General features: G+C 44.2%; 3 protein-coding genes, 1 long non-coding RNA gene and 1 pseudogene across 4 annotated transcripts; 3 read left to right on the forward strand and 2 right to left on the reverse strand.

The window, feature by feature from the left end:
* Positions 1 to 17,954: 17,954 nt before the first annotated feature.
* On the reverse strand, positions 17,955 to 18,293 carry LOC147992168 (uncharacterized). Its single transcript, XM_087539897.1, has one exon. It carries the CDS (start codon positions 18,291 to 18,293, stop codon positions 17,955 to 17,957), a length of 339 nt encoding a protein of 112 aa, XP_087396023.1.
* A 3,694-nt stretch (positions 18,294 to 21,987) lies between these two features.
* On the forward strand, positions 21,988 to 24,440 carry LOC147992169 (uncharacterized). Its single transcript, XM_087538952.1, has 4 exons — positions 21,988 to 22,362; positions 22,993 to 23,134; positions 23,428 to 23,865; positions 24,400 to 24,440. Exons 1-4 carry the CDS (start codon positions 21,988 to 21,990, stop codon positions 24,438 to 24,440), a joined length of 996 nt encoding a protein of 331 aa, XP_087395078.1.
* Positions 24,441 to 24,551: 111 nt separating this feature from the next.
* Positions 24,552 to 31,984, forward strand: LOC147992170 (uncharacterized; annotated as a pseudogene).
* Positions 31,985 to 37,871: 5,887 nt separating this feature from the next.
* LOC125537287 (uncharacterized) lies at positions 37,872 to 39,353 on the forward strand. The gene is made up of 3 exons (XR_007295762.2): positions 37,872 to 38,013; positions 38,086 to 38,214; positions 38,838 to 39,353. It is a non-coding gene; the product is annotated as an uncharacterized LOC125537287 (long non-coding RNA).
* A 4,097-nt stretch (positions 39,354 to 43,450) lies between these two features.
* Positions 43,451 to 44,421, reverse strand: LOC125533031 (uncharacterized). Its single transcript, XM_087539903.1, has 2 exons — positions 44,370 to 44,421; positions 43,451 to 44,292 (listed from the first exon to the last, which is right to left on the reverse strand). Exons 1-2 carry the CDS (start codon positions 44,419 to 44,421, stop codon positions 43,451 to 43,453), a joined length of 894 nt encoding a protein of 297 aa, XP_087396029.1.
* Positions 44,422 to 72,089: the final 27,668 nt, after the last annotated feature.

Genomic DNA, 72,089 nt, shown 5'->3' on the forward strand with positions numbered 1-72,089 from the left:
AGGGAAAATAAACTAGCATGGATATTACAATGAAAAAGTATGAGCACCAACAACTAGCATGAGTGTGTGAATACAAATGTAATGTCGGTGAGAAATACGTACTCCCCCAAGCTTAGGCTTTTGGCCTAAGTTGGTCTATTGCCACGGCTGGCCTGGCGGATATCCAAAGTTATAGTTGGGGTCGTACTGAGATGCAGCGGCTATTGCATCGTGGGCTGCAGCTTGGAGGCGGGCTGTCTCCGTCCTCCTCTTATACTCGTCCGCCTCCTCTCTGGTTATAAAATGTCTCCCCTTTGCCTGAAAGTCAAAGAAAGTACGAGCAGGGAGAACGACGTGATAGGTGCGTCGTCTGTCAAAGATTAGTCGATATTGGAGGAACTGATCGTTCCTCTCAACAAACTGATGACGAACCATAGCCTCATAATCTAAATAAACAGGAGGCAACTCAACATCATACTCACATATGGGTATATTAAGAAAACTAGCTAAACGGGTTGCATAAATTCCACCAAAGAAATCTCCATTAAATCTATTATTATGCAACCTACGTGCAACAATGGCTCCCAAATTATAATGTTTATCTCCTAATATAGCACTCATGAGAACACTGAGATCGGGGACACACATGTGACATGCTTCATCCTTACCATTTATGCACCTACCTATGAAGAGAGCAAAATAATGTGTAGCAGGAAAATGAATGCTCCCTATGGTAGCTTGTGCTATGTCTCTAGATTCCCCCACAGTTATACTAGCAAGAAAATCTCTAAATTCAGATTTGCGAGGTTCACTAGGACTACCCCATTGTGGAAGTTTGCAAGCAGTATTAAAATCCTCTAAATCCATAGTATAAGAATTTTCATAAAGATCAAACAGGACAGTTTGAGAATTGCGTGACGATGAAAATTCAAACCTCCTCACAAAGGAATTGGTGAGATAGTGGTACTGACGACATTTCTCTGCCTCGAAGCTCACAAGATCAGCGTTACGCACATATGCGTTAAATTCTTCCTTGATTCCTGCTCGATCCATAAAGTCCTCCAAAGGCCATTAACAAGCCCGCACTGGGGCTTCCCTTGGTGGTTCATCGTCGGCATCTCGCATTGCGAGCCTGGGTCCTTGCTTCCTTGAAAGGCCACCTTGGTACATTTTCCTAAACATATTTCTTCCTCTGAAAAATTTCTGAAAATTTTAGTAACTTCAACTAAAAGTGAACCAAGCTCAACAAAATTGATAGCAACTACTCCCACAAGTGCCTAGAGACTATATCCTGCATTAGAACTACTTGGAACCATATATATTTGACATGCAAGATCAAGAACATGGTCACCTAGGCAGCACAAATTTGCAATGAATAAAGCACTAGAACAAAAACTTATTGGACCATTGGAGGAGTCACATACCAAGGAACAATCCCCCAAAGCAGTTTTGTGAGAGGTGCTTTGAGTAAGGAGATCGAAAATCGCAGCAAAATGAGCTAGAACTCGTGCTTGAGCTGGTTGGTGATATTTTTGGGAGGAAGAAGGAGTGTGTGGGTGCAGGAATAAATGGAGGGGAGCCACCATGGGCCCACGATGCAGGGGGCGCGCCCAGGGGGGTGGGCACGCCCTAGACCCTCGTGGCCAGGTGCTTGCTCCCCCTGATGCATTCTCAGTGCTAGATATTCTCAAATATTCTAGAAAAAAATCATATTTCATTTTTGGGGCATTTGGAGAACTTTTATTTTCGGGATATTTTTTTATTGCATGGATAATTCAGAAAACAGGCAGAAATTATTATTTTTACTTTATTTATTCTAAATAACAGAAAGCAAAAGGAGGGTACAGAAGGTTGTGCTTTCTAACTTCATCCATCCATCCCATGCTCATCAAAAGGAATCCACTAACAAGGTTGATCAGGTCTTGTTAACAAACTCATTCCGAATTGCATGAAACCGGAGAATTTTCGAATAGCACTAGGTTACCTCAACGGGGATATGCACATCCCCAATAATAAGAATATCATATTTCTTCTTGATAGTAGGTAGAGGAAATTCAAAACCTCCAAAAATAATCGATGGAATTTTTCCAATAGAATTTATACTATGAACTTGAGGTTGTTTCCTCGGAAAGTGTACCGTATGCTCATTACCATTAACATGAAAAGTGACTTTGCCTTTGTTGCCATCAATAACAGCCCCTGTAGTATTCAAAAAAGGTCTTCCAAGAATAATAGACATACTATCATCCTCGGAAATATCAAGAATAACAAAGTCCGTTAAAATAGTAACGTTTGCAACCACAACAGGCACATCCTCACAAATACCGACAGGTATAGCAGTTGATTTATCGACCATTTGTAAAGATTTTTCAGTAGGTGTCAACTTATTCAAATCAAGTCTACGATATAAAGAGAGAGTCATAACACTAACACCGGCTCCAAGATCACATAAAGCAATTTTAACATAGTTTCTTTTAATGGAGCATGATATAGTTGGTACTCCTGGATCTCCTAGTTTCTTAGGTATTCCACCCTTGAAAGTGTAATTAGCAAGCATGGTGGAAATTTTAGCTTCCGGTATCTTCCCTTTATTAGTAACGATTTCTTTCATATACTTAGCATAAGGATTCATTTTGAGCATATCAGGCAAATGCATACGCAAGAAGATAGGTCTAATCATTTCAGAAAAGCGCTCAAAATCCTCATCATCCTTTTTCTTGGATGGTTTGGGAGGAAAAGGCATGGGTTTCTGAACCCATGGTTCTCTTTCTTTACCATGTTTCCTAGCAACAAAGTCTCTCTTATCATAACGTTGATTCTTTGATTGTGGGTTATCAAGATCAACAACAGGATCAATTTCTACATCATTATCATTGCTAGGTTGAGCAGCAACATGAACATTGTCATTAACATTATTACTAGGTTCATGTTCATCAACAGATTGTGTTTCAGCATCAGAAATAGAAATATCATTAGGATTCTTAGGTGTGTCTACAATAGGTTCACTAGAAGCATGCAAAGTCCTATCATTCTTCTTTTTCTTCTTCTTAGATGGACTAGGTGCATCAATATTATTTCTCTAAGAATCCTGCTCAATTCTCTTAGGATGGCCTTTAGGATACAAAGGTTCCTGAGTCATTTTACCAGTTCTAGTAGCCACTCTAACAGCAAAATCATTATTCTTACTATTCAATTCATTGAGCAAATCATTCTAAGCTTTAAGTACTTGTTCTACTTGAGTGGTAACCATAGAAGCATGTTTACTAATGAGTTTAAGTTCACCTTTAACTCTAGACATATAATCACCCAAGTGTTCAATCATATAAGCATTTTGTTTTAATTGTCTACCAAAATAAGCATTAAAATCTTCTTGCTTAACCATAAAGTTACCGAACTCGTCCAAGCATTGGCTAGCAAACTTAGTAGGAGGGATTTCAGCTTTATCATATCTATAGAGAGAATTTACCTTTACTACCCGTGTCGGGTTATCAAGACCATGTGTTTCTTCAATAGGTGATGAATTAAGATCATATATTTCTTCAACAGGCAGTAAATTAAGACCATGTATTTCTTCAATAGGAGGTAAATTCTTAACATCTTCAGCTTTAATACCTTTTCTTTCATAGATTTCTTTGCCTCTTGCATATCTTCAGGACTGAGAAATAGAACACCCCTTTTCTTCAGAGTTGGCTTAGGAGTTGGTTCAGGAAGTTTCCAATTATTTTCATTGGTCAACATATTATTCAATAAAATTTCAGCTTCATCTGGTGTTCTTTCCCTGGAAACACAACCAGCACAACTATCCAAGTGGTCCTTGGAAGCATCGGTTAGTCCATTGTAAAAGATATCAAGTATTTCATTTTTCTTGAGAGGATGATCAGGCAAAGCATTAAGTAATTGGAGAAGCCTCCCCAAAGCTTGTGGGAGACTCTCTTCTTCAATTTGTACAAAATTATATATTTCCCTTAAAGCAGCTTGTTTCTTATGAGCAGGGAAATATTTAGCAGAGAAGTAGTAAATCATATCCTGGGGACTATGCACACAACCAGGATCAAGAGAATTGAACCATATCTTAGCATCACCCTTTAATGAGAACGGAAATATTTTAAGGATATAGTAATAGCAAGTTTTCTCATCATTAGTGAACAGGGTGGCTATATCATTTAATTTAGTAAGATGTGCCACAACAGTTTTAGATTCATAGCCATAGAAAGGATCATATTCAACCAAAGTAATTATATCAGGGTCGACAGAGAATTCATAATCCTTATCAGCAACAAAGATAGGTGAAGTAGCATAAGCAGGATCATATTTCATTCTAGCATTCAGAGTTTTTTGTTTCAGTTTAGCTAATACTTTCTTAAGATCACTTCTATCATTGCAAGCAAGAAAGTCTTTAGCAGTTTCTTCATCCATAACATAGCCCTCCGGCATAACAGGCAATTCATATTTAGGGGGAGAATCTTCATCATCACTTTCATCAATATTATCAGTTTCAATAATTTCATTCTCTCTAGCCCTAGCAAGTTGTTCATTAAGATTTTAACTAAGTGGCACAATAGTATCAAGCATAGAAGTAGTTTCATCATAAGTATCATGCATAGCAGAAGTGGCATCATCAATAACATGCGACATATCAGAATTAATAGCAGAAGCAGGTTTAGGTGTCGCAAGCTTACTCAAAACAGAAGGTGAATCAAGTGCAGAGCTAGATGGCAGTTCCTTACCTCCCCTCGCAGTTGAGGGATAAATTTTTGTTTTCGCGTCTTTCAAGTTCTTCATAGTGACCAGCAGATATAAATCCCAAGTGACTCAAAGAATAGAGCTATGCTCCCCGGCAACAGCGCCAGAAAATAGTCTTAATAACCCACAAGTATAGGGGACCGCAACAGTTTTCGAGGGTAGAGTATTCAACCCAAATTTATTGATTCGACACAAGGGGAGCCAAAGAATATTCTCAAGTATTAGCAGTTGAGTTGTCAATTCAACCACACCTGGATAACTTAATATCTGCAGCAAAGTATTTAGTACCAAAGTAGTATGATAGTAATGGTAACGGTAGCAAAAGTAATATTTTTGGGTTTTGTAGTGATTGTAACAATAGCAACAGAAAAGTAAATAAGCGAAGAACAATGTGTGAAAAGCACGTAGGCATTGGATCGGTGATGGAGAATTATGCCGGATGCGGTTCATCATGTAACAATCATAACATATGGTGACACAGAATTAGCTCCAATTCATCAATGTAATGTAAGCATGTATTCCGAATATAGTCATACGTGCTTATGGAAAATAACTTGCATGATATCTTTTGTCCTACCCTCCCGTGGCAGCGGGGTCCTAGCGAAAACTAAGGGATATTAAGGCCTCCTTTTAATAGAGTACCGGACCAAAGCATTAACACATAGTGAATACATGAACTCCTCAAACTATGGTCATCACCGGGAGTGGTCCCGATTATTGTCACTTCAGGGTTGCCGGATCATAACACATAGTAGGTGACTATAGACTTGCAAGATAGGATCAAGAACTCACATATATTCATGAAAACATAATAGGTTTAGATCTGAAATCATGGCACTCGGGCCCTAGTGATAAGCATTAAGCATAACAAAGTCATAGCAACATCAATCTCAGAACATAGTGGATACTAGGGATCAAACCCTAACAAAACTAACTCGATTACATGATAAATCCCATCCAACCCATCACCGTCCAGCAAGCCTACGATGGAATTACTCACGCACGGCGGTGAGCATCATGAAATTGGTGATGGAGGATGGTTGATGATGACGATGGCGGCGGATTCCCCTGTCCGGAGCCCTGAACGGACTCTAGATCAGCCCTCCCGCGAGAGTTTAGGGCTTGGAGGCGGCTCCGTATCGTAAAACGTGATGAATCTTTCTCTTTGAGTTTTTTCTCCCCGAACATGAATATATCGAGTTGGAGTTGAGGTCGGTGGAGCTCCAGGGGGCCCACGAGGCAGGGGGGCGCCCAGGGGGCAGGCGCGCCCCCTACCCTCGTGGAAAGGGTGTGGGCCCCCGGGCCTTGTTCTTTCGCCAGTATTTTTTATTATTTCCAAAAATAATCTCCGTGAAGTTTCAGGCCATTCCGAGAACTTTTGTTTCTGCATAAAGATAACACCATGGCAATTCTGCTGAAAACAGCGTCAGACCGGGTTAGTTCCATTCAAATCATGCAAGTTAGAGTCCAAAACAAGGGCAAAAGTGTTTGAAAAAGTAGATACGACGGAGACGTATCACACCACGCCACACAAACTCGCACCATGTTCCGTCCCATGCGTCTTCCTTGGTTACCCCCTAACACCAAAGGTTACTGGTGCCATGATGCTGTCACTCATCGTGTGTACACCTCGAGGCACGTGTACTTTGTCGAGACAGTGTTCCCTTTTTTTCAGGTTTCTCCGGCTTCGGCTCCTTCTGCGCCGACCCCCGCGCCCACTGTTTGGAGCGATGCGCGGCGGCGCCCCCAGGAGACCCCCCAGCACGGCACCTTCTGCCGCCGTCGCCTGGTATTTCAACTCCCTTCTCCGAGGTCGAGTCTGACCGGGACCCCGGGTCCCCGTCTCCCTCCTACGAGGTTGAGCCGACGAGCACCCCGCCCGCCACCCCGGTGACGGGCTCGACTTCCCCCTCGCCCATCTCCACCTCAGCCGCCGGCTCGGATGTTGCCGCTGCTGCCGTGGGCCCCGCTGTCGTAGCTGCCCTGCCTCTTGGCGTGATGACCCGCGCCCGGACCGGTGTGCTTCGGCCGAGCACGCGCTACTCCTCCGATGAGTATGTGTGCGCCGCCTCGACATCGACGCCATCACCCATTCTCGCATCCGCTCGCGCTGCCCTTCGGGATCCCCACTGGCTCGCGGCGATGTAAGAGGAGTTCGATGCCCTACAGCGCAACCGCATGTGGCAGCTTGTTCCGCGACCCCCTCGTGCCAACATCATCACTGGCAAGTGGGTGTTTCGCCACAAGACCCGCCCGAACGGTTCTCTCGAGCGCTACAAGGCTCGGTGGGTGGTTCGTGGATTTCAGCAGCACGCAGGCATGGACTTCACCGACACCTTCGCCCCGGTTGTTAAACCGAGCACGATCCGCGCCATGCTCCAATTGGAGGTCTCGCGCGCCTGGCCTGTGCACCAGTTGGATGTCTATAATGCCTTCTTGCACGGCCATCTCGCCGAGCAAGTGTTTTGTGAGAAGCCCACTGGTTTCGTCGACGCCGCGCATCCGGACTTCGTGTGCTTGCTCTTCCGTTCTCTTTACGGGTTGAAGCAGGCGCATCGGGCTTGGTACCAGCGTATCGCAGCCTTCCTGCAGTCTCTGGGCTTTCGGTCCACTCGCTCCGATGCCTCACTTTTTGTGTATCATCAGGGAGCTGCCACTGCATATCTACTGCTCTACGTCGACGACATCATCCTTACGGCGTCCGCCCCTGATCTCCTTTAGCAGCAGACAGTTCGTCTTCGTGATGAGTTCGCCCTCCAGGACTTGGGGCCTCTGCACTACTTCCTCGGCATCGAGGTGGTTCGTCGGGTTGATGGCTTCTTTCTGCATTAGCAGAAGTACGCCCACAAGCTTCTGGAGCGTGCCGGTATGCTTAACTGCAAGCCGGCGCCCACCCCCGTCGACAAGAAGGCGAAGGTCTCTGCTCTGGAGGGGTCTCTCAGTCCGATGCATCGTTCTATCGCTCCATTTTGTGCTTTACAGTACCTGACGCTGACTCGACCCGACCTACAGTATGTTGTCCAGCAGGTGTGCCTCCACATGCACGCTCTGCATGACTCTCATTGGACCTTGGTGAAGCGTCTTCTCCGTTACATACGCGTCACCATGGCCTTGGGACTCATCTTGACGGCCTCCGCCTCCACCGACCTCGTTGCCTACTCGGATGCCGACTGGGCCGGCTGCCCCGACACTCGACGCTCCATGTCTGGCTATTGCGTCTACCTTGGGTCCTCGTTGATCTCTTGGTCACCGAAGCGGCATCCCATGGTTTCCTGCTCCAGCGCCGAGGCAGAGTATTGGACCGTGGCTAACGCCGTGGCCGAATGCTCTTGGATACGTTAGCTCCTCCAGGAGTTGCTTTGTGATGTTCACAAGGCCACTCTTGTCTACTGCAATAACGTCAGCGCGGTCTACCTCTCTGCCAACCGGTGTAGCATCGACGCACGAAGCATATTGAGCTCGATATTCACTTCGTGCGCGAGCAGGTTGACCTCGGCCGTGTTCGGGTTCTCCAGGTTCCGACGTTGCAACAGTTTACTGATGTGATGACTAAGGGATTGCCTACTCCCGTCTTCGAGGAGTTTTGCTCCAGTATCTATGTCTCCAGCGACGCTTCGACTGCGGGGGGTGTTTAGTATATATTTGTGTTGCATGTATTACGTGTTGTGGCCCACCCCTAGTTGTGTATAGTTGAGGTTGAGGCCTACCCAGTACTTATATATACGTGCAATGAATCAACAGTGATGTGGCCCACCTCCTGGTTGTGGGGGAATCATAGTCTCCATCATCCTTTCCTCACTGGGACAATGCTCTAATAATGATGATCATCACACTTTTATTTACTTACAACTCAATACTTAGAACAAAATATGACTCTATGTGAATGCCTCCGGTGGTGTACCGGAATGTGCAATGAATCAAGAGTGACATGTATGAAAGAATTATAAACGGTGGCTTTACCACAAATACGATGTCAACTATATGATCATGCAAAGCAATATGACAATGACGAAGCGTGTCATAATAAACAGAATGGTGGAAAGTTGCATGGCAATATATCTCGGAATGGCTATGGAAATGCCATAATAGGTAGTTATGGTGGCTATTTTGAGGAAGGTATATGGTGGGTGTATGATACCGGCGAAAGGTGTGCGGTATTAGAGAGGCTAGCAATGGTGGAAGGGTGAGAGTGCGTATAATCCATTGACTCAACATTAGTCATAAAGAAATCATATACTTATTGCAAAAATCTGTTAGTTATCGAAACGAAGTACTATGCGCATGCTCCTAGGGGGATAGTTTGGTAGGAAAAGACCATCGCTCGTCCCCGACCGCCACTCATAAGGAGGACAATCAACAAATAAATCATGCTCCGACTTCATCACATAACGGTTCACCATACGTGCATGCTACGGGAATCACAAACTTTTACACAAGTATTTCTCAAATTCACAACTACTCAACTAGCATGACTCTAATATCACCATCTTCATATCTCAAAACAATCATAAGGAATCAAACTTCTCATAGTATTCAATGCACTTTATATGAAAGTTTTTATTATATCCCTCTTGGATGCCTATCATATTAGGACTAATTTCATAACCAAAGCAAATTACCATGCTGTTCTAAAGACTTTAAAAATAATATAAGTGAAGCATGAGAGTTCATATATTTCTTCAAAATAAATCCACCGCTGTGCTCTAAAAGATATAAGTGAAGCACTAGAGCAAACAACAAACTACTCCGAAATATATAAGTGAAGATCAATGAGTAGTCGAATAATTATGCAGCTATGTGAAGACTCTCTAATATTTAAGAATTTCATATATTGATAATTTATTCAAACATCAATCAAAACAAAAGAAAATAAAATGACGCTCCAAGCAAAACACATATCATGTGGTGAATAAAAATATAGCTCCAAGTAAATTTACCGATGGATGAGGACGAAAGAGGGGATGCCATCCAGGGAATCCCCAAGATTAGGCTCTTGGTTGTCCTTGAATATTACCTTGGGGTGCCTTGGGCATCCCCAAGCTTAGGCTCTTTCCACTCCTTATTCCATAGTCCATCGAATCTTTACCCAAAACTTGAAAACTTCACAACACAAAACTCAACAGAAAACTTATAAGCTCCGTTAGTATAAAAAAATAAATCACCACTTTTGGTACTGTAATGAACTCATTCTAAATTCATATTGGTGTAATGTATACCGTATTCCAACTTATCTATGGTTCATACCCTCCGATACTACTCATAGATTCATCAAAATAAGCAAACAACACATAGAAAACAGAATCTGTCAAAAATAAAACAGTCTGTAGTAATCTGTATCAAACATATACTTCTGGAACTCCAAAAATCTAAAATAAATTGTTGGACCTGAGGAATTTGTCTAGTAATCATCTTCAAAAAGAATCAACTAAATATCACTCTCCAGTAAAAAGTTTTAGCTAATCTCGTGAGCGCTAAAGTTTCTGTTTTTTTACAGCATAATCATAAAGACTTCACCCAAGTCTTCCCATAGGTTCTACTTGGCACAAACACTAATTAAAACATAAAACCACATCTAACCAGAGGCTATATGGATTATTTATTACTAAACAGAACCAAAAAGCAAGAAACTAAAATAAAATTGGGTTGCCTCCCAACAAGCGCTATCGTTTAACACCCCTAGCTAGGCATGATGATTTCAATGATGCTCACATAAAACATAAGAATTGAAACATAAAGAGAGCATCATGAAGAATATGACTAGCACATTTAAGTCTAACCCACTTCCTATGCATAGGGATTTTGTGAGCAAACAACTTATGAAAACAATAATCAACTAGCATAGGAAGGCAAAACAAGCATAACTTCAAAACTTTACATAGAGAGGAAACTTGAAATTATTGCAATTCCTACAAGCAAATATTCCTCCCTCATAATAATTTTAAGTAGCATCATGAATGAATTCAACAATATAACCAGAACCTAAAGCATTCTTTTCATGATCTACAAGCATAGAATTTTTATTACTCTCCACATAAGCAAATTTCTTCTCATTCGGAATAGTGGGAGTATCATAAAAGACTCGAATACTATAAATTGTTTCCACATTAAATGAGTAATGTTCAGAAAAAGGGTAAACATAATCATGACAAGTTTTATAAATATAATCATCACTACTTTTTATAGCATAAGTTTCATCACAATAATCATCATAAGTAGCAACTTTGTTCTCATCATAATCGATTGAAACCTCTTCCAAGATAGTGGACTCATCACTAAATAAAGTCATGACCTCTCCAAATCCACTTTCATAAATATTATAAGATTCAACATCCTCCAAAATAGTGGGATCATTAATTTCTAAAGTTGACACTCTTCCAAACCCACTTTCATTAATATAATCATCATAGGTAGAAGGCATGCTATCATAATAGCAACTTTGCATATCAAAACTTGGGAGGCTAAAAATATCATCTTCATTAAACGTAGCACCCCCAAGCTTGGGACAAACATTAATTGCAGCAAATATATTCTCAAAAACATCATCTTCATCAAACATAGCATCCCCAACCTTGGGCCTTTTCATATCATAAGCATAATCACTCTCATCATTAATAGTATGGATAGCACCAATAGTATAGCAATTATCATCATCACAATGAGTAATAGGAGCAACATCATTTGAGAGAGATACCTTTCTACCTTTTCTTCTCCATCTTTTCTTTTTCTTCTTCACATCATGTGTGGGTTCAATTCTCTTTTTGGAGCTCCTTATTAATGAGATTGGTTGAATAGAAGGCTCCTCCTCGTTACCTGATTCATCATAAGAAATAATAGGAGAATATTGGGAAGTCTCTTCCCTTTCATTAGTATTATCTTCATCCTCTATTTCTTTTCTTTTCTTTATGTAATTGAAAATATAAGGATTTTCAATGCAATTCACCGTACAATACATATAAATTTCTTCTAGATCAATATCGAGGAATTTCTCAAGGTTATATTCTGGAATAATCTTAGTTTGACGTTTCATTTCTTCATTACCCAAAAGCAAACTAAGTTCATTATGATGTGCAAGGGAAATCAAGTCATCACAATTTTTGGACACGATTCGATCATGAAACAATTTGCATTTGATATTTAAATGACCGTGTTCATTGCAAAGTTCACAAGTATGGCTAAGAAATTTTAAATTTTCAGCACTAACATTTAGCCTTTCTTGCAACCATTTAGTTTCTAAATGCTTATGCCTCTTGCAATATCTATCTTCCCTATTTGGTGTGTATTTGCAAACCCAATGCACTCCACAAAAATTGGCATGTTTATAGGAGACATTTTCATCATGACTAGTGCAATCATCATTAGTACCATGGATATTCAAAGAGTTCATACTAACAACATTGCAATCATGCTCATCATTCAAATATTTAGTGCCAAACATTTTAATGCATTCTTCTTCTAACACTTTGGCACAATTTTCCTTTCCATCATACTCACGAAAGATATTAAAAAGATGAAGCGTATGAGGCAAACTCAATTCCATTTTTTGTAGTTTTCTTTTATAGACTAAACTAGTGATAAAACAAGAAACTAAAAGATTCGTTTGCAAGATCTAAAGATATACCTTCAAGCACTCACCTCCCCGGCAACGACGCCAGAAAAGAGCTTGACGTCTACTACACAACCTTCTTCTTGTAGACGTTGTTGGGCCTCCAAGTGCAGAGGTTTGTAGGACAGTAGCAAATTTCCCCCAAGTGGATGACCTAAGGTTTATCAATCCGTGGGAGGCGTAGGATGAAGATGGTCTCTCTCAAACAACCCTCCAACCAAATAACAAAGAGTCTCCTGTGTCCCCAACACACCCAATACAATGGTAAATTGTATAGGTGCACTAGTTCGGCGAAGAGATGGTGATACAAGTGCAATATGGATAGTAGATATAGGTTTTTGTAATCTGAAAATATAAAAACAGCAAGGTAACAAATAATAAAAGTGAGCACAAACGGTATTGCAATGCTAGGAAAAAAGGCCTAGGGTTCATACTTTCACTAGTGCAAGTTCTCTCAACAATAATAACATAATTGGATCATATAACTATCCCTCAACATGCAACAAAGAGTCACTCCAAAGCCACTAATAGCGGAGAACAAATGAAGAGATTATGGTAGGGTACGAAACCACCTCAAAGTTATTCTTTCGGATCGATCTATTCAAGAGTCCGTAGTAAAATAACATGAAGCTATTCTTTCTGTTCGATCTATCATAGAGTTCGTACTAGAATAACACCTTAAGACACAAATCAACCAAAACCCTAATGTCACCTAGATACTCCAATGTCACCTCACGTATCTGTTAGTATGACTGTACGATATGCATCACACAACTCAGATTCATCTATTCAAACCAACACAAAGAACTTCAAAGAGTGCCCCAAAGTTTCTACCGGAGAGTCAAGACGAAAACGTGTGCCAACCCCTATGCATAGGTCATGGGCGGAACCCGCAAGTTGATCACCAAAACATACATCAAGTGGATCAATAGAATACCCCATTGTCACCACGGGTATCTCACGCAAGACATAAATCAAGTGTTCTCAAATCCTTAAAGACTCAATCCGATAAGATAACTTCAAAGGGAAAACTCAATCCATTACAAGAGAGTAGAGGGGGAGAAACATCATAAGATCCAACTATAATAGTAAAGCTCGCGATACATCAAGATCGTGCCGAATCAAGAACACGAGAGAGAAAGATCAAACACATAGTTACTGGTACATACCCTCAGCCCCGAGGGTGAACTACTCCCTCCTCATCATGGAGATCGCCGGGATGATGAAGATGGCCACCGGTGAGGGATATCCCCTCCGGCAGGGTGCCGGAACAGGGTCCCGATTGGTTTTTGGTGGCAACAGAGGCTTGCGGCGGCGGAACTCCCGATCTATTCTGTTCCCCGATGGTTTTAGGGTATATTGATATATATAGGCGAAAGAAGTCGGTCAGGAGAGCCACGAGGGGCCCACGAGGGTGGAGGGCGCGCCCCCTGCCTCGTGCCCTCCTCGTTGATTCCCTGACGTGTACTACAAGTCCCCTGGATTGCTTCCGTTCCAAAAATAACTCTCCCGAAGGTTTCATTCCGTTTGGACTCCGTTTGATATTCCTTTTCTGCGAAACACTGAAACAAGGGAAAAACAGGAACTGACACTGGGCTCTGGGTTGATAGGTTAGTCCCAAAAATAATATAAAAGTGTAAAATAAAGCCTATTAACATCCAAAACAGATAATATAATAGCATGGAACAATCAAAAATTATAGATACGTTGGAGACGTATCACTCATCTTCTAATCTTGCTATCAAACAGATAAAATTAATCACTCAAGAAATTAGACCCAATTCATCTCATTCATCCATCCATGTTACGAACCAACCATGTGCTAGCCAACCACGTCATGTACCCATATTTGCGAGCAGGGCACCGGCATAGCAAAAGTATCAGGTCATACCATCCCTTAAATGCTCCCTTGATATCAACCTTTAAAAAACAAATTTTAATATTTCAACAAAAAATTGGATTCTTTTGTGAAGGCATGTGTCTACAAGTCCTAAATATTCATAACAGAATTTGAAATACACATTGAGATACCAGAAAAGACAAATCTCACATAAATAGTGTTTAAAAAAAATAGTAGAGCAAAAAATGACACTATTATCTCCTTTTTGTGAGGAAAAAACGACACTGTTCATATTTGGATTTGCCTTTTTAGTTTCTCAATGTGCACTTTGTATTTGGATTTACAATTAGGGATTGTATACGCATTCCTTGTAACATTCACAATTTTTTTTCTAGGAAGTCTTAAAACATGTTAAATCGATTTTTTTAATGAAAGCATGGAGCTTGTGAGAGTTAGTATCATTGAGTATTCTGCCCACCCGTGGAGCGCAACGCCACCAGATGAAAGGGCAGGGACAGTGCGGGCATACGGCTGCAACAAGAGTACAGCCTTCAGCCAAGCTGGAGTCGTCATTCCATATTCCAACCTGGTCGACGCCGTCACCGCGTAACCGAAACTTTTGTGGTTTGTCAGATTGCTTGGGCATGCTGGATAGTTATTACAATATAAAATAGAGAAAAAACTGGCTACCTACTCTAAAATAAAACTTAACAAATGAACATTAACTTCATCCAGAAACTAGGGCATCTTGTGACATATAAACAATCTACGTACATTATTATGCTTAGAACCTTCACTGGGTGGGGAAACCGCATCTAACAGGAGATGAGACGGTAAAAAAAAAATTTTGAGAGTCATAAGGGCATGGCCAACGCCTAGCCTCGGACGCCGGTTCGGAGTGGCAGTAGTAGCCTGCAGAAGAGACCGCTGCCCTGTGGAGAAAAGGAAGAGAAAGAGAGGAGAGAGAGGAAAGGAGAAGAAAAAGCAGAGGCAAGACAACGCAAGAGAGAAAACGGAAACAAAGAAGATGGAAAAAGAAGGAACTTGGTCCACAAGGTGATAGCCTACACTGTAGGATAGCTTCCCTGCAATATTTTTTATCTACGTGGAGGGCATGGGGCAGTAGGTTGCTGCTGCCTCCATTGCACATGCTCTAAGATGGTAAATCATCTGAGGAGAGCGTGCGTGAGAAACATGGACAAGAAACGCGAAAACGCGCAGTGCATGAATCATTCCGAACCTCGAGTCGTCATGGCTTGGCCCCCACCAAGGCCCCGTAGAGTGTACGTAATAGTACTCAGTTGCTAGCTGCCAGGACGACCGGTCAATCGTGTAGCTGTGGCATGTGGGTTGTGACGGGCACGCGGGTGACGTAAGCCGAGGCCTCGCATGCATCCCGTCGTCATGCATGTACGTGTCCGACGGTTTATGTGTTTGCCTAACTTTTGTCATGATCTCTTTAATTATCACGATTAGAGCACCTCAAACGGAGTTCTCTATATCGCTCCGATTTATGCGGATCATAATCAGACGGATCGTACCGTCACACATAAAATGCTATCAAGTGAACTCTTTGGAGGGAGGGCCAGTATATGATCCCACATTAGATAAGATCAGTGAGATCAACCACAAAAATTCATGTTAAAAATTGCTACTTTTTTTAAAAAATTATTGGACAATATATTTGCGGGGTGTGTCTACAACTCCGAAAAAATCAGCTCAAAACTTGATGTACATTTAAGGATTTAAAAAAGACAAATTCGAGTGCAAATGGTGGCAGCTTTTGGAGAATATTATCTTGACACTATTAACATTCGATTCTGTCTTTTTTGTTTCTATTAGTGTAGGTCAAATTAGGAGCTGAAACTTTTTGAGGTTGTACATCAAATATTTATCTTGTCTATATTATTTTTAGAATGTTCGAACATGTTTTGTATTATCAAAAGAGTGATCTCATTGGTCTCACCTAATGTGAGATCTAGTCTTCCCCGTTATTTCAATTCGACCAGATCAGTCGGACATAGCCTCAAATCGAGGGAAGGAGCAGGGAAGTTTGGATTGCCCGCCATGACGGCCGACAACCCACCCCCTCTTTTTAACTAACCCCTTCCTTTCTCGCACTCACACGTGCACCGTGCTGCCCATCCAAACCCTGAAAGCCACCCATCACCCAGTTCCTCGCCGCGTGAGGCAACAAGATTAATGCGGAGGAGCGCCAACGCTGCTGGGCTATGTGGCTGCTCGGCTCGGTCACCGCCCTGACAAGACCACATATTCGGTGGCAGATCGAGCTCCAGTTCGCGGCGGCGGTAGGACACGTCATTGTCTTGGCCTCACCCGATCGCACCGCCATCTATGGCCTACCCCCTCATCGTCGTTCGTGTTGTTATCGTCCTCCACCATGACAACACCCTCATTGTTCAAGCAGGAGGCACGCGTGTGGCAGCTCATCCGACTTCAATGACGGTGTCGACTGATCACACATCGAACGAGACTTGTTCGAGGACAAGTTTGATTGGCAGCTCCCGGAGGCACTGTAGAACTCGCTTCTCGAAATGGGGCCTCTACAGACACTGGACCCATCGTTGTGGGGACCCTCATCATTTCGACGCCCTCCACCCTGCCATCCCTCTACGACACTGTGAGTTGGTCCTCGCCTCCTCGGCGGGTCGAGTGGCTCGTCGCAGGATGCAACGTCCTCATCACTCCTGTAGAGCTTCATGTTGCTGGAGCGACGCTCGGAGTCCTTCGCCAAGTCACAAGTGTCGCCGTCACGCATCCTCGACGACTTGGAGCTTGCCACCGCCTGGGCGGTCGACCAGACAAAGATGAACAAAGAGTCGGACGGCCGCCACCTACACAGGCTCAACGCCAAGATGGTGTGGGAGGTGCTCCTGCAACCGGAGCGTGACCCACGCCGGACCACCCCGAGTGTGACATGGCAGCCCAGGACGGATGTCGCGGCAGCTAGGGCGGCACCCATGATTGGAGCGACGACGACGACAGTGATGTAGGTGGCATTGGAGGACCAGTGTTCGAGATCCGCATCTGGCTAGTTAGGTAGATTAGGCTAGGTTTTAATAAACTTTAACTAATTAGATGTAATATATTGGAATCGATTTTGACCGCTTCTTTGCAACGTTTGAATTTGAAGATGCCACTAGGTGACACAACTTTTGGAGATGCCCCTTAACCGTGTTTGAAATGAATCGAGCAACTCTTAATCCACTGTAGACTACGTTAGGTCCCTCACATTAAATTCCACTGTAGTACAAAAGCTTGATCCACTGCAGAGGGTTTAAAAAAGTACTGTATTTTGATACACTAGCTATTTTATTTTACTTTGGAACCCCTCTTTTTACTCTCTCTCTCTTTCTCTCTGTTGAAGGTTCTCTGGTTACTCTCTACTAGGCTGGCTGTTTTTTGGTGATCACAAAAGCTGCCCAGGGGCCAGGGAACGGTTGGATGCTATTGTTTTAGAGGAACTGTTGCATGCTTTTGCTGGTTGTACCAATCTAATCCTGCCCGCCTGATTAGTACTATAGTCTTCCGACGTCAAAAGGTAAGTTGATCCGTTTCGAAAAAAAAGTGAGTTGATGAAAACAAAGAGAGTACTACTCCGATCAGGCGTCGTGACAGTTTGACTAGCAATATATACAAACGCCCGGGCGCGTTCGCCCGTTATGACCGGACACGCCTTGAATTTCACTGATTGCATCTGATATCTCGTACTAAATTCTTAAATTCATACAAGTACATGTAAACAAAATAACATACGTGATCACCTAGCTAATCATCGTCAGATATGTCGACGATCTCTATGCCCGGCTCCGGCAGGATTGGCGGCAGCTCCGGGTCTGCCTCCTCTGGCGTCTCCGTCTGCTCTGCTCCGGCCTCTTCCGTCTCTATCTCCACATCGAGTTCAGCGAAGAGCGCGTCGGACTCCGCCTGCTCCCACCGAAGGAACGTCCTGTTGGCCTTCACATAGGGCTCATCCCGGATGGACTTTAGGATGGCTTGCCGCTCCGCCATCTCGTCGGACTGGGCGACGGCGAACTTCGCCTCCGCCTGCTCCATGTTGAAGCTCGGCAGCTGCTGCTCCGGCTCCTCCGCCTCCCCCACCTCCATCGACGCCAGCTCCCCCTCCTCCTCTTCCCCCGACTGCTCCTCCTCCTCCTCCTCTGGCTCCGGCGAGTCTGGAGGCATTCTGACAACGATGTGGGCTGCGTGCGCGTCTTGTCTTGCCTGGATCTCCTGCCGGATCTTGGCGCGGCGCTCCAGCGTGTGCATTGCGTAATACGTGATCTTACTTCGGACCATGACGCGAAGCGCCGGAGCGTGGACAGAGTGTCGGAGCAAGGGAAGAGGTGGATGGGCTCAGACTGGCGGCGCAGAGAGGAGGGAGGTGGATGGACTGGGGCTATGAGACTTCGTCCGGGTTAAGTAGGACAATTTGCTCCCGGGTGGCAAGCCGGAGCAGCGCCACGCCGCGTTCGCACCACGGCGATGGAGGAGGTGTTCGTCGGACCGTCGGGTTTCCGGACGAGTCCACGTGGGACCCTTTGTCAGTCCTACGTGGCAGGCGCGTTCGGGCGCCCTATATCCAGATATGGATGGTGCCGGTCAGTCCGGACGTTTGAAGTCCATTTTAGTAGTCCGTCTGAATCAAAAAAATATAACCGGACAATGTTCGAGCGGCCCTGTCTAAACATATATGATGGGTTTAAGGCGCCCCGCTGTAGATGCTTAAAACTATCACAGGATGCACCATACTGCACGAGCCACCAACTGCGGCCTGTGCTCCTCCTCCTGTCGGACACTAGGCTTTTCCTATGCTGCATGCAGGAGCTATCAAGTCGAGTACAACTTTTTTTAGGGTAAAGTCGAGTACAACTTGCAGCGTGAATACGGCTAATTTTGCATTACTCTACAGTAGATGACGACGCCCGGCCTATGCGAGCGAGGGGGGCAGAAACCACAGCCGGACCAGAACCAGGACCATGCTGATCAAATCAAACACGTTAGAAAAAGAGCACCATTCAATCAGTGAACAAATACTAGAGCAAGAAAACGGGTTTGAAAATCAGGGCATCAAAATTTGAGCAAGAAAAACTGGTAATATATTTCTTAAAGAAAACCTTGAAGATTAAAACATGTCTAACATTGACCCGCAAATCACACACCGCATCCGTCCACGGACTTTAATGTGGGAGCCGGACATCCAAAGGCGTGTTTGATTGTCATCTGTCACTTAAATGAGGTATGCGTATCAACTCAGTCTGTCCCCGCTCAGCCTGGTCAAGTTGCCGCAACAACCACCTGGTGGGAAAAAGGTAGCCGCATACATTTCGCCCTCAGTTTTTTTAATCCCATAGATCGGCACGCTCAAAACAACAACATATCTAGTTTCAGTTGAGCTAAAAAACGTTCAAATATTCAAATACAGTAATAGTTCTAATTTAAATATTACATTTCAACAATGTTGTCCCCTTTAACCACCCACGGATGCTCAATCAGATCTTGCTTCAATTGCTCAATGTTGATTTTATTGCTGCATTTGAACAAACTCATCAAATGTGGCTGGATTCTTCTCTGGAATTTCGATAGGATCACCCGTGTTAACAAATTCGAGACCTACGACAGCATCATCACCCTCATCCTCCACGATCACGTTGTGCATGATCACACAACATGTAATCACTCCTACAAGGTCTACGAATCCCACTGTTTAGCAGGTCCACGAACAACAGCAAAACTTGTCTGCAGAACTCCAAATGCCCTCTCAACATCTTGTCTTGCTGCTTCTTGTTTTTGGGTAAAGTGAGACTTTTTCTGGCCAACTACGTCAGAGATGGTCTTGACAACGTTAACCCACGGAGAATAGATACCGTCAACCAGATAGCAGCCCATGTTGTATTTATGCCCATGGACAATATAGTGGCAATGAGGAGCTTTCGCTTAAGTCAACCTGGCAAACAATGGTGATCGTTGTAGCACATTGATGTCATTGTGAGACCCGGGCATGCCAAAGAAAACGTGCCAAATCCAAAGATCCTGCGATGCAACTGCTTCAAGAATGATGATGGGCTTCCCTTCTTAACATGACCCTGATATTGCCCTTGTAGAGTTTTTGAGCAGTTATTCCATCTCCAATGCATGCAGTTAAGAGATCCGAGCAAAACTAGTCACCCTCTTGCTTCAGACATTGCCAAGATACTCTCGGTGTCTGCCACAGTTGGTTCCCATGGAAACTAAGGTCGAAACACCGAGATCACGATAGTAGCAAATCTTACCACGACATCTCCGCATGTTCTCAGACATCCATAAGTATTCGTCCAACGAATTAGCGGCCATGCCATATGCAAGCATCCGCAGTGCGGCCGCGCAATTCTTTTAACTAGAGAGTCCAATCCTTCACACGACATGCATCTTCAAGATGAAATAGTCATCAAAGGAACAGAGGCCATGGTAGAGACGATCGAAAACAATTTTTCGCATCCGGGAGCGGCGACGAAAATTATCAGCGAATAGGGCATCCAGGGCAAAGTAGCCGTCTATCAACTTCAAATGGCCGCGCACCCTGTTGTGGGTTGAGTAGTCGATGACCATTGGTCGATCCCTTGAGATTGAGAACATGCTCTTTCGCACGCTCTGCATCTACAAGGATCACATGCATCATCGCCGTCTAATCCATGTAGCCCTTCTCATCGGACGAGCCGTCAGACGACTCAACAGAGTGCTCGTATATGTACTCCATATCCGAATCCATTACTTCACAGAAGTTGGACAAAAAAAAAATTCATCGACCAGTTATTGGGCATGGTGACTACCGTAGGGGCGGATGGTTCCTGTGCGGCGAACAAAGGAGAGGTATGGAATGGCCGCGGACGAGAAGCGGCCTGGAGCACGGGTGTAGCACCGGAGGAGACAGAGTCGTCGAGTTCCGGCGAGGTGTGACGGGGCTGCCGGGGTGGTGGAGCGGCAAGGGATGCAGAGAAAGATGATAGGATGGATGCAGGTCTGGAGGGGTTTTGGATGAGCCGACGGTGTTGAAGTCTTACGTCGCTACTATTTGGACTCCCACAAAGCTTGCCAGTTTGTTTCGGCTTTGCGAAAAAAAAATGCATCCAGATTGATCGACTGACCAATACAAACCCAACGTGGACGGCTAAACACGTCCATACTGCATCCTCTGAACGGTTGCGGTCAAGATGCCCTTAATCGCTAGTGCTTTACACAGGCTAAAGCAATTACAACCAGTGATTATATTTTGGAGACAGCCCGTTTTCTTCTTCATTTTTTTTGCACGTGTGGTGTTTCTTCGTTTATTCAGCGAGGCGGTGCGTACAAGTAGTTTAACAACAGCATAACCACTGTCCCAGAAATTAAAGGAGAGCTGAGTCGAATTCCTTTGTGGGCAGCCCCAGGGTTGGGTGAGAGCCCTCACGTTCCCCCAGACGGCCACATCATCAACACCATTATTTGGAGCCGCCCCCTCCTACTCCTAGTTCATGCACGCACAACAAATGGAACCGGCGGCGCACGGATGAAGCAAAACCATCTACATCTACACAGTAGTGAAGCGGCGGGGCACGGATGTGGTGTTACCACGGCGGAGTACAGTAGTAGTAGCTTAATTTGACTTGAACTTGAATTCAAACTAGGATTGAGGAGTAAGCAACTACTAGCAACAGCCCCATTTCCACAAAAGAGGGATAAAGAAGATTACTACTGTCAAGACCGTCCCAATCCCAAATTTCCCCCTCCCACCGTCTGTTGTCCAGTAAGCAAGATTCAAAAAGAAAAAGGATCGGCGTAACAGATGAGGTTCAACGCTGCCAAAGATTATCAGCTTTTGGCAGGGCAAAAGTGTGGCTTGATCGACAAGAAGGCCTTCGGCCACAACGGATCCTCCCCCGTGGCGTGGTCATCCCATCCCCACCCCACCCTACCCCACCACCCAAGCCAGCCGGCCGCCAGCCCGCCACCCCTCCCTCGCTTGCTCAGCACATATAAAACCGACCGAACAAACAAATCCGTCCATTCCCCTTGCCTTCTGCTCTGCTGCCTTGGAGGCAGCGCAAGCCCTCCTCCTCCTCCTCCTCCTGCCACGCCGGCGAGCAAGGAGCAGCCGCGCGACCTCTTCGCCGCGGCGGCCTCCAGGTACGCAAGCGCCGTCCTGCTCTTGTTTCCTCTGGTCCGGTCCGGATCCGTTCGGTGGCGTGGTCTTTTTTTTTTCGGGGTCGGTGGCGTGGTTCCTCGGCGCGTGGGCGCGCGCGTCTCTCCGGCGAGGTGAGTGTCGGCGGGCGGCGGTGGCGTAGGGAGCGCGCGGGTCTCGCTGCAGGACAGGAATGCGTGCGTCCCGTCTTGGTCGGGCGAGGCGCGTGAGGGCGGATGTACCGGTACGAGCGCGCGGGGGTGTGAGTATCGCAGAGCTAGGCGGCGAATCGAGACGAGGGTAGCGACTAGCGAGGCTCGAGGCCCGCGGCGGTGAAGCCCGGAGCGCCGCTGCCGAGCCCGAGCGGATTTGTTTGCGCTCTTCTCGGACGAGGCGAGCGCGCGGGGGTATGGGTACCCCTGCCGGAGGCGGCGAATCGGAGGCGTCGACGTGCGCTCCTCTCCAGGCGGCTGGCGGCGGTGAAGAAGCGCTCCTCTCTGGCGAGGCGAGCGGCGGTGGAGTAGAGGCGGTGAATCGGGCTGTGGGAGCGAGGCCCGAGGAGACGCTAGTTCTTGGTGTTTTCAGTTTTCGGGTCGCTGCTATTATTTTCGTCATGTTTTCTCCTAGATCTGCACTGCATCATGACCTGCCTGCCTTTTTTTTTCTCAGGGTCGCGACGAGATGAAGGCGTCCTCCTACGCCGGTGTGGCTGGTGCGACAGCAGCTTGGATGGTGATGCTGCTCGCCGTCGCCGCGCTCAGATCTGCTCCCTCCGCGTACGCCTCGGTCTCAGGTCATATTCATGTTCCCCGTGCTCATAGTTGTCATGTGGACTATGCCCGCAAATTACATCGACCTGTGGTTTTATTGCCGAGTTGCGATTCCGCTCCGTGCGCAGGCACTTCGTTTTGGCAATATTTTTTGTTGGTTGCTCTCCATGTTTGAGATACAGGCAGAATAAGATAGTTGTTCCACATTGATTTTCTTATGGGAGTTCGAGCTCGTTTTGATTTATTTGCATTCTTTATCCGTGCTAGCCTAGTACTATTTTACATGTTTAGGCCTAGACGCAATGCTGACATTCCTCTTTCCAATCTGTTGAAGGTTGCAATGCCACCGAGCTGGCCATCGCAATCTCCAAGGACTGCATAGATGGAGATGAGCCCATGAGTGATGCTTGCTGTTCAGCCATTCTTCACACGGTTGACATTGTTGGCTGTCTCTGTTCGGTGGTCGACCAACCGATGATCGCTGATTCCGGAACCACCTCCAGGGCCTTGTTTCGTCTTTATCTGGGGTGTGGAGGTAAGAGACGTTCCGGGGACAAGCCGTACCAAAGTTGTGATGACTTCTCTGGGAGATCTGCTCCATCTCTGCCCGCCAGTCCGCCTCCTCCGATGCCAAAGGACATGAATTCCCCTACTCCAACCAATGACCATGGAAGTCTGCAGATCGAGATATCAACAGAGGTTGGCGCGTGGCTATGCGCGTTGCTGTGTTTGATCGGCGTGGGTTACAAGGTGTACAAGTGGTTCAAACATGGTACACTACTAAGCCTCACTTCCTGTCAACCTAGTTTCTTTTATGCCATTATCTCTACTACTATAATGCATCAGTTTTAAAATTGGATTTACACTCCACTCTTGTTTCCCGCCAAGTAACACAAACTCACTTCTAGCCGTTGATTTCACCACATATCCCCTTATCCACCCTTCATCAACCCTTAGCTTCACTGAATCGGACGGCTGCAATCAGTTGGATTCGTCACCACTCCCTTCCCGCGCTGTCTCCCGCACGCTCACGCGTTCGGAAGCTACTCGCACCTTCCCGATAGCTCCACGGCTCACGATGTTTGGAATAATTTAATTGAAACAGAGCCCCGCGCGCGCGCTCTGCTGGAACGGAAAAGACTGCATACCTTCAAGCTTCATCCCGATTTCAAAAGGAAAAAACAAAAACCTTCATCCCGGGCTAGCCCAAGGCTATCATCCTGCCACAACTCCATCCCCGTTGTCTCCCATTGCCTGTATCTCCCCGCTCACATCTTGCTAAAATTCCATTTCCATCTGCTTGCAGAGTACCTCAACTCTTTGACGACCTTGCTATTGAGATCGTAGGGCTTGGTTGTTCTGAAGTGTGCCACTCTTGCGCCCCATCTCCGTTCATTCAGATTCGCGCGTCTTCGTCTCTTCGCTCTCTCCAGCCGCGCCGTACACCGGCAAGCCGCCATGTACAATACACATTCTTTGTGCGGATGGCCAACAGCACGGGAGGAAAGCACATGTGAGTTGCTCCTTCTCTACATTCCCGTTTTTCTGTTTCTGTTGATGGTTATGAGTTTGGAGAATTCCTTTATGTCAGATTGCTTCCTGTCATTAGGATTAGCTGGTTATACCTTGTTGATTTTCTTGGCTATTTCTTTGCGTGCAAGGTGTTTGCGTTTTTGACTAAGCCAGTGTAAGTTGCAGATTCTGTACGTAGACTACAAAAGCTACTATGTTTTGAGATAAGTGTGTCACGAAAGATGATTTGATTATTTTTCTTGATTTTTTATGACTCTGCTATTTTATTTGGGCCATTTCGTTGTTCACATTTAAAATATTTATTTTGATAGAAATATGATTGACACTCATTACTGACAGACATCAACTGCAATAATGAATTCATATTTTCTGTTTACCCATGAAAAAATGATTGTTGGCTAAAGAACATTCTCTCTCTCTCTCTCTGTCTCTCTCTCTCTCTCTCTCTTTCCCTCTCTCTCTGCATTGCCTGAAATGTAAATTCCAGTTCAGTACCAATCTTTTCTTGTGTGTGTCTCATTAAGCTGATGATTGTAGATCAATATCGTCACCTAACTGAACAAACCGGTGCTGTACCAACGGATCCTTCTCAACGCAAACGTTACCGTGATCGGGTTAGGTATATGCAGATGACGCCACAACAGAGAGAAGCTTATTTGAAAAGGAATCGTGAGTACAAACGAATCAAGCGAGGTGACAGTGCAATTAGTAAGACTGTGCAACCCGTAAGAGGGGAGACCAGTATGAGTACCAATGATAACACACACTTGCCAACTGAATCTTCTACGACGCCAGAAGGTACTTTGTTGTGTGATGATAAGTAAAATAAGCATCTTCATTATACATGATTAGGTGGTGACATTAGTCTGCAATTTGTGTGCCAGGGAAAGAAGTAGCCGTGACTATGTTACAAGAACAAGAAAGCCTTCCATTTTCAGGTTCTATGACACACAGTTCAGGGGTCCATCAAAGTAGGTGTCTGACAAAAAGGAAACGAGGTTGATAAAAATATATTAATTTAGTACTAATACATTTCTGTTTACTAATATTACAGACTAATTTGTTTGTTGTAATGTCAAAAACAGTGACAACAGTCGATAGTTATGATGTGTCTGCATCTGACCAAAGCGTCCTTGTTCAGCCAAACATGTGCCACCCAAAAAAGGGTACTCGGCTGAAGATCAGTCCATCTGGAATTTCTGTATCTCCTATTGCTTCGGAAGGCCAAGCTGTAATTGATGCGCAAAAAAATAACAGTGGATGTAAGCGGCGACACGGCACTAGCTGGTATTCCCAATTGGCACCTGAACAAAAAGAAGCATATTTACAAAGAGGCCGTGAGTATAAAAGAAGAAGAAAGTCTCAAGACGCAAGTTGCAGCCATGCACAAGATACATCTGATGGGGCAATCAGTAGTAATTTACAAAATACAGTTGGATATACTCATGTGCAACTACAAGGTCATACCAGCCGTCAACATGAAGATCTCATCTACCTGCCAAAGGATTCTTTTCCTGCCATTCAAGGTAATCTCAGTACCAACTAGCATTTATCTATTATATTGGTCCATATAAAACATTGTGTGACGTATATGATGATTCGACAATCAACAGATAACATTGGGGAAACAGGAGAAATGCTTGGATATAATGATGACCCTGATGAAGAAATTCGTATGTTTAGTGGGCATGGTAAGTATTACTGTACTTAATCGACAATATTACTTTTAAATATGATTTGTATTTCTAATCTAGCCTAATAAAAAATGCAGGTTTTGAATTTCAGTCGTATTTAGAAAATAATAATGCCCAAAGTTGCATTCAGGCAGATCCATATGATCATATATATCAAAATTTACCCACTGATTATCATCTTCTAGATCCATTTCCTGACTGTAGGCATTGCAATGCAAAAAGGTTCCAGTATGAGAAACCAACGTTTTGTTGCATGGGTGGAAAAGTTAAAATAGTAACTCCACCAGTCCCTGATGAATTACGTCGACTGTACAACAGCCAAGATCCAGATGCGAAGTATTTCCGGGATAACATACGTTACTTCAATTCTCACTTCTCCTTTACATCTCTTGGTGTTGTCTTGGATCAACGTTTTTGCAATAACAGATCTGGAGTTTACACATTCCGCGCACAAGGTCAAATTTATCATCGAATTGACCAATTAGTGCCAAAGGATGATGGGCCCAAGCATCTATAACTGTACTTTTATGACACTGATGCAGATTTACAGCAAAGATTTCGTCATTCACCTAACCTTGATAAAGATCTCATCAGAAAATTGTTGGGCATACTCTCATCTAATCCTTATGTCCATATCTTTAGAAGTCTCGGCTCCATTCCAAACCTTTGCGAGTATAGGATTGAGCTCAACACAAATATTGCTTTAGACCAGAGAGTATATAATGCTCCGACAGCATCACAGGTGGCAGCAATTTGGGTCGAGGGAAGCGATCCTCGAGGTCATTTTGATAGAAGTATCATGATTTATGGTGTATAAGACCGTCCACAATATATAAAAGCATATCATGGTTGCTATGATCCACTATCATATCCGTTGTTTTTCCCAAACGGAGAGGTCGGATGGAACTTGGATCTGCCCAGATTAAGTCGACATGCTAGGAAAATAATAGACAATCAAGCAAATGGTTTTGATATAGAAGGTAAGTTTCCATCATACATTAATTGGTTACATGCTCAAAGTTTTAGTTTCTAGAACTATTTAATAATCATATATTATTTTGGATTCTATAGGAATGCTAGAGAATAGTTCTGGTTCTTGCATCTCACCAAGAGAATATTATTGTTTCAAGCTGCAAATTAGACCTGGGAAGTTTAACATCTTACTCTTTGGAAGGCGATTGACACAACAATATATAGTTGATATGTACATTAAGATTGAATCAATAAGATTCGCATTCTTGTCAAAGCCATCAACTCAGGTTCTCATCAGAGCAGATTTGTATCAAGGATTGGTCGATAGCATTGTTGCCGGTGAAACACGTGGGTGCATGACAGGTAGGCGCATTGTGCTTCCCCCATCATTTATCGGAGGACCAAGAGATATGCGTCGAAGATATCTGGATGCAATGGCTTTGGTCCAACGGTTTGGGAAACCAGACATATTCCTTACAATGACTTGCAACCCACATTGGGAAGAGATAACTAGAGAACTAGCAGAAGGTCAATCACCACAAGACAGGCCGGACTTGGTAGCACGAGTCTTCAAGGCAAAATTGGAGGATTTAAAGGATCTTTTGTTTAAGAAGAAATTCTTTGGTGAAGTTGCTGCACATGTGCACGTAATTGAATTTCAGAAAAGAGGTCTACTACATGCACATTTTTTAATAATTCTGAAATCAAACTACAAGATAACTAATCCGGACCAATATGATGAGATAATATCAGCTGAAATTCCTGATAATGATAAATATCCTATGCTGCATGATTTAGTTATTAAGCACATGATGCACGGCCCATGTGGAGTTCTCAACATAAATAATCCTTGCATGGAAAATGGAAGTTGTCGGTATCATTATCCTCGACATTTCGCAGAGACTACACAACAAGGAGAGGACTCTTATCCAATTTATAGGCGCAGGAATGACGGCCGTCGAGTGCGCATCAGGGGTGCAGTTTTGGATAATAGATGGGTTGTCATACAATCCCTATTTACTTATTCGATACAATTGCCATATAAATATTGAAGTTTGCTCTAGCGTCAAGGCTGTGAAATATTTATTCAAATACATCTACAAAGGTAATGATCGTGCCTCCATTGTCAACGAAGCCGCAGAAGATGATGCAGTTATTAATGAAATTCGTGAGTATAGAGATGCAAGGTTTATTTCACCTCCGGAAGCAATCTGGAGGATTTACTCTTTCAACCTTAGTGAGATGTATCCATCAGTTATACAGCTACAAGTCCATCTGCCAAATATGCACCTTGTTCACTATAAAGATTCAGAAAAATTAGAGGATGTGGTCTGCAAAGGATCGTCTTCGAGAACAATGCTAACTGAATACTTCAGAATGAACTCTATTGATAGTTATGCCAGGAATTTCTTATACAAGGAATTTCCAGAATTTTTTGTATGGAATAATAGTACCAAGAGCTGGAAACGTCGCAAACAGAAAATACAAGTAGGGAGACTTGTCGTTGCACACCCAGCTGAAGGAGAACGCTATTACTTGAGGATACTGCTAAATCATGTGAGAGGGGCTACATCTTTTGAGGATTTACAGACTGTCGATGGTTTTGTTTTTGCCACTTTTAGAGAGGCCGCAGAAAGAAGGGGTCTGATTGAGGCTGATTGTAGTATTTCTGATTGTCCGAGCGAGGCTGCGACATTTGCAATGCCTTCTGCCTTTAGAAGGCTTTTTGCTACAATATTGGTTTTCTGTGAGGTAAAAAATGTCCGTGAATTATGGGAAAAGCATTTTGAGGCCATGGCTGATGATTTTCAGCAGGGCAGCGCAACTGATAAAGAATCTATAGAGCAGATGGTACTTAGAGATATTAGTGATATCCTATATTCAATGGGGAAGGACATCAGTTGCTTTGATCTTCCAGAAATGCTAGATGGCACTGAGTTGGCTGGCTCTAATTGTAGAGAAGTAATAGAAGAGATGTCTATTAATATTGATCCAGAGCATCTGGACCTTTATGCAACACTAAATTGTGAGCAAAGACTTGCCTTTGATGAGATAATGCATCACGTCCTACAAAAGAAGAGTAAGGTATTCTTTATTGATGGTCCAGGAGGTACAGGAAAGACACATCTCTATAAAGCTTTACTCGCTAAAGTGCGTTCCATGGGGCTAATAGCAATTGCAACTGCAACATCTGGAATTGCAGCGTCCATCATGCCGGGCGGTAGGACAACACATTCGAGATTTAAAATACCAGTAAATATTCATGATGACAGTTTGTGCAGCTTCAGTAAACAGAGTGGGACTGCAGAGTTGCTTCGGAGAGCGTCCTTGATAATTTGGGACGAAGTAGCCATGACAAAACTTCAAGTTGTGGAGGCACTTGATAGATCCTTGCAAGATATTACTGGTGTTCTATCTCCATTTGGAGGAAAGGTCATAGTGTTAGGAGGAGATTTCAGACAAGTTCTCCCTGTAGTGAGGCGAGGCACAAGAGCACAAATTACAGATGCTACACTAAAAAAATCGTATCTTTGGCGGTGTATAAAACAAATAAAATTATGGCGTAATATGAGAGCACAATCTGATCCATGGTTCTCAGATTTTCTGTTAAGAATTGGTGATGGTACAGAAGAATCAATCGGCCAAGATTATGTGCGCCTACCAGATGAAATTGTTGTACCATACATAGATCCAAAACACTCTGTCAGTAAGTTAATTAATGATATCTTTCCTTCACTTGGCCAGAATGGAATATCACCATCTTATATTAGTACTCGCGCCATTCTCTCCACCAAGAATGAATATGTTGATGAACTAAACGAGAAGCTTATTGATCGCTTTCCTGGGGAAGAACAAATCTACTATAGTTTTGATTCAGCAGTGGATGATCCACATAACTACTACCCACCTGAATTTCTAAACTCACTCACACCTAATGGCCTGCCTCCACATGTCCTTCGACTGAAGATTAATTGTCATGTGATTTTACTTCGCAATCTAGATCCTTTTAACGGATTGTGCAATGGAACAAGACTTATTATCAGAGCATTTCAAGAGAACGCTATTGATACAGAAATAATTGGCGGGCAACATGCTGGGAAAAGAGTATTCCTTCCACGAATTCCTCTATATCCTTCAGAAGATGATGTACTCCCCTTCAAGTTTAAAAGAAAGCAATTTCCAATTCGACTCAGCTTTGCAATGACAATCAACAAAGCTCAAGGTCAAACTATTCCAAATGTTGGCATCTATCTTCCAGAGCCGGTGTTCTCTCATGGTCAACTCTATGTTGCTTTATTAAGAGGGATGTCAAGACAAACAACAAGAATACTTGCAAAGCCAAATAAGGAAATTGATCCATCGGGAAAAAGCACCAAAAATATCGTCTACAAAGATGTCTTGATGTAATTTACATACAGGTATTGGTGTATTAGTCATTGTTACTTCTAATACTGCAAGTTTCTTTATGTTTACAAGCATAAAAATTACACATGTGCATCCATGCTTGATTCCATGACATTAGAAACATGCAATCTTGTGCGTGTGAATGTAACTTAAGGTGCTACCTGCAAGCATAGAATTGTCTCTGTTCCTCTTGCATTTTTTTGTCCAAGTGCATCCTTGTGGTATAATATTTTTTTCCCTTACAAATGTAATTACTGGGCAGGTTTGCAAAGCACCAAGTCCATGCGGATGCCTATTCTAGAAGAATGTCAAGAGCTGATCATGTCTACAATGGTGCAGTAGCAAATGGTTTTTGAAGGAAATGTCTCTGAAAATTGGGGAATGGAAATGTCTCTGAAAATTGGGGAATGTCAGCTGTCTAGGGAAATCTGTTTTGCGAAGAAGTTTAGCCTAATCAAAACTGAAACTTTTATGTTGCAATTTGTAAATATGTTGTTACACATTAGAGTATATTTTTTATGCTGTTCTGTAAAATCTGATAAGAAGGACAAAGCTTGAGCTTTGAAGTAGATGATATATGTACAAGTACCAAACACAAAGAGCACATATTTTTCCTCTGTTTTTTCTTTTTGTTTGAAGACAAGTGTGTCAAACTATGAATTTCAGGAAACTCAAAAAAAAATATCCTTGGGTGTTCCTACATTGATGGTTTGCTATGTTAAAGGCCAACCTCAGGAAGCCGTCTATCCGGTCTTAAAAAGAATATACTCCATCCAATACGAATTAACTGACGCAACCTATATACAATGTAAGTAAGACATTGCATAGAAGTCACGTCAATTAATTCGGATTGGAGCGAGTAACTATTTATTCCCTTTGTCCTATATTAGTTGTTGTTGATACATCCGTTGTAGCGATAACTAAAATATGCGACAGAGGGAGTATTTTACTTATTTTGAGTTGCAAAGTTCACTTGGTGATGTTGGTCTACATTCATAAAGCTACACGTGCAAAGCACGTGCCATTTACTAGTATAGTACTAATGTACTAGTCTTTTGGCTTGCAGGAAGAACTGCAAGAGCTAACAGAGAGATTGTGCCAACAGTGAACAATGGCACAGTCAGAAGGCCCTCTCCAGTGAATACCAGCAATGGCCAGAGTTCAGGGGGGAACAGCACTGCACAAGGAAACCTCCCGGTGGGAACTGAACTGGCGGCTATGAATTCGAGTGGACCAACCCAGCAGGAAGACAAGTCATCTGTGCTTGCGTTGGCGATCAGCACCTGATCGCTAGGTACATGTTTTCCTACCTGGCATCGTTCTCTATTCTGATTGATGCGTTTTACATATCTCAGATATCGTGTCTTCCCGTTGGCAGGCAAGCAGGAGAGCTAAGGCTGAATTGGGCACCGGATCAGAAGAGATACTATCATGAAGAGAAAGCTGTTATCCCTTATTTTTCTTATTAGAGTAGTAGCAGCGACAAACGTAATGTGTTTTTGCTCCAATGTGACTCCCCTTCGATCTGAATATTGAACTTCAACTGTAATTTCTTCTGTGAACCATTTGCAGTGTGAATTTGTTATAAAGCCTGCTATGATCTCCACTGTAATTTCCTTGTTTTACGGAATAGTCTGCCTGCTATGATTTTTTGTGACGCTTTTTTTCCAACTATGCCCATACCCTTGAGCTACGCTCCTTGCAGTAAGAGCGTCTCCAACGTTGACCCATCAATTGCCCGCCGGATGTGATTTGCCATCGAATGCGGCATCCAATCCGGACCGGTTTAGGTGTTGATTTTTCCGTAAACCAGAGGCAAACAAAGGGGGATTTGCGGGCGTTCGGACTGTTGCCATGCACACTTTCGACAAATTGGTCTCACCCAAAACCCTCTCCTTCTCTCGCGCCCTTTCCTTTGTGAAGCGGTTGCCGCGCATTCAAGATGCTCCATAGTGCTAGGGCCGCATTCATGCCGGCCTAGAGTGGACGCGACCCCTCATTGATGCCGACATTGAAGCGGCGCATCGGCTGAGAGCGTCGCGTCCTGGTGTCTGCGCCTGTTCAATGTTGAAGAAACGTTATTAGATGGGATGGGATGTATATCTACCACATTAGAACGGGTTGCCCGTCCGTCCGCCTGCTATCATTAAAGAGGCACGTTGGTCGAGAAACCAACTCATGCGTTCGCATTGACACACCCCGCTGCTTGGCCTGGCGGGCATCCGCAATTTAAATGAAGTCATGCTTGGCACAAACCGCACCACAACACGTCCGCTTCACATCCTCCTTTGTACCCCACATCCGCTATGACCGCGGGCTCTAGTGCGTTGTGGGTGAGCCTCTCGACGGAGCAGAAGCACGAGTTGGCTGCCCTTGCGACTGACTACCAGGCCGTCATGCCAGGCGGATAAGATCCAATCATACATGCATACATTTCAAAGTGAATTGGAACAAACCGGACATTTTTCATACAAACCAAGTGATTTCCATTTAAACTGGACCAAATCCATTAGATTTTTGACATATTTCAACTAAACAAAAGCCGACGAGACTTTTTTTTAATCTAGTCTAAATGATCGCCAGTCATGGCGGCGTTCGTGTCCCACGTCGTGTCTTCCCCATGTCATGCAAGTTGATCGGCCGTGACCCCCTGGAAGTGAAGCTGCGGGAGAGTGCCCACGTCCCATGTACTACTCTTCTTCGTTGGAGTTGCCGTGCAGACGGGTGGCCTCGTGGTAGTTGCAGCAAGGCACAAACAACTGTGGTGGCGCGACCGACGCAAAGCTGATGAAGTCCGCAGTCGTCTGTGCCTCCTCTTCATCCGCCTCTTTGCCGAGCTCTGTAAACAGGGCGTCTCTCTCCACCACAGGTTTTGGAAGTCTAACTTGAAGACTTACCACGAGTGATTGGACGAGGTTTAAGTGAGCTTAGCTCAAGAGGAATACAGTGAAGACTGCGTGTCTTCGGAGTTCATCTCAGCCGCCTCAACCAGACATACAGTTGATACAACAACTAGAACTGGTCTACCAAATCGTTGTGTCTTCACCGAGTCTACCTAGTTTCAAATTCTTCACCCCTTAACTTTATGTTATTCCGCTGCTGAAGAATATGTGATCTACCTTCTGAAGAATTTGAACTGAAGACTTTCATTATGCTATCTTTTATTCTTCAGTTCATCTTCCTCATGCTTGAATGCGTGTTTGATTACATGTTCTTCACTTACATGTATTCCATGTGCATGCTATGTGTTTCTGTGATGACTTGGTTCCGCTCGCGTTTCTATTTCTTCACTCTGGTCTTCATCAAATTATTCAGACTCGGAGTAAACCTGCGCTTTCAAGGGTGGCTACATGTCTGCTTTGTATGGGTTGTAGAGAACTGACTTAAACAACTATGGTCAAGTTATCCATGAAGTTCTCAATTTCACAACATTTGGCTTCGTCGTACTGAAATGTTGATCCTGCTGCCTGCCCCCCAACACGCAGATTATGTAACTCACATCTAAGTGTTGTATTGAAACTTGCCCAATGTACCGTGTCCGTTTTAAACATGTTATATGCAAAAGCAAAGGTATATATACAGTGCTTGTGGTTATAGTTTCTATTACATGTCTCCTTAATGGTGCTATACCACGCTTTTTGATTTTGGTGTGCATAAGTATATATATTTTGTATTACTAGGTGTGCATTAAGTATATGTTCTGTACTGGGCTGCATTTTCTTCTCTAGCTTGCACTCGGTCTGTTTTCCGTATAAAGGAGCGGCTTAGATACGGTGAAGAGTAGATCAGAACAATCAAACCATGTCCTGATTCAGACCTTGTATGTGCATATGCAACTCATTATTGTTGATTGGAAATTGTTGTCTTATTTTGTTGTCCACAACGGCAGTGGCTTGAGGAAAGGCCTTTCCAAAACTGAACTGACAAATAGTACAAGCCTCTGTTCCCAAATGACAATTCTGAGGTATTCCTTGTGCACTTTCTAGGAATAGGAGCAATATCATTATATCAATAACATACTCATCTAAAGGGTTGTACTTCCTCCGTTCGGAATTACTTGTCTTGAAAATGGATGTATCTAGAACTAAAATACATCTAGATACATCCATTTGTACGACAAGTAATTCCAAACGAAGGGAGTATGTGCCTTGGTCTTCTAGGAAAATGTAACAATGGTCAATGATCCTGCTGCCCTAGGCGACAAGGCGGATGGTACCACAAGGTATGTGCTCTACTCGCCCCCCGTGTGTAGTGATTCATCCATCGGCACCGCTGTACTCCCTCCGTCCTTTAAAGAGTGTATTTCCAATTTTGTTGGAGAGTCAAACTATCTCAAAGTTTGACAGAGTTTGCGGAAAAAAATATCAATATTTGTGAAACCAAATAGGTATATAATAAAAATATATCTTATCATGAATCTCATACTACTAATTTGATGGCATAAATGTTGATGTATTGTGGTATAAATATGGTCAAGCATAAAATTATTTGACCTTCCAACAAAGTTGGAAGTACATTATTCAAGGACGGAGGGAGTATGTGGTTTGACTCTTTTGCCTGTCTGAAGTAAACTGAAGGACGTGCCGTTGGCTGATGAGGTGATCCCCACCAAAGCCAAGAAGGCCAGGCGCAACTAAAACCGGCCGGGTGGACGATGCGGAGGCCAGTTTTTATAATTATATATACAGAGTTTAGATCGTTTTGTCGCCGCGGTCAGTCTCATACTGACGTGTAAAAATTTAAGAAAAATGGTACCAATTCGCGTGCACGGTCTGAACTCTGAAGTGTGGTACCTCAGTGCAAATAACTCCCACGGCGCAGATCCAGCTCCAGGGAGTTCTGTCCACAACGGCAACGGGACGCTCCCGGCAGAGAAGGGGTTCAGCAGGCAGCGGCACGAGCGGTCTGCCAGGACGACGGCGAGCCAGTCGCCGAAGGAACCATGCCAGCGTGCGGCGCGGGCGTCCTCGGGCAGGGGGCTCGACGCGTTGGATGGTGCCATCATCCAGGCTGACGCACTGGATCAGGATGGCGAGCCACGGCGCCGGCGGGTGTGGCTGGCGGTTCTAGGCGGAGCGCCACTCACGGCAGACAGTAGAGAACATCACCGAGCATGCCCTTCGGGAGGTCCGCCCACGAGCCGCGCCTCCGTCGACGTCGCTTGTTGCCCACCAAGCCCACGGACACGACCGTGTCGCCGTCATTGTTGGCGACGCCGCTGCTGCGCCTGCACTCATCACCGTCTCCGCCGCCGTCTCCCCGCATGACGTTGCCGAGAAGCTCCCGGACCTCAGACAGCCGGCCGAGACGGCGAGCCGTGCGCAGACCTCGGCGCCGGAGCTCTGGAGCAGCAGCAGGGCGAACAGACCCACGGCGATGGCCAAGGAAGCGAACGGACGGCGGCGCCTGTGGTGGAACGTACTGCCCCTTATTTCCCGAGGCGCCGCTGCCTGCGCCGTCGACAGAGACCACGCTGCATACGCTCGTCGAAGGAGCTGTGCCGGGAGAATGCCGCCGATTACGTCATCACTCACCAAGGAAGCCAGTCCGGGCGAGTCGCGCCGCGCCGTCGTTGAAGCAACGTGGGCGCCGGCGCTAAGGTGGCTACCGCCATCGTCGCCGAGCTCAGCGGCGGAGACCGGTGCTCGGGCGCGGCCGTTGCAGTGTGGTTGAGCAAGGCCGACGCGCTCCTCATCTATGCGCTGACGGCAACCTGGCATTCCCGGCCACGGTGGACGCTGCTGGGCGGCGCGCAGAAGCTGGTGGTGCGGATCCGTGACAACCGGTGGTGGCGGCCCGTGCTGGCTCACGGTGGAGTATGTGGTGCGCTTCTCTGTCGCCGCCGTCCCGCTCCCTTTCTGACCTCGGCACCGTCCACCCGGCCGGCGAAGACAACACGCTCCCCACCTCAGCGCTGCTCCTGCGCACCGCTCTGTACTCGGCTCGCACGCCTCGCGCTCCCTCTCTGACCTCCGCATCGTCCACCCGTCCGGCGAAGACAAGTAGACAACACGCTCTCCGCCTCCGTGCCGCTCCTCGCACGCTTCAACAGCCGACGTGATCCCGGCCGGCCGGCGAACCCACGGCCTTGTCGACAGGGGCGACTGATCCTCGGCGTCGTCATGTTCCGCCTCGGCCGCTGTAACCTGCAGAGTGCAGGGCATGGTCGACGACGCTGGCTACCCGCGTCATCCACGTACTCTTAATCCTCTTCGGGAGAAGAGGAGAAGGGCGGCAAGGCCATCGAGTTCCTGGACCTGCTCCGCCAGCACCAGCAGGTGAACTACTTCACACACCAGAGTTGCTTCTTCATTATAGAAGAGGAAAGAAAGCATTAAATTCAGGTACCAATCTTTTACAACAGAGGCTATTGCAGTACGATTTGGGATGAATCTAGCACGTACAATAGGGTGTAGCAAAATCGAGATCAACTCAGTTAGTATGGAAATGATAGAAGCTCTTTATCTAAAGAGTTAAAGAGAGCGGCGACAGAGAGCTCGAGCGTGCGCGCTCCCGCTAGGTGGACCAATAGCGCAAGACCGCATGGGTGGGCCTCTTGACCGGACCGTATACATTCATGGGGAGAATATCACGTACTCTCACCACTAGGGTGCTCCCAGTGCTCCAAACTCGGTAGCACATTTTTAAATGTTTAAAAAATTCTGAAAAGAAGCTAACACATTGACACAACATCAATGTATGTTGTCAAAAAAATTTAAAATGAATATTCAAAACATTGCTCGAGATACAAAAATGACAAAATCGACATCAATGTGATAATGGGCTAAATCTAAAGCCCAACATATGTTGTGTACTATTTACTGTCGAATTTGTCATTTATGTTTCTCAAGCTATGTTTCAAATTTTAATTTCAAATTTTGTGACAGCATACATTGATGTTGTGTCGATGTGCTGGAATTTTTTCAGAATTTTTTGAACATGTAAAAATGTGAGCACCGGGAGCACCCTAGGGGTTGGGAGTACCGGATATTCTCCCCGCATGTAGTCTTACTGTCGATACATACAGCCAGATCGCGTATGTTGCGCGGTAACGGACGGGGAGTGAAAATGTGCCGTCGGTACATTTAATGGATCGCGGTACGTGACGTACTCGGACAACAGTTCGGTCCAGAAAACGGCGTAGACATAGCGGTGGAAAAATAAATGCGTTGCGGGCCCAGCAGAAGCCAAGATCCCCATCTCCCACCCCGCTCCCTCATTACGACTGCTCTGCGGCACCATCAGCAGAGAGCAGAGTCCGCGGCGGCGGAAGAGAACAGCAATGGGCTGGAGTTCCTAACAGATCCTGTCGACAGGTATGGTTGCTACTTCATCTTCGTTGAATCATTTGAAAGGACCAACTAATGGATGGCCGGGTCTTCTCACAGGTTCCCTGGCCGGATCTTGAAACCAACGATTTAACTCCGGCCGGTGAGGCAGGTACTTGCCTCACACAGTCGGCTGCTGAATCAAGCATGGGAGAAAGAAGACCCTCAAGGCCCCGGTTGGACTAGAAGGTACCCTTTCTTGGTTTTGATCCTGCTTAACTCTGAACATATTCATGTAAGCCATATTTGGGAAAAAAAAAGAACTCCGAAAGTCTGAAGCACAAGGTGTATTTGCATACTGCTCGCGTGTCAGCTCTGAATTCTTCTGATTTGCATACTGCTCGCGTGTCAGCGCTGAATTCTTCAGCAAAAATCAAAAAATATATACATATAACATCAATTCATAGTTGCCCATGCTCATCTCTGAATGTATTACGGTTATAAATGTCTGAAAATTTTATATCTCCAGATGTAAATCTCTGCTTTACATTTTGGTTGCTTATCAAGCCTGATGTCTTTTACAGTCGGTTGTATTTCATTCTTAATAACTTCAGAAATCTGAAAGTAAACCCGCACCTCCATGTTGCTTGTGTATGAACAATGAAATCCTGATGAGAAAATGAGCAAAACGTAAGTTTGTCTTGGATCGTCATAAACACTGAAAATAGTGTGGTAAGCCATGTCTGAATAATTGAAATCTTCAACATTAAAGCAGTGCTACTATATTGGTTGCTTGTGACCATTGCATTCTTCAGTACAAATCAGGCACCCATTTTCAGTCAAATAATGATATCCGTTAAATAATGATGCAGGATTCGTATTGGGCGAGCCCCTATTGAGCGCACACCATGCGCTGGAAGAGAATGTGCCCTTGAAAAAACAGAGGATACGTGCCTCAAAAGAAAAGGAGAGAACCGAAATGCTCGATCTGCGGGGTGGGAGGTCATTAGAAGAACACCTGCAACAATCCTAAGATTGTGGTACATGTTGCCGAGCAAACAACTCATGATCCTGCTATCGATCAGTGATAAATCTATGCAAGCACGAAAGCATGTCAAGTAGCACCCAGTTTGTTACTGTATCCTGGTTGATCAATGCCACTTTCCTGATGTGTATTGTGTATATCAGCTTAGTAATTTGTACTTGTCTTAACCATGGCAACCCATGATGCGTGTATGCAAGCATCGCAAGTGCATCTGAATTTTACCTTCTGCTTTGTATCGGGCATGCTCACTTGCATTTGCCTGGCCTAAAAATTGTACTGTGTTTGCCTGATACCCTTGCTTAAATGGGTGTACTGTTGAAAGATAGGTTTCATGCTGCTGTCACATTTCCTTCCTATTAATCTTACATGTGCTAATCAATAAAAAAACAGCTGCTAACCCTTAGAAGGTACTGCTGAGAAACACACACTCATGAGTCCTCTGTTCATGACATGGGTCTACTGTGAGCCACCATCAAGTCTGCTACTACTTGAAGTGAGCCAATCTTTGCCACCTGCTCACAGTCTCCAGGCATATCTGCTTGCTGCCGCTAGCCTCCGGATCACTCCATCAGGCTGCCATGGGCGGGATATAGCACTGTACCCATGTAGTTTGATTTTTGAATGCTTTTGCAGCGCCTGCCCAGCATTGCCTCCTGCAGCTGCCCAGCTTCATTTGGTGCTGCGATTTGCTGCTGGCCTGGATCGATTTGCGCCAGCGGAGGTGTCCTCGGTTCAAGCGAAGCCAGGTGCTCTGCGTAGGCTTCCTGCCACCTGCAGAAATCGCATTCCTCCTCGTCCCGGCTGCCATCGACTGGGGAAGCGCTCGCCGGTGAACTGACCGCGGCAGGCGACGTATGTCACCACTACCCTGCCGCAATCCGGGCAGGGGACTACAGGCAGGGCGACCGGCGGCAAGGGAATACAGGCAGGGCGATCAGATCTGCACCTTGGTTGGCGTTCGCCATGAGCTGTAGCTTGGGTTCTTCAGTCAAATTTGGAGAATCGAGTGAGCAGGTATGTGCGGGGTAGCTAAAAACGACAGGCGCCGGTGGACCGAACAAGCGCCGCTTCCCACCATGTGTAACGGTGCCGCCGGTCGTAAACGGAAGGGGCGATGACCCGCCGTGAGAAACAAACGGCCGTCCGAGACCAAGTTCGGTATATTCGATGTAGACGTACAGATACCCTGCAAGCCCTACAATACCACGTACGGCCCACATCCCAAAAACGAGTCCATGGGTAGCGATACAGGGAGCGTGCGCGCCCGTCCGCGCCTACCAATTTCCGTTAAATTCAGTCCATACTAATTTGAGATGTCAACCACACATTCAAAGAACAGGGAGCAACTACAATAGAAGATGGACTTGCGGTGCAAAAATAGAAAAAATAGTCCTGAGCCATCAGATCATAGATGGATGGCACAGGTTCTTGGGGAGGGATCTCAGGTCATTTAAATGGACATTTTATGAAAACCCCCCTAGTGGCAGTTATATATAATAGAACTTTGCAGTAACCACCTCAAGTACCTCATCTCCCTCTCCAATTGTTACCGAGGAGGGGATCACATTTGGAGGAGAAGGATGTCTGATGCAAATTAACTAGAACCAAGGGGCCATTTTGCTAATTGTCTGTGCAGATCGCTCCGCCATAATCTCTACTGTCTATCTTCAATCGGAAGGTGCAGATTGATTTTTCTATTCTTTCACCTCAAGCACAGTTGAACTACTTTAGCTTGCCGAGGATGGCGGCGGTCTAGACCCGGGCTAGTTAATTTGCATCGGACATCCTTCTCCTCCAAATGTGATCCCCTCCTCGGTAACAGACCTCCAACCAACCCCTCTCGCCGATCTACTTTAGCTTGCCGAGGATGGCGGCGGTCTAGATCCGGTGCCCAGGTAGTGAATAAGCCCCGTTAGCTGCTGTTCTATCTCCTTTCAGACGGCTCCTACCATCTCTTCGTCGGCGGCCGGGCTGCCCCGGAAGACCTCACCTTGTGCTGGGCTGCGACGTCGGGGGAGCAAGGTCGCCCCGGTACTGTGCTTGGACGTCCATAGGACTACCTCGTCCCATCCTTTGTCCTGCCTAGGCCCACCATTCTCCACCTCGCTCCCCCACCCCCGCGCGCCTAGCTCCGCCATCTGCCATTCTGCCGACGCGGAGACGCCGGAGAAGATAACTTAGACTTGTCTGGGGAAATCGTTTTGTTTATAATCCATCATTCCATTTATGCTAATTTTGTGCGGAGTCTGTCATCTATAAGTATATTATCACCATGAATTGCCTGAGTATACATTTGGAATTGCATATAGCCCAATGCATCTGCACATTCTACGGAAATTCTCAGTCGTGTATTTAACAGATGGGAACACTGTCAAGGTGAAGGGTGTTACTCATGTTTCCATTACTAATATACTCTGAATAAATGTACCCTGAATTTTTTTTATTTATTGCTATGTGCAATCCACTTTGATACCCTCTTACATTAGTTATCTTACACTACTTTATCAAAGATCCATCTGCTAAGAGCCGACTTAACCTGAAACTAGTTCTGTCAGTACAAGAAGTTAATTTCAACCCAGAATACTGAACTTTTAGAGGTAAGAATGTTGTATTTGCGTATTAATGAGAGTGTAGTGATTTCAAATGCCCACTGACCATGATGTTCCTCATGCTCCATTAGAAATGGCTAAGTCTTAAAGCATATCCTCTAGCTACAGAAAAAAAATGTTTGTTGACGAATTTAATTCAAAGTATACTGCATAGATATTCAGAAATTTACTCGAAATCACAGGAAACCGTTTGACTTTGCTGCCGGACCTCATTATTAAGGGGGATAAAGCAACATGAAGGATTAAAGTTCATAAGTTGGAGAGCGCATCATAGTATAGATTAGGGGAAACTGAAATACTGTTTTCATCAGGAAACAGAACATGTAGAAATGAGCTGAATCTAGGACAGAAAACTAACAAGATAATGTGCTAACCCGCTGAAAACTTTTCACAGAAGAAAATCTAAAGATGACCATTCTTGAGCATAATGTACCATGAAGAATAGATGCAGCAACACAAAGAATGAAGCATCCGTTTTGTAATGCTTCAGAGTATTTTCTCTGAAACATGTTACCAACTTCTGGGACAAGGAACATTCAGTTCTAGCTACAACTTCTGTGACACTGCACTTTTTTCATTTTGAAGTAACCTCTTCCAAGTTATTGTAGCTACAATCTGAAGCGTCTACCAAATAAGTTGAGGAGGTTGAATCCTTGTATGGTATGGTATGCTTTACGCAGAAATGCAGCTTGTACGTTTAGTTATGCTATTAAATATTTTCCATATTTTTCTATTTCTTGCCCGGTGATGTAAACTATAAAAGTGTCCTCATATTTGTAGATGGATGATGATGTGACAACTGGAAGCATAAGGACTAGAGATGGAGAGAAGAAGTGTTTAGAAAAGATAATTTTAATTGTTCCCTTGGAATCGCAAGAATTTATCTGCAAGAAAATTTTAATTATTTTGTTAAGCATCCACCAACACATACATGTGCTTAACTGAATCGTGTTTGTTTGATGTGATTTCTCCCAGCACATGAAGCTTGATGAGCAAGAAGCAGCAGAACTGGAGGGAAAAGCTAGAGCCTCAACCAAGTAAAGCTGATGCAATTGTTAATAGCAATGCTTGTTGAGCTATGATTATATTAGTCATTTATAGTTAAGAGTTAGTCTTGCCGGTCAAGTAGTAAAAATGATTCTCTTATGTTTCACTTGATATGTATGCGAGTCTCTTGTTCTAGTTTGACATGTATTTTAGTTATGCTTGAAGTGTATCTCATAATTGTTACAGATATTGGTATAATTTTTAGCGACAAACATGTACAAACTTCCATGCATAATTAGTGATGTTGTACAATCCACTAATGCAATGAAATATACATGAATTTCATGCAATACATGTGTGCAAAGATTTTATAAGACTAAGAGGTTGGGGGCATCATCGATGTGACGATGTAAATGGTCGCTGGAGAGAACAATTGGAGAGGGAGATGAGGTACTTGAGGTGGTTACTGCAAAGTTCTATTATATATAACTGCCACTAGGGGGGTTTTCATAAAATGTCCATTTAAGTGGCCTGAGATCCCTCCCCAAGAACCTGTGCCATCCATCTATGATCTGATGGCTCAGGACTATTTTTTCTATTTTTGCACGGCAAGTCCATCTTCTATTGTAGTTGCTCCCAAGTTAACTTGATGTACGGTAGTAAAAAACAATAACGTGCACCACATCGTCGACAACAACAACAACAACAACAGCAATAGTGTAGAAGTATATATTCGATCTCTCTTACAAGTTACAATTCCTTCATGCTCATATCCTATTACATCACCAAACTTCTTATTGTCATTTCAACTACAACAAGGACCTTGCATAATTTACTTCCTGATTCATCTAGGCTCAGGTCGAAGTAGTAAGTCTACTAATCCGAGCGCCCCTTCCGGAGACTCGATGTCAAGTTCATCGGCCAACTCCCCAGCCTCCTTGGGATCCCAAAAATCTCTCCTGCCCGCCCATTCCCACCACACCAATACTTTACTAATCTCTGACCACTTAACCAAATAATCTGTCACCTTCTCAGTCAAGTATGTTTCTCCCCTCCCCCATTGCAGAATATATGCGTCGCGTACGGGACGGAATCGTAAGGATTCCGGTCCCATGAGTATAATTTGGGCCATTGCTATTTTTAGGTCGCCGACGGGGGTTGAAGTTGAAGTAGGGTCGTAGGACGAGAGGAGCGACTCTTTGCCAAGTGGAACGCCAACTAGAAACTTATGGGAAGGTATGTTCTTTCCGTCGGGTCCTTTGTGTACTCCCATGAGGTTTCTATAGCTTGGGCCAAAGGGAAGTGGATAAAACGGCTCGACAAATATGGCATCGTACCCTTTTGACGTATGGAGCTTGTTCGTCGAATTATTGTAGGCGAGGAAGTAGAGGTTGTCGTTGGCGAACCATAACGTAACCTTGTCGTTCCCTCGCCCCTTCAGTGTGGGTTTGATCCAGGTGGCCGGCGGCACCGTCTCCTTGTCTTCAGGCTCCCGCTGCGGAGCCATGACATCGCAAAGGCCGCCGACTTTCATGCGGAACCCTTCTTCGACAGTTTCGATCACATGGTTGTGCCATGTATCGAGCAGCTCCGTGTGCTCTTGAGTCCGAACATCATGCTCCCATGCTCTCTCCTCCCCATGCGCGGTTCTGGCAAATAAGACAACTATTGCCACGAAAACGGCCTCTGCGGAAAGACAAGGAACTCATTAGATTGACAGTCGAGTGAAACATGCATGAAGGAAAATTGTTGTGGATCCTTACTTGTTTTAGCACCGCCAATTGCTCCTCCGTTTGTGCCAGCTACTGGAGACATGCTCACGGCTGAAACTTGAGAATTTTATTTGGTTGGACTCAAGCTCAACTGATGGTCTTTGTCACTGCTGTAGGGTTGATACTGCCGATATATATAGGTTTCAATTGCAAGGAAACACAATCTTTGTGCTCGCGCGGGGGAAGTTAGTTCAAAGACCAGAGAAGAATATCATCACCTTGGCGCTGCGGTCTGCACTTGGGCTTTAAAAAAGTTTGTTTACTTTCTTTGTTTTCTGCAAGAACCCAACACACACAAGTAGTGCGTCTTCGGAATTTAACCACCTAAACCATTAATCTTTGTTGATGAGAGCCAACAATACAGATTTCAGAACATTGCGCCAATTTTATTTTCTTCATTGTCGTGCAAATAAACTAGATTTTTTTCATTACAAAGGGTAAATTTAATAGCTTTGTTCTGATAGTGTTCCTTTTAATATATTTTTGCGTTACTTACTCCTCTTGTTTTTATGTGTGTTTTCATTTTGCTTTTCCACTTTTTTCTTTCTATTTTTCATTTTTTCCTCACTTTTCTGATTTAGGGATGTTTTTTTCATTTTACCATTTTTTCGAGTAACACCTCAAGTGGGGCACACGGTTCGTACATTTCATAAAAAAGAAGCGAGTTGTGTTGTTAATCTTCCCTAATAATAAGGACGTGGCTAGGGAGCGCTGCTGCGCTTGTTGGTTGTTTTGAGCGCACCACTATATAAAGTAAGTGCATGTCATTGTGGCCAGCTGTCTACGCTAGAATAGGAAAGAAAACTATTCGGCCACATCCCCTAGCGCACATGGCTACTGATGGAATCAGTCTAGATCTTGTCCACACGTGCATATATTTGGGATTCAAAAAGTCTTAAAAGCCGTAATTTTTGATTCAAGCATCGAAATCTAATTCCATTTTCACCATTAGGCACTAGTAGAAAAGGGGACAAAGGTCCAGGCCGGGTCAGCCCATTAGTCCTGGTTCAGTCTAGAACCGGGACCAATAGGGGCATTGGACCCGGTTCGTGAGCCCAAGGGGCCGGCCGGGCCACGTGGGCCATTGGTCCCGGTTCGTCTGGACCTTTTGGTCCCGGTTGGTGGGACAAACCGGGACCAATGGGCCTGGCTCCTGGCCCACCACCTGGCTCCTGGCCCACCACCATTGGTCCCGGTTGGTGGCCTGAACTGGGACCAAAGGCCCCCCTTTGGTCTCGGTTCATGCCACTAACCGGGACCAATGAGGTGCCTATATATACCCTCGCCCGCGAGCAGAGCACTCTAGCAGTGCTCTATTTTTCTTTGGTCGGCGAGGGGAGTGCTTTGTGGTGCTCTAGCTCACCTCCTATGCACATGAGGTGATCGATGAAATGCCCGAGCCACACTAGTTAAGCCTTCTCCTCTCGAAGCTCGACCTCAAAGCTCCATTTTCCTCGAGATTTGTCTAGATTCAGCGGTCCGTCACGCCCCACCCCCGTCTTCACCGCCGTCGATCACCCGCGCCGATCTCATCACTGACACCACCGTGGTGAGCCTATTGTTCTTATCTTCTTTCTGAAAGAAAAAATATTCTTACTTGTATGTTTAGATAGATACTTGTATCATTTTCTTACTTTTATTATTGCATCTTATATAGTGCGATGGTTTTGGTATCTGCCCCCGTCGGCCCTCGTCGTGTCTATGATTCGGATGTGGTATATATATTATCTTTGTAACTATTGGTTCATTTATTGTTTATGAAAATTATGCCGACCAACGTGACATAGATTTTATTTATCTAGAATGTATGTGAACCGGAAATTCCAACCGACCCTATTGTCGAGAGGTTAAATTTAGTTGAAGAAGAAAACAATTTCTTGAAGGAAAAAATAAAAAAAATTGAGGAGGAGAAGATGATATTGGAGTTGCATGTTGCGGATGTCGTCGATGATCACAAGATCAAGATGGATGTAATGCGCTTGAAGATTAGAAAGATTAGAAAATATGCCATTCATACCGAGGCTTGGTATCATTATGCCGTTGGATAAATTGTTACCTTGGTTGCGATTATGATCGCCTTTGTTTTCGCATTTAAATGTTTTACATAGTTTCAATGTATGGTTTAATCAATTAGATGCTCTGGAGAGCTATATGTTGTTAGATGAGAACTATGTATGTACTTTGGTTTTAATGTGATGATGAACTTCTATTAATTTGGACACTTAATTATATATAATGCACGCAGATGAACCGGCAATGGATGTACGGTGACAGACACACCTCCGAGTACATTAAGGGCGTGCATGGGTTTCTCGATGCGGCTGAGGCAAACAAGCAGAATGGTTTTATGTGTTGTCCATGCACTAAATGTGGGAATACGATGTCTTACTCTAACCAGAAAATCCTTCACACCCACCTACTTTACAAGGGTTTCATGCCACACTATAATGTTTGGACGAGGCACGGAGAAATAGGGGTTATGATGGAAGACGACGAAGAAGAAGAGTATGATGACAACTATGTGCCCCCTGAATACCGTGATGCTGCAATGGGGGGAGCTGGTGAAGATCAAGAGGAACCAGACGATGTGCCCAATGATGCTGCAACGGGTGAAGCTGCTGAAGATCAAGAGGAACCAGACGATGTGCCCGATGATGATGATCTCCGCCGGGTCATTGTTGATGCAAGGACGCAATGCGAAAGTCAAAAGGAGAAGCTGAAGTTCGATCGCATGTTAGAGGATCACAAAAAAGGGTTGTACCCCAATTGCGAAGATGGCAACACAAAGCTCGGTACCGTACAGGAATTGCTGCAGTGGAAGGCAGCGAATGCTGTGCCTGACAAAGGATTTGAGAAGCTACTGAAAATATTGAAGAAAAAGCTTCCAAAGGATAACGAATTGCCCGACAGTACATACGCGGCAAAGAAGGTCGTATGCCCTCTAGGATTGGAGGTGGAGAAGATACATGCATGCCCTAATGACTGCATCCTATACCGCGGTGCATACAAGGATCTGAACACATGCCCGGTATGCGGTGCATTGCGGTATAAGATCAGACGAGATGACCCTGGTGATGTTCACGGCGAGCCCCACAGGAAGAGGGTTCCTGCGAAGGTGATGTGGTATGCTCCTATAATACCACGGTTGAAACGTCTGTTTAGAAACGGAAAGCATGCCAAGTCGATGCGATGGCACAGTGAGGACTGTAAGAAAGACGGGAAGTTGAGAGCACCCGCTGACGGGTCGCAGTGGAGAAAAGTCGAGAGAAAGTACTGGGATGAGTTTGCAAAGGACCCAAGGAATGTATGGTTTGCTTTAAGCGCGGATGGCATTAATCCTTTCGGGGAGCAGAGCAGCAATCACAACACCTGGCCTGTGACTCTATGTATGTATAACCTTCCTCCTTGGATGTGCATGAAGCGGAAGTTCATTATGATGCCAGTTCTCATCCAAGGCCCTAAGCAACCCGGCAACGACATTGATGTGTACCTAAGGCCATTAGTTGAAGAACTTTTACAGCTGTGGAATGGAAACGGTGTACATACGTGGGATGAGCACAGACAAGAGGAATTTAACCTAAAGGCGTTGCTGTTCGTGACCATCAACGATTGGCCCGCTCTCAGTAACCTTTCAGGACAGACAAACAAAGGATACCACGCATGCACACACTGTTTAGATGACACTGAAAGTATATACCTGGACAAATGCAGGAAGAATGTGTACCTGGGCCATCGTCGATTTCTTCCGACCAACCATCAATGTCGAAAGAAAGGCAAGCATTTCAAAGGCGAGGAAGATCACCGGAAGAAGCCCGCCATGCGTACCGGTGATCACGTACTTGCTATGGTCAATGATTTACACGTAATCTTTGGAAAGGGTCCCGGCGCACTAGCTGTTCCGAATGACGCTGAGGGACACGCACCTATGTGGAAGAAGAAATCTATATTTTGGGACCTACCCTACTGGAAAGACCTAGAGGTCCGCTCTTCAATCGACGCGATGCACGTGACGAAGAACCTTTGCGTGAACCTGCTAGGCTTCTTGGGCGTGTATGGAAAGACAAAAGATACACCTGAGGCACGGGAGACCTGCAACGTTTGCACGAAAAAGACGGCATGCCTCCGAAGCAGTATGAAGGTCCCGCCAGCTACGCTCTTACGAAAGAAGAGAAAGAAATCTTCTTTGAATGCCTTCTCAGTATGAAGGTCCCGACTGGCTTCTCGTCGAATATAAAGGGAATAATAAATATGCCAGAGAAAAAATTTCAGAACCTAAAGTCTCATGACTGCCACGTTATTATGACGCAACTGCTTCCGGTTGCATTGAGGGGGCTTCTACCGGAAAACGTCCGATTAGCCATTGTGAAGCAATGTGCATTCCTCAATGCAATCTCTCAGAAGGTGATCGATCCAGAAATCATACCAAGGCTAAGGAGTGATGTGGCGCAATGTCTTGTCAGTTTCGAGCTGGTGTTCCCACCATCCTTCTTCAATATCATGACGCATGTCCTAGTTCATCTAGTCGACGAGATTGTCATTCTGGGGCCCGTATTTCTACACAATATGTTCCCCTTTGAGAGGTTCATGGGAGTCCTAAAGAAATATGTCCGTAATCGCGCTAGGCCAGAAGGAAGCATCTCCATGGGCCATCAAACAGAGGATGTCATCGGGTTTTGTGTTGACTTCATTCCTGGCCTTAAGAAGATAGGTCTCCTTAAATCGCGGTATGAGGGGAGACTGACTGGAAAAGGCACTCTTGGAAGTGACTCAATAATATGCAGGGACGGATATTCTTGGTCTCAAGCACACTACACAGTTCTACAGAACTCTACCTTGGTGACCCTGTATGTCGATGAACACAAGAACAGTCTGCGCTCCAAACACCTGGAGCAGTGCGACGACTGGATTACATGTGAACACATTAGGACTTTCAACAGTTGGTTGGAAGCACGTCTCAGAGGTGACAACACTGTTTGTGATGAGTTGTACTTGTTGTCCAGGGGACCATCTTTGACTGTATTGATTTACAAAGGATACGAGATAAATGGGAATACATTTTACACGATTGACCAAGATCAAAAGAGCACCAACCAAAACAGCGGTGTCCGCTTTGATGCAACAACCGAGAAGGGAAAGGACACATATTATGGTTACATAGTGGACATATGGGAACTTGACTACGGAGAAGATTTTAAGGTCCCTTTATTTAAGTGCAAATGGGTCAATCTGTCAGGAGGTGGGGTACATGTAGACCCACAGTACGGAATGACAACAGTGGATCTGAAAAATCTTGGGTACACTGACGAACCGTTCGTCCTAGCCAATGATGTGGCACATGTTATCTATGTGAAGGACATGTCTACCAGGCCGAGAAAAAGAAAAGATAAGGAAACGAATACATCATACGATGAGCCAAAGCGCCACATAGTTCTTTCAGGAAAAAGGGACATCCTGGGAGTGGAGGGCAAGACAGACATGTCTGAAGATTATGAAAAGTTTCATGAAATTCCTCCCTTTAATGTCAAGGCTGACCCAAGCATCCTGATAAACGATGAAGATTATCCATGGTTACGGCGCAATAAGCAAATGACACAAGCGAAGAAAAAGTGAAGACTTTCTCCCGCAACTATTATGATGATACCATGCCAAATTTGTAACAGACGAGTATGCTATGCCAACTTTTTCAGAGTTCATTTGAAAACTATGAATTTAGGTCAAATTTTCTCTATAGGTGCATCTATGTTCATTTTTTTAGTAAAGTTAATCACAAACTTGTGATTCACACAAATTTCAAAGAATTCAAATTTTAACTATTCAAATTTGGAAACTAATGGCACTAACAGAAAGTTTATAATTTTTCTAAAACTAATGGCACTAACAGAAAGTTTATAATTTTGCTGACCTAAAAGCAAAAAGAATTAAAAAATAAAGCAAAAAACAAAAAAAAATAATACAGAAAACAAAACAAAAAAACTGGAAAAAAATAAAAATAGCAACAATAAGTATTTTGTTGTAAGTAGAAAAAAAATAAAATAAATAAAGCAACAAAGAAAACAAAAAAACTAAAAAAGTGTTTTCAAATTTGAAAACTAATGGCACTAACAGAAAGTTTATAATTTTTCTAAAACTAAAAGCAAAAAGAATTAAAAAAATAAAGCAAAAAACAAAAGAAAATAAATAATGCAGAAAACAAAACAAAAAAACTGGAAAAAATAGGGCTCGCCCCTGGCCCATGACCATTAGTCCCGGTTTGTGCCAAAAACCGAGACTAAAGGGTTGGCCCTCGTTCCACCCAGAGTTTAGTCCCATCTCGCCAACCGAAGGGCGCCCACACCGGTTTATAAGCCCGTCCCTCTCTGCGTTGTTGAGCTCCTCTCAAAGTGAAAATAGATGCCCCTATACAGGAAATTTGACCTAAATTCATAATGAATTTCTCTGAAATTCATAGAAATTGATTATGAATTTAGGTTCAATTTTCTCTATAGGTGCATCTATGTTCATTTTTTAGTAAAGTTAATCACAAACTTGTGATTCACACAAATTTTAAAAAATTCAAATTTAAACTATTCAAATTTTAAAACTAATGGCACTAACAGAAATTTTATAATTTTTGTGACCTAAAAGAAAAAAGAAATCACTAAAAAACTATAAGTATTTAGTTCTAAGTAGAAATGAAAAAATAAATAGCAAAAAATGCCTATAATATTTGTTATGACTAACTAAAATTACCAAATTGAGTATAATGATAAAACACAGTAATATTAAATAGCAGGAAAAAGAATGACTCAAAAATCAATTTTTATAGTAAAGTTATTCATAAACTAGTGATTCACACAAATTTTAAAAAATTCAAATTTAAACTATTCAAATTTTAAAACTAATGGCACTAACAGAAAGTTTATAATTTTTGTGACCTAAAATAAAAAAGAAATCACTACAAAACTATAAGTATTTAGTTCTAAGTAGAAATGAAAAAATAAATAGCAAAAAAGAAAAAAAATGCCACCTACTGGGCCACCACGGCCTGAATACGACTAGAAACCCAACCATGGGCCAGGATTCAGGCCCGCAGCAGGCCCAGTAGGCCCATAGGCAGTGAAGTGACAGATTAGGCCCGAAAGCCTGCAGTTGAGAGGAGCTCGAGAGGGTGGGCGCAACAGCGCTTATAAACCACTCCCAAGCCCTCTCAACTAGCGAGGTGGGACTAAACTTTTGGGCGCGGGGCATCACAAGCCATTGGTCCCGGTTGGTGGGACGAACCGGGACCAAAGGGTGGCATAGGTCCCGGTTCGTGGCACAAACCGGGACCAATGCCCCCCTTTAGTCCCAGTTGGTGCCACCGACCGGGACCAAAGGCCGCCGCTTCCCGCCTTTTGGGCTGCTGAAAAGAGGCCTTTGGTCCCGGTTGCTCGCACAAACCGGGACTAAAGGGGGCATTGGTCCCGGTTTGTGCCACGAACCGGGACCAATGGCTTTGCTATATAAGCAAAGACTTAGGAAATTTTCACATTTCCCTCGCAGTTGCCCCCGACGACGCCGAGCACATCGACGCCGCCCGCCGCCCCCGCCGTCGCCGTCGCCCGCACCCGTCGTCGCCATCCCCCGGGCCCTCGCCGGCCGTCGCCCGCGCCCGCGCCCTCGCCGCGTGCCGCCATCCCCTGCCCCGACGCGCGCCGCCCCTGCCCCGTTGCCGTCGCCGTGCCGCCGTCCCCTACCCCAACGCGTCGCCGCCTCTGTGAGCACCGCGCTTCTGCCGCCACAGCCGCCACCGTGCAATTTTTTTAATTATATACATGCTATTTTTACATTTTCATATATATATGTATGTATGTATGTATTTTTTAGATATATGTATTTTTATGTATGTTCATATATGTATGTATGTATTTTTTACATGTTTTTTGTATGTATGTATGTATTTTTTCAATTGTAATGATGTTTTAAAAATACATATATGCAAAAGTTAGATTTTTAATTAGAAAAGTTTTATCTATATATGTTCTCTAATTTAGTACATTTTAGGTTAGTTTTATATATTTAGGAAGAAGGAATAGAAGGAAGAAGAAGGAAGAAAAGGTTTTATATATGCAAAAGTTACATTTTTAGAAAAGTTTTATATATCTAGCTAAAGGAAGAAGAAGAAAAAGAATGAGAGGAAAAAAGAAAATAAGAAGATGAAGAAAGGAGAAGAAGAGGAGAAAGAAGAGGAAAAAAGAAGAAAAAGAAGAGGAGAAGAAGAAAGGAATAGAGGAGAAGAAGATTTCTATTTTTTCTTCTTCTCCTCTTTTTTTTCTTCTTTTTTTTCTTCGATCTTCTCCTCTATTCCTTTCTTCTTCTCCTCTATTCCCTCTCTCGATAACTTCAACACGAGGGGGGGGTCGATATACCCCTCGGATAACTTCGACATGAGGGGCGGTCGATATATATACCCCCTCTCGACTGTGATAACTTATACCGCGGGAGCACCCCCCGACCCTCTCGCTCGACCAAAACTCTCGAGGACACCCAAACCCTAGAAAAAAATGATGTCAGTCTCCTACCCCCTCCCGCCGCGCCCCTACCCGACAAACTCTCTCGAGGCCACCCCAAACCCTTGAAGCATTGTCGAGGCCACCCCAAACCCTAGAGAAGCAGCGTCGAGGCCACTAATTAATATATATGATTCCTTACTATGATTAGCTAGCTAGTTCTACGTTTGCCACTAATATATCCATCTGTCATGTTTGAATAATAATTGCCATGTTGTAAATATTTGTAGAAACTATGGACACCACCCGAGACGAAGAAAAAGAAGCGTTGTTGAGGGACATAATCGCACAAGGAAGTGATGCCGTCTCGTTGTTTCTCAACGACACCGATGGTCTGGAAGGAGAGGGTGAAGAAGCTGGCTCCGGTGACCTAATGCCGGTGCAAGAAGGAGAACGTGAGGACGGCTCCGGTGACCCAATGCCGGTGCAAGAAGGAGACCGTGATGACGGCTCCGGTGACCGAACCGAGTCCGGCCAGGTATATATATTAGTTAAGCCTGTGCTGACTAGCTAATTGATGCATTCATTGTTTTGGTATGTACACATATTAATTAAGTCTTTGTTCTTTTTTCTAGCCCTCCGGATCGAGCACAACTGAGGTAAACAGACGAGGCCCGAAGAAAAAGTTGAGCTCGGATGAAAGGTTTGAGATCATAGCAATCACGCCCGACGGCCAACCGATTGAACCCATCCGAACAAAGAACGCATTTGTTGCTCAGTGCGGGGTTCTGGTTAGGGACAAGATCCCGATCAGCATCCAGCAATGGTTAAAGCCGGTTACAGAAGACCCTGAGGTGTCTTACGTCAATGATATGCAGAAAAATGATCTTTGGACTGAGCTGAAGTCAAATTTCACCCTACCTCCAGAGGATGATCCGGAGAAGCCAGTTAAAGAGCAATTAATCAAGTCTTTTGCTCTTAAGAGGATGGCAGGCCTATTCAGGAGGTGGAAGAAAGAGCTGAATAGGTTTGTCGATAAAAAAGAGACACCAAAATTCAAGGGCAGATATGAGAAGATCAGAGATCACTGGCCCACATTTGTGGCCCACAAGACATCGGAAAAGAGTAAGAAGATGTCGGAGACAAACAAGAAAAATGCTGCGAAGCAGATGCTTCACCATCGCACGGGGTCAGGTGGCTACCTCGTAGCCCGGCCTAAGTGGGCCAAGGCTGAGAATGATCTGGTTGAAAAAGGGATCGAACCAGAGACAATGAACTGGCCAGACCGTTGCCAGACTTGGTTCTTCGGGGCTGGCGGAACCTTGGACCCTGTAACAGGGAAGTGCATTTGGACGGACGAGCAACTTGACATACCCTTGAAGAAGCTTCGGTACTGTATCGAAGCAGCGCAGCAAGGGACATTCCTTCCAGACAGAGAGAAGGACGAGCTCACAATTGCCCTCGGGAATCCTTAGCACCCTGGGCGGACACGAGGCACGCCAGGCTCCATTCCGTGGAAGGATGGGTTTCCGGACGCAGGCGGTTACAAATGCCAGGAGAGGAGGAAGAAAGTGCAGCAGTCCGAACTGCAGGCGCTTAAAGCAAGGGTACTCGGGATAGAGGAACGAGAAGCAAATCGCAGAAAACGAACTGCCGAAGCTTCCCCCGAAGCTACCCCGCTATCTCAGTGGAGAAGCAGCGTGGCTTCCACCGAGCTGCTTCAGCCGGAGCATGTCTTGACGGCTCCTGCCAGCTATCCCGTGGATGCTATCACGGAGTCTCAAAATTGCCACCTTATGACGCAATGAATTAATATGAAGGTCAAGGCGGCTGTTGGCTCTGTTTATCCTTCTGAACCCGGCGCAACTTTTCACTGCCGGCCGATTCCAAAAGGATATGCTAGGGTGATGGTGGATGAAATAACGGAGGGATTTGAGGAGCTCCCGCTTGACCACCCTACCGGTGAAGGGGAGGCTCGGCTGGGTTCTGCTCTGAAGACTCCATGCCTATGGCGGAAGGATCTCATCAACGAAAGAATTCCTTATTTAACACTATCTTAAAGTTGAATTCCCTATTTAACACTGCCAAAATATTTCTTCCCTATCTATCATCGACTCTAAATTTCATTCCCAATATAACACTTTCGTCAATTTTTTGAGCTAACAGTGTTAAATGGTGCTTGAAATGACAATACTACCCTTGGCACTAGTATATCACCAAAATTTTCATTCTATTTTCCCCGATGCCTCTGCTAGTTTTAGAACGCTAAAAGAAATCATCGAAGGGCTGCACATGTACGTGCAAAAGCTAGCTGCTTCATTGATTTTGCTGCGGAATAGTGCACGCACGTCTAGCCGTATGTGACGCACGTACATGTGAAAAGCTAGCTTGCTGGATCAATCAACTCTGCTCTCTCGGTGAAACGAACGCAAACACGACGTGCTGCCACTGGCTCCAGCAGGTGCGGCACAGTCTGCTAACTCCAACTTGCATACAGATTACAGAACACTTCTCGTCGTCGTGCCCACGTACCACCAGAGCCTGGCCTATCAGCCTATCAGGTAAGTTCAGGAAAATTAGTTTTAGCACAGCCTTTTGGCCACACCGACTCATGTTCCCACCTTTAAATATGACACGGAAATATAGGGGCAGATTGGCTAGATGTTTGAGGGCAAAATTGTCATTTAATACATCACTTAACACCGTTAGCTCAAATATTGTACGTAAGTGTTATATTGGGAACAAAATTTAGAGTTGATGTCATAGAGGGAAGAAATATTTTTCCAGTGTTAAATAGGGCATCCAATTTTAAGACAGTGTTAAATAAGGAATTATCTCCTCATCAACCTTTAGAATTGGACGCCTCCACCTCCTCCTCCTCCGGCGAGTCAGGGCACGCCGCCTCCTCCACTGCCTCCTCCTCCAGCGAGTGATGATCAGGGCACTCGGCCGGCTCCTTCTCCGGCGCGTGGCGGCACTCCGCCTCATTCTGCGCCTGCGCCTGCGCGCCCGAGCAGCCAGCCTCCTCCTTCTCCGCCTCATCAGCAAGGGCGGAAGAGACCCGCCACCGCTCCAGCAGCTGCTCCGGCGCGTCATAGTCCTTCTCCTCCGTCTTGTAAGCAAGTAAAGAAGACAACCGCTCGGTCTGCTTGGCTGGCGTCTAGCAGTATAGCCAGAGGCGGGAGGACATACAGATTCGGTCCTTCTCTGAAGACTCCAGAAAAGTTACCATACGAGAGGACCCCGGAGGAGAACGCAAAGATCACGCGAACCGAAGTGGATGACTGGTTTCAAGGGTTGAAAGCAAAGAGACATCCACCTCCGGAGGAGAAGGTAGATCCGGTGAAAGTGAAGCGCACTCTGGCTGCCCTGGCAAAACCACCCAAGTCTCCGCCGAAAGGCAACTATGAGCGCATTATTGCAAAGACATGGGCCGAAGCGGAGCGGTCGGGAAGTACAGTCAGTGATCAAAGGATGAAAGAACGACGAGAAGCTGGGAAACAAATTGCCTAGCTCGGCGAACAAGGGAATCAATCGTGCCCCCCGCTCAAGGTGCCTAGCGACATCCTCGATCTGAGGATGGTGCCCGGTTATAGCAATCTTGAAGATTACCTGCCCGACGATGTACATTATGATCCCATGGACGTGCAGATACACAGATATGAGTACGGGAAGCCTCTCGTCAAAGATGAAAAATCTCTAACAATGATGATGCGAAGATTGCATGATTGGTACTTGAAAATCTGCAAAGAGTCTGGGGGGAGGAGTACTTTGTATGTGAGAGTTAAACCGGAGCATGACCTCATTGGAATTGAACTGTTGCCTATTCCATTTGAGGAGTTCTATCAGTTTTTCAATCAATTGGCCCTCGATAAAGCAACGGTCACCTGCTACTGTTTGTAAGTACTACTACTTCTGTCATTAAGTCTCTCTATATAGCTCAGCTCTTTCATTGCATGTATTTATAATTATCCTCACCATATTATGCAGATTGAAGATCGCCGAATTGAAGAAAAGACAAATCGGTGATATTGGGTTCGTTAACACATATCTCATAGATGCAACTGAGGTTGAACATCGTGCTGCAGATACCGAGGCCAACTTGCTACGATCATTCAAAATAAATGAAAACAAAGATATAATACTCTTTCCTTATAACTTCAAGTGAGTGTTACTGTCTTGTGCATATTCGGTTTCCCTTATATTTTAGTCCAGGTTATAGTAATGTAATTGATGAGTTATGCATGCGTGCGCAGGTACCACTATATTCTCCTAGAGATTAGGCTTGAGCAGGGAGTAGTAACTATCTTGGACTCTAAACGAAAAGATCCCCAGGAGTATGCGGACATGACTGAAATCCTCAAGAACTAAGTTAAATCGATCATTATCCACCATATCAGCAACTTTGTTCATTTCATGATATCAAGTAATTGTTTCCTTTGTCCGGCAGGGTTTGGAGAAAATTCACTAGAAAAGCTCCGGGACTGACGAAGGAGCTGCAATTTAGACACCCGAAAGTAAGTACTATAGTAGCATGTTCCGCGCATCTCCTAGTGATTCAAGCGCTAGTTTCATCAATACCATTTGGCATTCTTGCTTATCAGTTTGATTGACCTATATTTCTTGTAAAGTGGTTGTGGTAGGAACAAGGGAATGATTTCTATGGATACTTCGTCTGCGAGTCCATCCGCCACACGACCTGTGAGCGGGGCGGGTACTCTGACGAACAATATGAAGTGCGTAAATAACAATATTCACAATTTTATTTTATTACCATCATTTGTGTTGAGTTTCATTCATTCATATATATATGTATTGACCCCCTTCTTCAAATTAGATGTTTCGGATGCGGAATGAACTCCTAGCACCAGATCGCATCCGAGCAAAATAAGAGGAATTGGCGGCATTCTTTCTTGACCACGTGATCGCTGAAGACGGAGAATACTATGTGGACCATGCGTCCGTAATTTAGGAGATTATATTTGTAAGAGATAATTATTGTATATATGTAGCCGGTAGTGTCGGATAGATATACGAGAACTTGTTGTTCGACCAATCTCTCAGAGAAGGAGAGGTGGTCGATATCACTTCTCTCTGTATGCATATATGTTCATGACGATCTTCTGTTTCCTTCGTTTGCTTACTAGCTAGCTAGCGTGTCTAGTCCTCTCTATACGTATGTATAGTACGTAGCATCGACCAAGCACGAACATAAGAGAGGACACTTCTCTCTATTAATTAGCTATCTAACACAATATATGAAATACCTAAATTAACCCCCAAAACCCCCAACCCCCCCTTTCAAAAAAACAAAAACCCCAGCCACAGAAATGCTGACGCGTGGAGGTCTATTGGTCCCAGTTGGTGCCACCAACCGGGACCAAAGGCCCTCCTGCCTGGGCTCACCACGCAGGCCACGTGGAGGCCCACCTGTCCCGGTTCTGGTTTGAACCGGGACTAAAGGGTCAGGGCATTAGTAACGACCCTTTAGTCCCGGTTCAGGAACCGGGACAAAAGGCCCTTACGAACCGGGACAATAGGCCCATTTTCTACTAGTGAGGTTTCTCACGACGAGTTCTTCAAAACTAGATCGCATATGGGTAGGTTTTCGTAAAAAAAAATCGAGAGCAACTTTAGGTGCAATGGAGGCAACTATAGTGCTATAGAGAAGCAACTTCTTATTTTTGGCCTAATAGGACTGCCTATTAGGTTGGTTTCTATAAGAATGATAAAAATCACACAAAACATAAGGCATCTTTAGTGGTACATACAAAACAACTTCACTGCACTATGTGTACCTGTGAATTTTGCTAGTATTATCTCAACTTTCCTATCATGATTGCTCAGTTGCCTATTGTGCTAGTCAGTTGCCTATGGTTGATGTTCAATTTCTTATAAACACTATAAATTGTCTATCATTGATGCCCAGTTGCCTGCTATTGGTAATTAGTTGCCTACAATTGCTGCTCAATTGCCTAACTTTACAAAAGAAGTTGCCTACAAATATTGTGAAGTATTTTACCATTGTTTTTCTAAGTTGCCTACAAACACTTTGAAGTGGCCTAGATTAATCATCATGTTGCCTACCATAACTAGCATTAGCAGACATGAAAAGCATCAACGGTAGATGATTTCGTAGTATTATAGGAAATTTTGAAACAACGACATACGAGCATGACCAATAGGAAATTTAGAAGTACCGATGAGGAAGTGAGGAGAATGTTACATAAAATTAATTAGGACATAAAACGCAATGAAGTTGCCGGTTTTTAGCACTAAAGTTGCCTCTGGTAGAAGGAAAGTTACATATGAATGTGATGTGATGTTATATACCCACTAGTACGCGTCAGTGCTATACAAACGGTTTTTAACCTCTTTCCGCAACAGCATTTGGAACCGTCGCCTAGTGAGTGACGGCGATAGGGGGGTCCTTCCGACACGACCCAGAAACCGTCGGGGATAGGGAGCCTGGATGCATACAGTTGTCCCTATATAACCATTTCTGATATCTCGAATATCTCAAACGCTTCATCCTTGCTGCTTGTTTGTGCTCGCATTGCCATCGCAGTCGGAGTTTTGTGGTTTTACCTAAAACCAGGCAGATTCCAGGCACGGGAGTTTTGCAGGCAGATTTCAGGCACGGGAGTTTTACGAAGGCTGGCACATCACACACAGTTCATGATTATAAATCATGTACGATAGGTAGACAATCACACACATTTAGTTTTCCCGCACCGTATGTGATAGTGTCTGACATCGCAAACGGCAACAGTGTGCATTGTTACACACGTTTCCTCTCCGTGAACCGTGTCGGATTATGATGTATATCGCACACGCTGTGCTTTATTAACTGTGTGCGCCGTAATGACCTGCACACCATAATTTCGCCCTAATTTAATTGCTGCTATTTAAAATTATACCTAATTTAAACTTGAAACTAGGCTATAGCTTTATTCATATCCATCAGATTCAAACAAACAATGCATTATTCGATTCACAGGTACATATGTTTAAGAATTACATAAGCACCAAATAAAGAATGATGAACCAATGTTCTATACTTGTACTATTACAGATGGTAAAGAAAGAGGCGATAGACATTCCGGTTGCTGAACAAGGTGAAGCGGAATATCCCTATTGTGCTCTCCTGGATGCAGAAGGCATGCAGGACTCTAGTCCAACCCCTTGTGATGGCCGGCCGCCAATCATGTAGTTTGAGAGGTAATCTTGAGTAAACTGCTTCAGGATCCACTGCAAAAGAATTTTTTTCCAGACATTGTCATCTAACACAACTCATTTCGGGCAGTAAAAAAAAGGCTACAGGGTTCTTACTTATCATTCTGCAGTTCACTGTTTTCTTGCATACAGTGTAAACAAATAGTTCGATTGACGTCTTTTGACCCATTTTAATAACAATCTTTATCAATTTCCTCACCTAATGCTGCTTCATGAATATCTCATGCCCCATATGCAGAAAGGGTCGAAGTGTGGATCTTTGGCAATGATATATATACCTAAAAGCACCAAGTTAATATTAGAAGCTAAACAAAAATTGAAAAATGATGTAGTACAACACTCCCTCCATCCCATTATATAAGATTGTATTACATGTATATCTAGACATCATCAGAACATTAAGGTAACACTCTTCCTTGTTGCTATGTAGCCTGGGATTGCATATTTAGTCGTTCAGTATAATGCATGTTGCTATGTAGCCTCAGATATATTAAATATGACCCTAGTTAACCTACTGATAAATGGGTTACAGATATATTCAGTGAAATGTCCGATTCAACGATTAATCCCTTATCAGCCCCAGGCTATATGGTACCAGCTACCGATATCCTGAACAGTGAGTACATATAAGCAATGCGATGAAACTAACCTCGATGGAAAACAACACTGTTCTCAATATTGTCCTGTATGAGTACATATAAAGGCATGTTAAACACAACAGGCTAAACATCAACGAAATATATCCATGGTAGACAACATAATCTACAAATGATAGCTTCAGTGTGCAGGCTTAAGCACGCTAGTTAAGCAAAACAAGAAGTGGAAAGGTGTGTTAACTGCATCAGGTATAACATTTAAAAACAGACAAATAGTCATTCAAACTGGTATTGTGCAGGTCTAAAGTACACTAGTTATTGTTAAAAAAACAAAAAGACATGTTGACTGCAATATCCTTAACAACAACCAAATATCGTAATTTATAGTGGTATTGTTGAAACTGTTATTGATGAAATTGAACTACACGACAAATATTTGCACATAAACAAATCATAAGGCCATCTCTAGCCGATCCTTTAAAAGTTAAAGGACTAAAACCCTTATATATATATATACTCGAGCAATTTTTGGCCTTTTATAGTCGATCCCCTAAACTTAACGTTGTAAGCTTCAATTTGATCAAGTTCAAAGCAGGTTCAACCAAAAGTAGCATGCATTCAAACATAAACATAGATAGTTTTGCCTAACTGAACATAAAACATAAATTTAAATTAGGCTAAACTACTTTCGGTCCACTACAACGGGAACCCCCCTTTAGCAATGCATCGTTGCGTTGGCTAATGTCCATACATGTGTTGCTAAGGTCTACACCAACGGATTAGTATCCGTTGCCATTGGTGGCGTTGGAAGGGTCTACAACAACACATATAGTTGCGTTGGTAATCGGCATGTAAAAGCGTTGCACGATAGCAACATATATATCTACACCAAAACAACACTTTGTATACATTGTTGATTACCCTACACAAACCAATTTTCACATTGCAAACCAGTGCAGCACTTCCATGCATCTGTCCATAGTTTGAACAATTACTGGCATTTTATATCTTACAAACAACAGAGTAAGGAGCAGCAATCCACTAAACAGAAAGATTTTATATATTTAATCAAATCGGTTTGCATTACATGGAACACAATCTGATAAAGATACTACATTATCTCCTATTTATTAACCATGAAACTGACATTGTATAACGTAAATGTAAAATTATCTTGTAGTAGCCCCATTTTCCACCTTTCTATCAACAACTTAGCCATGCATCATCTTCGTCTTCATCGTCCTTCATGCTGGATGACAAGCTTCTCTATGAACTTCCTGCGAATGCCTTCTATGACATTGTTATAGGATGAATTACCGCCACCCTGCCCATGGTTCAGTACTAGAACTGACTGGCAATGCGCCACTGCAACAGATTAAATAAACAAAATGAAAATTCAGCATGAGGAGATGGAAGCCGCATGTAATGCTTAAATATTCTGGGATTGATCATTTATCGAAGGAAAGCTCACATCAGTTCAGTGTATTGTAAATGACCAAGAAAAATTCTTGTCGTTCCTTATTCCTAGCAGATGCTTGATTTAATTATAACAAGAATGTATAACTGTGAACTAGGCATGCCACTCTGTTACGCACTCTTAAATTTTTCCCCTCAATCTTTTTCTTTTCTTTTGCCATATGTCGCAAGCCAAAAATACATTAGGACCATATATCTAATATATAGAAATGCATGTCATAATGAACATGGTCCCTCTTAGTACAAAAAGAGAATTCTCATCCTAAGATCAAAGATTACTCACGTTAAGGCATCTAGATGACAGTATACAAAAAAATTGTAAATTGTATACTGCAATTGGGTAATTGCAACTTTAACATAGCCACACACACTGTTATTTTTTTGTCCAGCCAACTAAATAAAGAAGAGTAACTTCAATTAACCTCAGAAAAAGAATACTTGAACTAAGATAATGGAAACTGATAACTTACATTCAGGTGTGCATTTCGTTCCACAAAGCTGCTGCAGACCAACAAAAATCCCTTTGGAAACATCTTATATGCGTAGTTGGGAATATAGTTAGTGGAGATAATTTAACAAACTTGGTTTCTGTGTATTTTGTCACCAGTTCCTCAAGGAAAGTCTAAAGCAACCCATATTCTGGTATCCTGTGATAAGTTCAGCAGAAGTGTTAGATAATGAACAGCTCAAGGTAGAATTTCTATCTAAAGTGTTTCCTGTATTATAAGCACCTTTCAAAAAAGGTTAAATCGGAAATGCAAAATGGAGCTTGACTCCAGGTAGCTCTTTATCTGAAACATCCATGTGCAAAAAGATTGGTGAAATCACCATATTTGAGGGGCTAGTGTTTATCTTGTGTGGCATTGTTGCTTTTCATCTCTTAACTTTCTATCTAGAAATCTTTACGAGTAATCTATATTTTGTGTGATATTTGTTTCTACCTTTCAATGAACTTTTTCATCTAAGTTTACAGTTCAACATCGAACTCACTACCTATAGGACAATACTCTGAGCAGTAAAAATAAATAGTTCATAATTTTTGACGTGACGAATTTCGTTTTAAGAACTATATATATCAGGAAATAACCAATCTTTTTTTTGCAGGGGAGGAAATAACTAATCTGGTGTTCTTGTAAATCTTAAACTATGGCCTGCTATCTTACTTATATTAACATTGTAACTGTTCGCACTGTTCACATTACATTTATGTTCTATATGATTTAGATAAAAAAATAAGCTAACCATCCCCCACAACAAAAAAAAGTAGCCATATTTTCATATATAATGAAGGGAATTATAAAGTTTTGCCTGCCGCTTGAGCAGACTATTCTTTATTTATTACCAAAAACTGGTCCAGAGTCTAAAATAGATGCCATACAGTATAAGAAATAAGGTCAGGGTTGCAACATATTGGGTTTCAGTCAAAAAAACATATTGGGTTCTATACAGATCAGTCTAAACGGACTAACTTGACTCATCCTCATATCCCGACAAACTGTTCTCAGATGGAGTATATTGAAGCATGTACATTAGCATATTGAAGTATGGTTTGAAAGAACATGGAAACGCATTAACACTACTATGTAGTGAACGCTCCACGAAAGTTTCAAGCACAACATACCTTGCATTGATGCATTGGCGGGAATTAAAGCATTACTCTGGTCCTCTGCAAGAGCACGTGTTTGACAGCAAGCTAGAGGCCAACACCTGTAACTACACTGGACTAATCGTACTCAGCCCTTCCTTTAACCTAGCACCAAGTGTTTCCTCCCCACCCACGTGTGCCTCGCCCTCGATTGTACTCACCCCCGGTACAACGGCCACCCTTTCCCCTCTAGGCGAATTGCTTCCAGCAGACAACACGCCACCAGCGATCTAATATTCTGATACTAGCACTTTAAATCATCCGCCTCTCCCCTTGAAAACACCGCGGGCAGATCATTACCTGAAAGATATATCCATCTCATCGGTTATGTTTTCTAGGGGACTAATGAAAAACGCCAAGCCACAAAAAAAATAATCATACATTGAAATTAATTAACAAGGGAAAACGGTGTGAGCTGTACATATAATGAACATTGCTGTATATATATATTATATAATAAGATGCCTAGACATGAACGATGCATACACACCGTGTTTCGCATTGTCATGGTTTCAATTAGAGTCATACAATGGTGGCAGCACTACATGAGAAGGATAGAGGTACACAAGTAAGCGCTCAGTGGTACAATCTCAAAGGCAGGAAGGAAAAGAGACAAACCGTGTGATGTTAGGCATCCTATGATTTACGGAGTGTAGTGACATTGATGCCGGTGCAAGCCAGCGCCCGCGGCGGTGGATCAGGATGAGCAGTCAAGGTAGCGTGGATTGTCATCACGATGGCCGGCAAAGAATCCGCCCTGGCCTGCCACAAAAAGAACCAAATAGTGTAAGAGAAGAGCGGGTCAGAGGAGGAGTGGCTTGCTGAACAGTGAGCGGCGTCGAAGTCGAGATTGCTGAGGCGGAGCACCACCACCAAGGCCGAGCCGGGAGCGGCGCGTGCGGAGACGTGGCGCGGGGCAGTAGGTCGACAAACCAGAGGAGGCGCGGGGCAGCAGATTGACAAAACAGAGGAGGCGCGGGGCGTTGGCGACCTGTGGTAACTAGGGTTGCTGCGGGCCGCATGTAGGGGCGCAGAGGAAGTCGCCATGGCGAGGGATCGGGGAAGGGTAGTGAGGGGTAGCTGCTCCTGTAAGCGGCGGCGCAGCAGGCGCCGGAGCTAGGCAGAATCACTGGTGGTGGCGGCGGCGTTGTGGTCACGGAGAGAAGAGATTTGGCTTGGCCGCGTACTCCTTGGATGGAGGAGGCAGAGGTAATATGTAGATTTTTTTTCTGTGGATAATGTGAAGGTGGGTACGGGGAGGTTAGCAAATCATGGGAGGTGGGAGGTGGGACGTTGACCCAAACAACACATAGGTATGTTTCGTTGGTAGACATGCGTTGTTATAGGGTTTTTTTTGTTGTAGTGGTCGAAGTAGAGGTCGAGCCAATCCTTCCTTGTCATGTACGGTGTGCCGCGAGCCGGGTCCGGGCCGGTGCCGTCGTCGGGGTTGTTGGGGAAGGCACTTCTCCACTCGTCGACGTCGATCTCCTCGTCCTCGGGGCCCACCTCGACGCCCTCCGCGCCGCCGTCGGTGCCGCCTTCGACCTCGTCATTGGAGGAGAGCGCGATAACCTCGCCCCCCTCCGCGCCGCCTTCCTCGCCGCCTTCGACCTCGTCGTCGGAGGAGAGCGTGATAACCTCGCCGCCCTCCGCGCTGGCAAAGATCGCCCGCTCTATCTCCACGAGCTCCGGGTGTTGCTGACGGAGCTCTTGCATGTAGGCCTTGTCGACGGCCTCGGCCTCGGGGAGCTCCCACACCTCACGGTCCTCCCGCGCCATAGCCGAGCTCACCTCCCCTGGCTCCGGCAGAAAGAGGTCGACCGGACGTGTGCCGAAGGGGAAATTGAGCCTAGCCACCGCGCCGTGGTAGCGGACCTGCCAGCGATCGTACTCCATGGCCGCGAGCTTGGACGTGTGGAAGCTACTGAACCACTGGCGGATGTGGGTCTCCCGATCTGTAATCTCGGTGACCCACATCCCCACCGCCGCTGCCGGACCCCGAGGTAGGACCTCGTCGGCTGCCGGGTCTGAGGTAGGATGGGGAAGTCCTTGAACCAGCATAGGGGCGCAGCGGCGGGCGGATCGGGGGACCGGCGACGGTGGATCGAGCTCGCGGAGGACGACGGGGACACCTCGGCGGCCACCTCGCCAGCGTCGGGCGAGAAGGCCGCGATAAACCTCTTTTTGGCCATTGGCTCCTCGAGCTCCCCGGCACATAGGCAGAGGTTGAGGATGGAGGCGCCAGTGATGGCGGCGACCTACCAATGGTTTTGTGGGTGGTGTGTGTCTGTTTGAGTGGAGGTTTTGGGGAGTGTGTGGAGGGGGCGGGAGGGGGGCAAGGTGGTGTTTGAGGAAATACATCGGCAACTGAAAATTTTACTAAGCGGGAGTAACAAGGCGGGGTACTGAAAATTTGGATCAAGGGCGAGCAGATATTTTTGAGATTGCGAGGGATGCAGAGGCGGGAGTAAAATGCCAGGGCTACTGAAAATTTGAATCAAGGGACTGAAGCAGAGCGGGAGTAACAGACATCACACACGGTCCGCACATACTAATCGTGTGCTATCAAACATTAAAACCTTCCAGGCGGTAGATATTTTCGAGATTACGATGCAGTAATATTTTTGAGATTGCGAGGGATACAGAGGCAGGAGTATTTGGGGAGCGAGCTAGTATGCTTGACTCGCCGGCTGTGGACAGTAGCCGACACACCTTCTCGCGTAAGCCATAGGCGTACTATACACCGACGGTGCTCCAGGATACTTTGTACTACATCTCACACGGTTGGTGATAATAAACTGTGTGAGATCTACTAGATTTTTCATCTTGATTTGAATTACATAATGGGGTCACAGCGGCAATGGACGGTGTTTAAATTGCTAGACCTTTTATGTGCAGTGAACATGCAACTATATGTGTGTCGTAAAAGTATTGGAATTATTCAGGGTTCGTTTGGACATTTTATAAATTAAACTAGTTTTCTAGCCATTTCAGGTGCACAATTCAAAATTAAACTACATGCACATGTTATGGTGCATATAAATTGGTTGAAAAATCAAATCTGTGTCCTTGGGTGCATGCTTAGGTCCAATGCAAGAAATGGGAATAAATTTCAAACACCAGACCACTTTTGATTGCCGGCAAAACGTTGCGATACCTGGTTTTTAAATTCTAGTAAATCCAAAACTCATCTGAAATTCATGAAACTTGTCATGGTACCATGGAGTGGCATCAACATGCCGTGGTAAAAAATTTGTCCCATTTGGGGCAGGTTTCGGTCTAAACTTCTCACAAACCAGAGCTTCTCATAACAAGCCTGATGGTTTCAGTACGAAACGTGCCACCTTTGGGGACGAAACAATATCTGTTGCCTGTTATTACTTTCCAAAATTTTCTAGTGTCAACATAGAACAACAGGAGTGTTGTGTTAAGTTTTTGAATTTTTTGGGGTTTGTTTGGACATTTTTATATGTTAACTGGGTTTTCTAGGAATTTTATGTGCATAATTCAAATTTGAAATACATGCACATGCTCCAGGGCATATAAATTGGTTGAAAAAATCAAATCTTTATCCTTGGGTGCATGCTTAGGTCCAATGCAAGAAATGGGAATGAATTTCAAACACCAGGGCGCTGTTGATTCCCGGCAAAACGTTGAGATACTAGGTTTTTAAATTCTAGTAAATCCAAAACTCGTCTGAAATTCATGAAACTTGGCATGGTATCATGGAGCAGCATCAACATGCCGTGGTAAATTTTTATCCCATTTGGGGCAGGTTTGTGTATAAGCTTCTCACAAACCAGAGCTTCTCACAACAAGCCTGATGGTTTCGGTAGGGAACATGCCACCTTTGGGGATGAAACGATATCCGTTGCCTCTTATTGTTTTCCAAATTTTTTTAGTGCCAACATAGAACAACAGGAGTGTTGTGTTAAGTTTTGGAATTTTTCGGGGTTTGTTTGGACATTTTTATACATTAACTGGGTTTCTAGGCATTTTATATGCATAATTCAAATTTGAAATACATGCACATTCTCCCATGCATATAAATTGGTTGAAAAATCAAATCCGTGTCCTTGGGTGCATGCTTAGGTCCCATGCAAGAAATGGGAATGAATTTCAAACACCAGGGCACTGTTGATTGCTGGCAAAACATTGAGACATATACCTGGTTTTTAATTTTTAGTAAATCCAAAACTCATCTGAAATTCATGAAACTTGGCATGGTATCATGGAGCGGCACCCGACATGCCGTGGTAAATTTTTTGTCCCATTTGGGGCAGGTTTGGGTATAAGCTTCTCACAACAAGCCTGATGGTTTCATTAGGGAACGTGCCACCTTTGGGGACGAAACAATATCCGTTGCCTCTTATTGATTTCCAAAATTTTCTAGTATCAATATAGAACAACAGGAGTGTTGTGTTAAGTTTTGGAACTTTTCAGGGTTTGTTTGGACATTTTTATACATTAACTGGGTTTTCTAGGTATTTTATGTGCATAATTGAAATTTGAAATACATGCACATGCTCCATTGCATATAAATTGGTTGAAAGATCAAATCTGTGTCCTTGGGTGCATGCTTAGGTCCCATGCAAGAAATGGGAATGAATTTCAAACACCAGGGCACTGTTGATTGCCGGCAAAATGTTGTGATACCTGGTTTTTAAATTCTAGTAAATCCAAAACTCGTCTGAAATTCATGAAACTTGGCATGCTATCATGGAATGGCACCCGATGATGTCTACTATGCAACCTTCTTCTTGTAGATGTTGTTGGGCGTCCAAGTGTAGAGGTTTGTAGGACAGTAGCAAATTTCCCTCAAGTGGATGACCTAAGGTTTATCAATCCGTGGGAGGTGTAGGATGAAGATGGTCTCTCTCAAACAACCCTGCAACCAAATAACAAAGATTCTCTTGTGTCCCCAACACACCCAATACAATGGTATATTGTATTGGGTGTGTTGGGGACACAAGAGATGGTGATACAAGTGCAATATGGATAGTAGATATAGGTTTTTGTAATCTGAAAATATAAAAACAGCAAGGTAAAAAGTGGTAACAGTGAGCGTAAACAGGATTGCAATGCTAGGAAACAAGGCCTAGGGTTCATACTTTCACTAGTGCAAGTTATCTCAACAGTAATAACATAACTGGATCATATAACTATCCCTCAACATGCAACAAAGAGTCACTCCAAAGTTACTAATAGCGGAGAACAAACGAAGAGATTGTTGTAGGGTACGAAACCACCTCAAAGTTATTCTTTATGATCGATCTATTCAAGAGTCCATAGTAAATAACACGAAGCTATTCTTTCCATTCGATCTATCATAGAGTTCGTACTAGAATTACACCTTAAGACAAAAATCAACCAGAACCCTAATGTCACCTAGATACTCCAATCACACAATCTCAGATTCATCTATTCAAACCAACACAAAGTACTTCAAAGAGTGCCCCAAAGTTTCTACCGGAGAGTCAAGACGAAAACGTGGGCCAACCCCTATGCATAGGTTCATGGGCGGAACCCGCAAGTTGATCACCAAAACATACATCAAGTGGATCACGTGATATCCCATTGTCACCACAGATAAGCACGGCAAGACATACATCAAGTGTTCTCAGATCCTTAAAGACTCAAATCCGATAAGATAACTTCAAAGGGAAAACTCAATCCATTACAAGAGAGTAGAGGGGGAGAAACATCATAAGATCCAACTATAATAGCAAAGCTCGCGATACATCAAGATCGTACCACCTCAAGAACACGAGAGAGAGAGAGAGAGAGACCAAACACATAGCTACTGGTACATACCCTCAGCCCCGAGGGTGAACTACTCCCTCCTCGTCATGGAGAGCGCCGGGATGATGAAGATGGCCACCGGTGAGGGATCCTCCCTCCGGCAGGGTGCCGGAACAGGGTCCCGATTGGTTTTTGGTGGCTATAAAGGCTTGCGGCGGCGGAACTCCCGATCTATTCTCCTCCCCGATGTTTTTAGGGTATATGGATATATATAGGCGAAAGAAGTCGGTCAGGGGAGCCACGGGGGGCCCACGAGGGTGGAGGGCGCGCTCAGGGGGTGGGCGCGCCCCCCTGCCTCGTGCCTTCCTCGTTGCTTCCCTTACATACACTCCAAGTCCCCTGGATTGCTTCCGTTCCAAAAATAACTCTCCCAAAGGTTTCATTCCGTTTGGACCCCGTTTGATATTCCTTTTCTTCGAAACACTGAAACAAGGGAAAAAACAGGAACTAGCACTGGGCTCTGGGTTAATAGGTTAGTCCAAAAAATAATATAGAAGTGTTTAATAAAGCCCATAAACATCCAAAATAGATAATATAATAGCATGGAACAATAAAAAATTATGAATAAGTTGGAGACGTATCAGCATCCCCAAGCTTAATCCCTGCTCGCCCTCGAGTATGTAAATGATGATAAAAACAGAATTTTTGATGTGGAATGCTACCTAACATATTTATCTTAATTGTGGCATGAATATTTTGATCCATAAGATTCAAAACAAAAGTTTAATATTGACATGAAAACAATAATACTTCAAGCATACTAACAAAGCAATCATGTCTTCTCAAAATCACATGGCTAAAGAAAGCTATCCCTACAAAATCATATAGTCTGGCTATGCTCTATCTTCATCACATAAAGTATTTAAATCATGCACAACCCCGGTTTTAGCCAAGCAATTGTTTCATACTTTAGTATTCTCAAACTTTTTCAACTTTCACGCAATACATGAGCGTGAGCCATGGACATAGCACTATAGGTGGAATAGAATGGTGGTTGTGGATAAGACAAAAAGGAGGAAGATAGTCTCACATCAACTAGGCGTATCAACATGCTATGGAGATGCCCATCAATAGATATCAATGTGAGTGAGTAGGGATTGCCATGCAACGGATGCACTAGAGCTATAAGTGTATGAAAGCTCAAAAAGAAACTAAGTGGGTGTGCATCTAACTTGCTTGCTCACGAAGACCTAGGGCATTTTGAGGAAGCCCATCATTGGAATATACAAGCCAAGTTATATAATGAAAAATTCCCACTAGTATATGAAAGTGACAACATAGGAGATTCTCTATCATGAAGATCATGGTGCTACTTTGAAGCACAAGTCTGGTAAAAGGATAGTAGCATTGCCCCTTCTCTCTTTTTCTCTCATTATTTTTTTATTTGGGCCTTTTTTTCATGGCCTTTTTTTTCCTTTTTTTATTTTTCGTCCGGAGTCTCATCCCGACTTGTGGGGGAATCATAGTCTCCATCATCCTTTCCTCACTGGGAAAATGCTCTAATAATGAAGATCATCACACTTTTATTTACTTACAACTCAAGAATTACAACTCGATACTTAGAACAAGATATGACTCTATATGAATGCCTCCGGCGGTGTACCGGGATGTGCAATGAATCATGAGTGACATGTATGAAAGAATTATGAACGGTGGCTTTGCCACAAATACTATGTCAACTACATGATCATGCTAAGCAATATGACAATGATGGATCGTGTCATAATAAACGGAACGGTGGAAAGTTGCATGGCAATATATCTCGGAATGGCTATGGAAATGCCATAATAGGTAGGTATGGTGGCTGTTTTGAGGAAGGTATATGGTGGGTGTAATGCACCGGCGGAAGTTGCGCGGTACTAGAGAGGCTAGCAATGGTGGAAGGGTGAGAGTGAGTATAATCCATGGACTCAACATTAGTCATAAAGAACTCACATACTTATTGAAAAAATCTACAAGTCATCAAAACAAAGTACTACACGCATGCTCCTAGGGGAAGGGTTGGTAGGAGTTAACCATCGCGCGATCCCGACCTCCACACATAAGGAATACAATCAATAAATATATCATGCTCCAACTTCATCACATAACGGTTCACCATACGTGCATGCTACGGGGATCACAAACTTTAACACAAGTATCTCTCAAATTCACAACTACTCCACTAGCATGACTCTAATATTACCATCCTCATATCTCAAAATAACCATCAAGTATCAAACTTCTCATAGTATTCAATGCATGTTATATGAAAGTTTTTATTATATCCCTCTTGGATGCCTATCATATTAGGACTAAATTCATAACCAAAGCAAATTACCATGCTGTTTAAGACTCTCAAAATAATATAAGTGAAGCATGAGAGTTCATCTATTTCTTCAAAATAAAACCACCGCCGTGCTCTAAAAGGATATAAGTGAAGCACTAGAGCCAATGACAAACTACTCCAAAAGGTATAAGTGAAGATCAATGAGTAGTTGAATAATTA

The sequence above is a fragment of the Triticum urartu genome, chromosome 1A, assembly GCF_056163025.1.
Source record: "Triticum urartu cultivar PI428250 chromosome 1A, HENAU_Tu73, whole genome shotgun sequence".
NCBI lineage: Eukaryota > Viridiplantae > Streptophyta > Magnoliopsida > Poales > Poaceae > Triticum > Triticum urartu.

What these genes read in the sequence shown, in the direction of transcription:
- LOC125533031 (XM_087539903.1), bottom strand. Translation starts at nt 44,421, where the DNA reads ATGTCTCCAGTAGCTGGCACAAACGGAGGAGCAATTGGCGGTGCTAAA. An exon ending in AATTGGCGGTGCTAAAACAA is followed by an intron (nt 44,293 to 44,369) that starts GTAAGGATCCAC and finishes GTCTTTCCGCAG; the next exon opens with AGGCCGTTTTCGTGGCAATA.
- LOC147992169 (XM_087538952.1), top strand. Translation starts at nt 21,988, where the DNA reads ATGAGGTTCAACGCTGCCAAAGATTATCAGCTTTTGGCAGGGCAAAAG. An exon ending in TCCTGCTCTTGTTTCCTCTG is followed by an intron (nt 22,363 to 22,992) that starts GTCCGGTCCGGA and finishes TTTTTTTCTCAG; the next exon opens with GGTCGCGACGAGATGAAGGC. An exon ending in AGGTCATATTCATGTTCCCC is followed by an intron (nt 23,135 to 23,427) that starts GTGCTCATAGTT and finishes AATCTGTTGAAG; the next exon opens with GTTGCAATGCCACCGAGCTG.
- LOC147992168 (XM_087539897.1), bottom strand. Translation starts at nt 18,293, where the DNA reads ATGGAGGTGGGGGAGGCGGAGGAGCCGGAGCAGCAGCTGCCGAGCTTC.